General features: G+C 33.7%; 2 protein-coding genes and 1 pseudogene across 2 annotated transcripts; 1 reads left to right on the top strand and 2 right to left on the bottom strand.

The window, feature by feature from the left end:
- Positions 1–6,971: 6,971 nt before the first annotated feature.
- LOC109060021 lies at positions 6,972–17,461 on the top strand (annotated as a pseudogene).
- A 7,439-nt stretch (positions 17,462–24,900) lies between these two features.
- Positions 24,901–52,118, bottom strand: si:dkey-191m6.4 (rho GTPase-activating protein 22). Its single transcript, XM_042767089.1, has 10 exons — positions 51,721–52,118; positions 46,649–46,848; positions 39,243–39,330; positions 33,545–33,667; positions 31,073–31,280; positions 30,862–30,994; positions 29,436–29,509; positions 29,230–29,351; positions 27,027–27,903; positions 24,901–25,603 (listed from the first exon to the last, which is right to left on the bottom strand). Exons 1-10 carry the CDS (start codon positions 51,761–51,763, stop codon positions 25,381–25,383), a joined length of 2,091 nt encoding a protein of 696 aa, XP_042623023.1. The 5' UTR covers positions 51,764–52,118; the 3' UTR covers positions 24,901–25,380.
- A 5,205-nt stretch (positions 52,119–57,323) lies between these two features.
- On the bottom strand, positions 57,324–58,373 carry lrrc18b (leucine rich repeat containing 18b). Its single transcript, XM_019113263.2, is given in 2 exon segments — positions 57,324–58,330; positions 58,333–58,373. Coding segments are annotated over 2 exon segments (765 nt in total). The 5' UTR covers positions 58,370–58,373; the 3' UTR covers positions 57,324–57,602.
- Positions 58,374–62,272: the final 3,899 nt, after the last annotated feature.

Here is a 62,272-nt window from a genome sequence, read left to right as displayed (position 1 = left end):
AATGTCGCTCTTTTGTAACCCTTTTGCCCATGACCTTTTGTCATCATCATATGGTATCATCATACTAAACATGAGTTATTGATTACATGCACAGTTTTAAAAGCATAACAATAAGTATCTGGATCCAAGAGTTTGAGATATTAAAAAGCATACACCCAAAATAAGAATAACTGTCATTTTTACCAATTTGTGTCGATACCAATATTTAAATTTGACCTTATGCTTATAATATTTTGTAACACGTGTGAATAAATTCTATAAGGTCTTGCTGACACATAAGGCTGAATGTGTTATATAGAGTAAAATAAATAAATAAAAATGTGTGTGTGTGTGTTGATTTTTAAAAAACAGTTTTATTTTTATATTTTTATTTTTACTTTTATTTTATATAACACGTTCACCAGTTATATATATATATATAGATATATATATATATATATATATATATATATATATATATATATATATATATAATAGAGAGGAGAGAGGAGAGAGAGAGGTTAGAGAGAGAGAGAGAGAGAGACATTATCTAATTAAATATGGGTTAATTTAAATACATTTTAGGGTTAACGGTTAATATATATATAATATATATATATATTAACTTATATATATATTATATAATATAATATATATATATATAATATAGATATATAGATATATTATATTCTATCTATATTTATATAATATATTTAACCTTTAACCCTAAAATGTATTTAAATTAACCCATATTTAATTAGATAATATAAATATATATATATCTTTAACCCTAAAATGTATTTAAATTAACCCATATTTAATTAGATAATGTCTCGTTTGCATACTTAAGCAACATTTCAGAAAAATCGTAATACAAAACATTTCTCTTAATGTAGATAATGTAATTAAATAAGTGGATAGGTTACATTTATACCCCATTCACTGGTGGTTTTTGAAGTTAAAATCTTTAAATACTGTGTCATTCCGTCCTGTTGGTGAAATTTGGATGTAATGCTAAAAGAAAGCTTCAATAATAAGATACGCGACGTCGTCGGGGGAAAACGCAGAAACTGCGCACGTCACGTCCACGCAGCGACTCAGTGACGTAGTACGCAAGTGTCCGCACTCCGCAGCTCAAGGCCCGCCAGTGGACGGAAGCACAGCGAGCGCAGAGCTTGTGTCTTCAAGTGGAACCCAAGACGAATACAGCACACCGCGGAGCTCAGAGTGAAGACGCCAGGGCCTTTCTTCACCTGCTCCTGAGCTGGCTCTGTATCTTCTAAGAGGGTGAGTGAACAGCAGGTTAACGGCGGTGTTTTTAAGGTGGGTTGTGGGGGAGGGTAGCGCTAGTTTGTTGCTGTAATACACCACAGTAAACACGCGCTGGTTTAAACTGGTTATTTGGTGTGTTCTCTGACTTACTGGACATCACTGTGTTATACAGTTACCTAAGCATGGGCTGATACTGGTATCGTGGTACATTAATGGTATATTAGTACTGAATGTTTACCGCACGATGTTTGATATAAACATGGTATTTAAAATAGAATACCATGGTGTTTATGGTGTTAAATCATTGAAACAATACTCATTAGCAAAATGCACACGACAAAAATTCCACGTCTAACATTGGCCGTGTCTCAAAACCTGAGCTGCCCTTCTTTGACAGCACTGTGTGTGTGTGATGCTCTGAAGTGCTGTCTATGTAGGGAAGCTCCCTGAGTCTGTGTCTGTGCTCTGATAAACCGGTTTAGATCTGATCTGGATCAGGTGTGATGGGGAGGTGTGAGGAGTCTGAGAGGCTGATGTGTCTGGTTGTGGATGGAGCTGTGAGATGTTGAATTCGGGGCATCCGGGTGCGGTTCTTCACATTATTTCAGGAGATGATTGACACTTTCCATTCACATTGATGTTAAAGAATGCGATTTCTGATGATGGAATTAAAATGTTATTAATTGCAAAGTCCTGATCCCTCAAGGATGCACCAATAAATTTCTTAAAGAGTGTGTGTTGTTCAACAAATTTGATTATTAATAAAAAAAAAAAAAATCTGGCAACAAATTTGATTATTAATTAATAATTGATAAATTGACCAGTAGTGAATAAAATATTTGCATAAATTGCATCTGAAATATAGTGACTGAGTGGTAGAAGTTAACATTTACTCTGGTAATTGTAAATACTAGTTGATATTTACTCTGTTTTTTTTTTTTTTTTTTTTTTTTTGAAGCCCAATTAAATTAAAAATCTGCCAAAATAAATTAAAATGTACATAATTTATATATATATACATCCCCGTTTTATTTTTTCCCTGAATTCAGTTTTTTCCATTTTAAATTTTCTCTACACCTTTTTAATGGTTAAATTAAATTGTATATTAAATCCAAAAAAGCATGATCTAATTACATTAAAATAAATGAAACTTATACAGTTCACATCAATTTATTCAAAGTTTAACAAAATATTGCATGTTTTAGGGTTCTATAAAATGTTTTATTTTTTCATCGCCATATGTTTTATTGTTACATAAGTCTGTGTTTTAGCATGACTTATTATTTAAATGCATATATAAACAAATAACTTAATTTATTTTCAGTTTTTTCTTAAAATTAGCCTGATGATTTTTTCCCACCTCAGAAACTCTGTTGTTGTGTATTTTACATTTTTCTGGTTATCCAAAAGAAAACTCATAAAACGTTTAATTTAATTTTATCTTGATTTTATTGAAAATTATAGAAAAACTTTGTTTTTTGGGTTAAAAACAAAGGGGTTTCACTATTAAAATTTAACATGGAAGACATTTTTTTTGATTTTATTCCTCGTAAAAATAAGTTTGTTTCTTTTTAGTGTAGGATTATATTATAGAACACTGCTGCATGCTCGAACAATTTAAAAGACATTTCTTGGCAAAATACTTGTCTTTAAATTAAAACCGGCCTTTTATTTGGAATGGGTTGCTGTGGAATACCTTTTACAGTTTCTGGTGTATGTTGATATGGACGCAAGTTTTACTCAAATCCAAACGATTTTAAATGCTGATGACGTGGACGTCTCAGAGCCGTTCGGAGGATCTGTTGTATGTGTGTACGGTCCTCATTTAGAGAGACGGCAGAAAATCACCTCGAGCGTCACGTCACTAATAAAATAAACGAAACCGTGCTTCTGCGCCATTCATTAACAGAGACACGCAGAACATGCAGGATTCATATTTAAATCGATAGTTCCTGCTTAATATTTACAGATATTAGTCCATATCGCGATTTGATTAAAGTGTAATGACCTACTTTTGATTAATGAATTCAAAATTTGACAAATTCCGCCATTGACATTCGCCAAGTAAACTGTAGATCTCCGCCTTATATATATATATATATATATATATATATATATATATATATATATATATATATATATATATATATATATATATACATAAATAGATAAACTTTTACATTTACAACATGAGCATATAATATATATATATATATATAATAGCTTATATAGATATATATATATATATTATAATATATATATATATATATATATGCTCATTTGTAAGTTTATATCAACTATTTACATGATTCTTCAGAATCAATTTTAATATGATGCTTATTATCAGTGTTGGAAACAGTGGTGCTGTTTAATATTTTTTGGAATCCGTGATACTTTTTCAGGATTCTTTGATGAATAAAAAAGTTAAAAAAGGAAGGAGAATTTATTTAAAATAGAAATCTTTTCTAACAATTACACACTACAGTTCAAAAGTTGGGTTCATGTATATTTTTATTTTTTTTTTTTGAAAAGAAAGTAAATTTCATTCAGCCTCACAAGGACGTGTTGTAAATTGATAATTAAGAAGGATGTCAAAGATATAATATCGTTACGATAAAGAATTTAGATTTTTAAATAATTGCTGTTCTTTTTCACTTTTCATTCATCAAAGAATCCTGAAAAAAGTATCAGTTTCCAAAAATTGTTATATTGTTATAACATTTTGCAAGATTACTGTTTTTTTTTCTTCTGTATTTTTAATCAAATAAATGTAGAATAAATAAATACAACATTTAAAAAAATCATTAACAACACTCACTTAAACAAAACTTTTGTGTGTGTGTGTGTTATAAAAGATAAAATAAATATTACTATATACTATCATTACCAAAATCTAAATTATCTAATTTAATAAATTAAATATTTTAAAATTAACAATCTAACAATATACTATAGAACAACAATCATACTGTATGCAGTAATGCTTGTAGGTTAAAATAAAACAGAGTTCTTGCTCTTTTGACTTCGCAAAGCATTTGTCAAAGACTCTGTACGATGATGACATCACCGAATTCAATGATGAACTGCCTTTAACTGAAAATCAAACCTTTTGCATTGACACACATGCATTTTCCTATTTTGATACTGTCACGCTGCTCAGATTCATCACCAGTTTTCTAAAGTGCCTTGACTCTCATGGTAGCACATGAAGAAAGTGTATTAATATTTTGCATTACATTTTCATGATATTCAATGTTTAGCTTGATAATTATGCATTTGTTCTGAATTTCTCTTATCTAGGTAAAATAAAGCATGTTTTTCACTGAACTAAAATATTTTTTTTTAATTAATATGTACAAACTAAGACGGATATGTAGCTGTAAACGTCTTAGTTTCTGCATGTTCTTATCAATAAGTGGTGTTTTATTCAAATTATGAAACCGGTTTGTGTTCCTGACTTCGATGGTGTGTATCTTCAGCACAGTTTGCAGTGCAGGCTGCGATATTAAATATGTAATATTTCTATTTATGTACATTTATGTTCATTATCAATAACATTAACATCTATAAAAATTGCAACAATCTAATTTTTATATGGTTACTCTGTTTGAGTTATTAAAATGCACCATTGGTCTTCCGTAGTAGCATACATTTAGATCATAATACCACAGTATTGCACCTCAATACCACGGTAAAAATGTAACTATATGGTTTCTAGGTATTTGTATGAAAAATACAGTTAGTATAAATGCACAAACGCTATAGCTTAATCACAAAAAACTAATTCCGTTACTCACTCAATAAATACAATACATGTTCTACATTAATGATATAATAAAATTCAATATGAATATCCCAATACCATTTAGTAAAATCATGGTAAATGATGGCGATTTGTAGACTGAAAAGCCTTCTGACTGTATCGTTGTGCACAGTGTTTATGCACAATAATTATGGTTATTGTTTTATCGCCGAGCCCTAGGCGTGACAAATATCACCAAACTAATAAAAACTAATGGCCAAACAAAAAAAAAACTAAAATTACAAACAAAAATCAAATTACAACTATTGCAATATGCAAATATACACCCACAATTTACAAATATAAACAAGAATATGGGTTAAAGACGAAAAAGTGTTTAAGCATTAAAAAGCAAAAAGTGTTTTTTAAAGCATTTTAAAAAAAAAGTTGTAATACTGCTGAGAAAACTGTGGTAGTTCCCCCCCCCAAAAAAATGCTAAAAGTTTTTCTGTTTTATTTAATTGCAATTTGTTTTTGTTTTTCTGAGCAAAAAATATATTATCATACATTTTCCCTGATTTAACAGAAGACACCCAGTAAAATGTCATTCAGAGTAACAATCTCGTCAGGCCCCTTATTCACAACAAAAATCAATTTATGACAATTAATAATTAGATAATTAGCCACTATCCTACTAATGAGTTGTAATTTACATTTTTAACCATTTGCCGCTATCCCAGGTTTTTGCCATTTTTGTCAGTAGTATTTTTTACTAATTTAAAACACAAATAAAATTTTAGTAATTGCTCCTTTAGTCCTTTTAGATATTTAATTATGTGCACAGTCAGAATAGCATGTTGTTTGGAATTTTTGCATAAAATATTATGTTACACTGAATGACAATCTAACATTATTTCAACCAAATTTTGACATTTTATTCTCCAAAAACGTATTTGAAACCTTAAAAGTAGACATTTTACTTACATTTAACATGCTTTCTATGGACACAAAATCACTATTGTACATTTCTTTTGATGCGGACATCTTAACGTCTTTGACCCATATACAAAATATCATTCCTAGCTGCAATGCTCTGTTGCATTATTCCAACTTATCAATTTGCATTCATGCATTTTCCCTAACTTTGAATGCCAAGTTGTTTCGAAGTGTGTTTAATTGGCAAACCACACTTTGTTCTTTCTTTTCAGCGGCATAACCAAAACAGATAGGACCAGGTTTAAATGTGCTCATTAATTTCTTTCTTTATTTTTCAGATTTTTGGAGGGGAAGTTCTTCTTGAATGCCCAAGACGCAGTCAGAACGGTTTTCACCATGAACAGGAACAAGCGTGAGAAGGAGTACTACAGCATAGATGTAGGAGATTCGACGTTCACCGTTTTGAAGCGCTATCAGAATTTAAGACCAATCGGATCTGGAGCACAAGGCATCGTCTGGTAAGATGAAAGGATTTATAATCCGCCTGTAAAATATGAAAGAAGCCGATTGCTGTTGAGACGGCTCACGAAAGCTTGTGTTTGGCTTTTTCTCTTTTTGTTTTTACCAAATGTTGCAATTAAGAAACTTAGCCGATCCCAATTAATAAACTTATCCTACAAAAAAAGAACCAAACACAACCAAAAACACGCTAAACGGGCCTACAGAGAGCTGGTCCTGATGAAATGTGTCAACCACAAAAATGTAAGACATGTTTTGCTTTGTCTCTGTCTGTGTGTTATAAAAAAAAAAAAAAAAAACGCTTGAGGTCTGAAAGTTTGTTTAAAGTTGTTGAAGCCTCATTTGCTCACTTTTATTTGATCAAAAACATAGCAATATTGTTAAATATCATTGCATATATCCTTCAGAAATCGTACAGAATTTAAAGCAATCATAGATCAGCTTTTTAAAAAACATTTTAGAATGGAAGTATGCTTTATTCATCACATAACAAAATCTTACCAAAGCCTCATAACGGACCTCAGAAGACACTTGAAGAATTCCAGGATGTGTAAGTCCTTTCTGCTGCGATTTAAAAATTGTGTTAGAATGGAAGTGATACATAATCTAAATTTGGCCTAGGGTTGACTCAGATGGGTTAAATAAAGAGATGTAGCAAGCTACTGATAGAGTTTGCTCATGTACAGTAGATGCCACTGAGAAATGCATCTTAAAAGTCCTGCATAACTCACAGATCTGTGTTTGCATGCTTGCATACATGCTTGTTGATTTCTGTTCCTGCGTCACCTGTCTGCAGGTATCTGGTGATGGAGCTGATGGATGCTAACCTGTGCCAGGTCATTCAGATGGAGCTGGACCACGAGAGGCTCTCATACCTGCTTTATCAGATGCTCTGCGGCATCAAACACCTACACGCTGCTGGCATCATACACCGGGTACACACACACACACACACACACACACACACACACGCTCTCAAACAGTCCAGTCCTTCATCTTCATCAGCAGCAGTAACAAGCACAGACACTGTATTACTATATTTCAAAGCCTAATGAACTGGTCTACTTTAAACATATATAAAATATACATCAAATATAATAAGCTCTCCTTCTTCTGTGAAAGCACAAGAAAAACTGATGCTCTGTTGTTGTCAGTAGAGTTTGAGTTTTATCCTGTTGTTAAACTAATGACTTGTGCTGGAGTTTTCAAGCTTTCGATGCTAAGGACCCCCAAACAGGACGATCACTTACAAGAGACTATATTTTATAAACCCTTTTATACTTTTAACACTAAACTAATGCTGTTAATAAAATTAAAAAATGCAGTTAATCACGTGATTTCTGACCAGTAATATTTGTAAAAATCTATGAATATATATATATATATATGGAATATTAAAACAAAAACATACGTTTCATTATTTTTCAGAATTTTGACAGCCCTAAAATATGTATATATTTTTTTTCCTTAAATATTTAGTAAACCTTTTGGGTTCTAAAAACACTGAAAATTGCCTTAAACACAAAATTAACTAGGAGGCAAATAATAATAAACAGTTTTATATCTGTATATATTTATATCTTGAAATGCATTTGCAATCATTACTCTGTTGTGATTAAAATTTAGCCAAAATAAGATGTTTTATTAAGACAGCGTAATTTTGCTGCCAATTATTTACAGCAGCTTTCATGTAGGGGGTGATGCCTATAAATGTTGCCTAGGTTGGCAGCTCACAAGCTTTTAGAAAAAAACCCATGTTTCTAAGGACACTATGATTTTATTTATATCATATAAAAATCATATATTAGACATTTTCCCCCCCTATGTTTTTATTTTAACAGAAAACATTTGTTGTGAAGCACTTTGTTTGGCACAAAAATAAAAGGAATGGTTACATTTTAATTTAATTGCATTTAAAAAAAAAAAATAAAAATTGTGTGTGTGTTTTCTGCTTTCTCTTGATTACCACAGTTTTTAGTTTAAAATTTGCATTATTAGAAAAAATAATATAGGCAACGAAGAATTTCTCAAAAATCAGGATCCTATTATTGTACAAATTTTAAAAAACTATTAAATTGTTAAAGTTGCAATTGATTAAACTTGCTTTTTGATTATTTAAAATTAAATTAAACCATTAAAACAGAGTGCAGAAATAATGAAATACACAATTAGGGGAAAATAAAATGGAATTTGGGAAGAAAAAAATGCGTGTAATTTTGTTACACTTTTAAAAATCGTTGTAAAATTGCATACGTTTAATGAATTAAATTGAAAAAACAAAAACAAAAAATAAAAAACAAAAACAAAAACCTAAATGCAAAGACCTAACATCTCAGACTGTACATTGCAGGATCCCACCTGTGAGAACGTGACCCCTTCTGACCCCTGCCCTCTTCTCTCGTCAGGATCTGAAACCCAGTAACATAGTAGTGAAATCAGACTGTACTCTGAAGATCCTGGACTTCGGTCTGGATTCCCGTTACGCTCGTCGCCACCTTAGGCCCTCCTCATGACTCCTTACGTGGTGACGCGCTACTACCGTGCTCCCGAGGTCATCCTGGGCATGGGTTACCAAGCCAACGGTGAGTGCTGACCCGATGTCACCGCTTTGCAGCATGCCCACGTGAAGGGTCCCACACGAGCACATCCACACCATTCTGCTGAAAACCACCTCGATCTCACCCAACGGCTGCGGTGTTGTAACCTGAAAGCCCCTTGAGGGATTCTTTCATCCTGTTGAGCTAGTTTGGAGTGGTTTCCGCATGCACAAGCACACTGGATGGGTTTGCCTGAAGCACTGAGCTTCTAGATCGGGAAAGCATTAGTCACCGAGTCTTGCTCGGGAAGTGAAAGTGGTTCGCTGCAGTGCGGAAATCAATTTGAAGGCCAAAAATGCTGACGTGTGGTCCTGGATGGTAGCGCTGAGGAAAAATTGGCATGTGAATATCTCAAGCAGTCACGCTGCCCTTTATGCTTTGCTTATTTCTTCTCTTTTTCCTCTATGCTACACTGGTTTAGTGGATATTTGGGCTGTTGGCTGCATTATGGCAGAGATGGTGCGGCACAAAATCCTTTTTCCAGGGAGGGACTGTATCCTTCTAGTTGTTTGCTAGGATTTTGTGCTGTTTTGTGAACATGAGGGTCTCTTGGATGTCTGTGTCTTGCTCTGTTATGGATTGTCCTGCCCTATGCAAACCTGCATAACCTTCAAACCAAATGCCAACACACCATCAACCCAACCTATATTCCTTATTTATATTTCTTTTATTTCGTTTTCTTGTATTTCTGTTTTATTGTCTTTCATTTGTAAGATTTGTGCCATTTTAATTTGGTTGTCATTTCATGTTTCAGTTGATGTCTGGTCTGTTGGCTGCATCATGGCTGAAATGGTCAGAGGCAGCGCTTACCTTCCCTTCACTACTGTCCCATTCTGAGTGTGTGTGTGTGTGTTTGGTTGGTTGTTTTTTGTTCTGTTATTTTACCCTTGATATGTGTTTTGCCATTGATGTGTGAGACATGATAAAAAGAAGGTTCAGAAAAGTCATATTTGTAATGAACTGAAAATGAAAGTGTCAAGAGAGTTTTATTCAGTCACTTTGTTAACACAGACCATAGTAAAAATCCCTCTTTTGTGTGTGTGTGTGCAGCTCTAAGCAGCATTTTTTTTTTAAATGTATTTCTTTTCATTTAACAAAACATATACATAATATAAAAAACATATCAAAACAAAATATATATATATTTTTTTAGGTGACATATTACATATTTTCTACCAAATTAATTATATAATTTATTCTACCACCGTTTTTTGAAGCGATTTACATAGGTTCCTAACCAATTAATTGATAATAATGTTATTCTACGCCACCCGTTTTTTTTTTTGAAAGGTGTTCATTTGCCATATATAGTATATTAGCATATTTATAATTACTTGCAGTATATTCACATAGGTGACACTGAAGACTGGCGTAACGATGCTGAAAATACAGTTTTGATCACGGGAATTAATTATAACTTGCAGTATATTCACATAGAAAACAGTTATTTTAAATTTTAATAATATTTCTCAATATTTCTGGTTTTACTGTATTTATGATCAAATAAACGTAGCCTTGGTGAGCAGAAGAGACTTCTTTCAAAAACACAAAAGCATGTAAAAAGAAAATAATTTAATTAAAAATGTTAAATATATGTAAACATATATACACATTTACTATATTTAAATTATTAATAACATTAAAAAATATTATTACACACACACACACTATATATATATATATATATATATACAGTACAGGTCAAAAGTTTGGAAACATTACTATTTTTTAATGTTTTTGGAAAGAAGTCTCTCTGCTCAGCAGCCTGCATTTATTTGATGCAAAAATACAGAAAAAACAGTATATGTGAATATTATTATTACCACTTAAAAGAATAGTTTTCTATTTGAATATACTTTAAAAAAAATAATTTTATCCTGTGATGCAAAGCTGAATTTTCAGCATCATTACTCCAGCCTTCAGTGTCACATGTAACATCCCAGTCTATCACATGATCATTTAGAAATCATTCTAATATTCTGATTTGTTTTATGAGTGTTTGGAAACAGTTCTGGCTGTCTAATATATTTGATGAATAAAAGGTTAAAAAGAAACTGCATTTATTCAAAATAATAACAAATTTCTAATAATATATAGTCTAATAATATATTTTCTTTACTATCACTTTTTTATCAATTTAACACTGATATAAATGCTTTTATGCTGAATAAAAGTATTGATTTTATTAAAAAAAAGAAAGAAAAAAAATTACTGACCCCCAAAGTACTGACCAGTAGTGTATATTGTTTATTACAAAATATTTATATTTTAAAAACATAGCTTCTTTTTTTTTTTTTTTTTACGTTTTTTTCATCAAAAGTATCCTAAAAAGTATCACATGTTCTGAAAAAATCATTAAGCAAGCAGAACTGTTTCCAACTTTGATAATGAATCATCATATTAGAATGATTTCTAAAGGATCATTGTGATAATGATCCTAAAAATTCAGCTTTGCATCACAGAAATAAATGATAATTTAAAGTATAATACAATTAAAAAACTATTATTTGAAGTTGTAATAATATTTCACAATAGTTACTGTTTTTCTGTATTTTTGATCAAATAAATGCAGGCTTGATGAGCAGAAGAAACTTCTTTCAAAAACATTAAAAATAGTAATGTTTCCCAACTTTTGAACCTGTACTGTTAATAGGATATATAATAATAATAGATATTATATAAGATATATATATTCTATAGAGTAGCTAATATTATATAATCTTAATATATAATATATATCTTGATCAGTGAACTGTTACATGCTACAGTCAATATAACATTTTCACTTTGAGTGGTGACTAAAAAGACTTGATCAGTGAACTGTTACATGCTACAGTCATTGTTAAAGTAATAGAGGGTAAAATTAAAGAGTTAAACTGCTCAATTAAAGCTGTAAGTGAAACATGATATGTATGTGACTTGTCAGTCAGGTAAGAGACTCAGTAGTTTTCCTTAGCTTGTCGTCTGAAGACATCGACCAGTGGAACAAGGTGATCGAGCAGCTGGGCACGCCGTCTCAGGAGTTCATGCTGAAGCTCAACCAGTCTGTGAGGACCTACGGTGGAGACCGGCCCCGCGCTACCTGGATACAGCTTTGAGAAGCTCTTCCCAGACGTGCTCTTCCCTGCAGACTCCGACCACAACAAGCTGAAAGGTGAGCGATACTTCTTTAACATTTCGACCTGCCATAAAGCTTTCTGTTGTTTTATAGTGCCCTGTTACTCTGTAAATATTGAGTTTTGTAGACTGCTGTTAGAAATGGAATGTTCTGATTGGATGAGCCACGTTCAATCACATACACGCAGACTTTGATACAGGTTCCTGAACAATAGTTTTTTCGATACCAGTTTAATGAAATTCGTTTGAACAAGATTACAAAAAAAAATTACCTCCAAAAAAAAAAAAAAAAAAAAAAAATAGATATATATAGTAATATATATATATATATCCATAATATATAATAGATATATATAATACAGGGTGTTTACATGAGAAATTACATCAAAGACAAGAGAAAAAAAATTTTCATAAAAATACAGTGAGTTTACAACAGCAAAACATGAACATATATATTCAATAAAAAAACACATATTCTAAATAAGAAATGCTATGCAGGTGTAGTGATTAGATGATGTCATATGCTTATTAGCATATTCATGATGTTGTTTTGTCATAATTACATTTGTTTGCCTCTCTGTGCTCATATAATGCAGCCAAATTCTCAATAAAACTGTACAGTATGTAGTATATATTTTCTTGCTACTCCATAGTTTGCAGCTTTAAACTTTTGGCTATATAGAAAAAAAAGGCTTGAACTCTTTAAAACTCTTTAAAATGTGCCTCCCTTTCCTGTTTCAAATGGAAATACATTGACACAAGAAACTGTGCTTATCAAGCCAATGCATGCAATCTTTAACAAAATCCTAAATTTATGTAATCCATGAAATTATTAAATCATTATCATAATCATACAATTATTTTTATATCAAGCTAATGGTATTAAGCACAATTTTTAAGGAAAATCAACAAAGAAGAAATTTTTTGAATTCATTTAATAAAATTGATTTATTAAATTACAATCTGATAATGCCTATTTTTGCATTCCATTAAATCAAATTCTTTTCAAATGATTTTTTTTTTTTTCATATGCATGATAATTTTCTCTTTTTGTTTTGATCTTAATTGACACAAAGTGAAATAAGATTGTGTCATGGCATCAATGCAAAAAAAAAAAAAAAAAGATGTAATATGAATGTAATTTTACTCGCTGCTATATTTAAAGGTGCCTTTGATTCAGGATTCTGCTTTGCTGAAGGCTGTTTTAATTAGGCTTCTCCAGATGCACACTGTTGTTTGTTTCCCTTTTATTAAACTCAAGCCGCAGTAATCCAAGAGCAGGATGATTGTCCATGTCATTGTCCTGATTTAAATGCAATTATTTTGCAGCGAGTCAAGCGCGGGACTTGTTATCCAAAATGCTGGTAATCGATGCGTCTAAACGAATCTCGGTGGACGAGGCCCTCCAGCACCCCTACATCAACGTGTGGTACGACCCGTCCGAAGTGGAAGCGGTGAGTGCTTCAGCGTTCATTATCTGTGCTGGTTGACTTCAGGGTCCAGATGGGAGCTTGCGCAGCATGAACTCTCCAGAGAGAAGAGCACCTGACGTCTTGTTTTCTTCCCTTTGTTGACGCATCTGATTGAGATTTATCTGCTCGGTTTCAGCCGCCGCCGGTGATCACAGACAAGCAGCTAGATGAGAGAGAACACACAGTGGAAGAGTGGAAAGGTGCGCTTTTTATTTTAAATCATTCGTTGTCATAAATTCATAATATTTAGTCTCTGGTGAGTTGAAGGTATGACCAAAAGTAATTAGCTAATTCCAGTAATTGACTAGTTGTATATCAAGCTAACTGTTTATATCACAATATGTGACCCTGGAGCACAAAACCAGTCTTAAGTGTCAATTTTTCAGAATTGAGATTTATACATCATCTGAAATCTGAATAAATAATATTTCCATTGATGTATGGTTATAGGACAATATTTGTCTGAGATACAACTATTTGAAAATCTGGAATCTGAGGGTGCAAAAAAATAAATAAATCTAAATATTGAGAAAATCACCTTTAAAGTTGTCCAAATGTATTCTTAGCAATGCATATTACTAATCAAAAATTAAGTTTTGATATATTTACGGTAGGAAATTTAAAAAATATCTTCATGGAACATGATCTTTACTTGGCATAAAAGAAAAATTTTTTAATTTAAAAAAATTATAATGCTATTTTTTTTTAAATGCATTGAATCAAATTAATTTTATCAAGCTAACAGTGTATATATAATAAAATATTTATGCAAATAAAATAAATATAAATATTTAACAAATAAAAATATTTTTCAATTATTTAATACATTTATTAATTAAATAATTTATTCATGCTTATTTTTGAAATGTATTGAATCAAAGGAATTAATTTTATATCTAACGGTATATTTAACAATATATTTATTTAAAAAATATATATATTTTTTTAATTATTTAACGAAATGTATCTATTTAATAATGCCTATTTATAGTATCCATTGAATAAAATTATTTTTATATCAAGCTAATGGTATTAAGCACAATTTTTAAGGAAAATCAACAAAGAAATTTTTTGAATTCATTTAATAAAATTGATTTATTAAATTACAATCTGATAATGCCTATTTGCGTTCCATTAAATCAAATTCTTTTCAAATGATTTTTATGAAAAAAAAAAAAAAATCATTTTCAAATGGGTTTTTTTTTTTTTTTTTTTTTTTTTTCATATGCATGATAATTTTTTCTTTTTGAATTGATCTTAATGGACACAAAGTGAAATAAGATTATGTGTCATGGCATCAATGCAAAAAAAGATGTAATATGAATGTAATTTTAACTCTTCTGTATCTGTTCCCTGATCAGAGCTGATATATAAGGAAGTGCTGGACTTGGAGGAACGAACGAAAAACGGGGTGATCCGAGGACAGCCGGCCTCGCTAGGTTAGTTTCCTCCTTGATTTATGCGTTAGGCTTTTCACACAACATTAACCCTGGGTTAATCTTTTTTTAAAGCACAGGTTAAGGGCCGCTTTAACCCTGGCTTAAATTATATTCAGGTTTAAAGTCAGAAGAATGTTCACATGCCGTATGTTAAAACAATTAACTGTCAAGCAAATGAATTCTTGCATAGGAAGTAGTTCATATAGTATCCAGTCAACCTAACTGAGTGTGAATATTCAATTAAGAACATCAATCCAGGGTTTACAGATGTTTGGGGTGAAATCTCAAAACCTGACTATCTAGGGTTAATTCATTTATATTGTTATGAATTATTATTGAATTATATTGTTATGAATTATTATATGAATTATAATAATATAAATTGTATATTATTACAATTTAAAATAATTGTTTTTAAATGTATTATACTTTAAATTATCATTTATTTCTGTGATGCAAAGCTGAATTTTTAGGATCATTATCACATGATCCTTTAGAAATCATTCTAATATGATGATTCATTATCAAAGTTTGAAACAGTTCTGCTGCTTAATATTTTTTCAGAAACATGTGATACTTTTTTTAGGATACTTTGATGAATAAAAAATAAAAAAAGAAGCTATGTTTTTAAATATAAAATATTTTGTAATAATATACACTACTGGTCAGTAATTTGGGGTCAGTATTTTTTTTTCTTTCTTTTTAAAAATAAAATCAATACTTTTATTCAGCAAGGATGTGTTAAATTGATAAAAAGTGATAGTAAAGAAAATATATTATTAGAATATATATTATTAGAATTTTTTTTTATTATTTTGAATAAATGCAGTTCTTTTTAACCTTTTATTCATCAAATATATTAGACAGCAGAACTGTTTCCAACACTCATAATAAATCAGAATATTAGAATGATTTCTAAATGATCATGTGATAGACTGGATGTTACATGTGACACTGAAGGCTGGAGTAATGATGCTGAAAATTCAGCTTTGCATCACAGGAATAAATTATTTTTTTTAAAGTATATTCAAATAGAAAACCTATTATTTTAAGTTGTAATAATATTTCACAATATTACAGTTTTTTTCTGTATTTTTGATCAAATAAATGCAGGCTTGATGAGCAGAAGAGACTTCTTTCAAAAACATTAAAAATAGTAATGTTTCCAAACTTTTGACCTGTACTGTATGTCCACGACGTTCTTGTGTTTCAGCAGTACCTGGCTGATAAAAATGGTTTCTGTTTCTCATAGCACAGGTGCAGCAGTGAGCAATGACTCCCAGGAGCCCTCGACGTCCTCGTCCTCCACAAACGACGTCTCGTCCATGTCCACTGACCCCACCCTGACCTCGGACACAGACAGCAGTCAGGAGGCGCCCGCAGGACCGCTGGGCTGCTGCAGATGACTATCCTCCTCCTCCCCACTCCCACCCATCACACCTAGTCTCCTGTCTTTCTCAAACTCACACGCTCTTTTGAATTGACAACGTGTGAGAACGGAGGTAAGAGTTTTTGAAGGCATCTTCAAAGCTCTTACTCCAAACCAGCATTTCTTTAATTGCTTTCGTTTGTTTTTTTGCATCTGATTGAAGCTACTGCTACGGCATCTTGCCATTTGGATGTGGAATGATTTGAATTTACTTGTAAAGATGAACGGGGAATATATTTTTGAGATGTTTTGTTTTAATTTTTTTCAAAAAAGTCACTAGTTAGGGTTACGGCACATCCCTTTTCTTGGATGAATGAGTGTTTCCTCACTGTTACTGCTGTTTTGGAGTCAGAGGTGTATAAAATCAGAGTGTGTTTGGCGGCAGAGTTGGTTTTTAATATGACCTGTGTACGTAACCACGATTTTAGCTGGACGAGAAACACTTTTTAAAGTGCTTTTAGGGTCTGTAAGCTACTCTTTTCTCTTTCTAATGTCATTGCACGACTGACTTCACGTAGTATGCTCTCTGTTAAAACACGTTTGGGTTTTCAAACGTCACCGTAGGTAATCTAGTCTGTACATATTTCAACTTGAAACACAGTAACCCACAGCTTTCAGCACACTTCAGCACTGTACAGCCTGATGTAAAGGTCTTGATTGGACGTTTCATTATATGATATGAAACTGTAATTGGGTGTTTGGCCCATGCATACGAAACGCTTCGAATTCAAGGGCCCTGTTTTCACACATGGGGGTTTAATCCGACTCTTCTGTCCACTTTTGACCACTTCTGTTCTTTTGAGGGGAGGGTCTATGGGCCTCTGTATGTGGGCCTTTTCTGATTTTTTTGATCTAATATTGTGGAATAAGCTTGTGCAATTTACATATGAGCCAAACGCCTTTTTTTAAGCTATTTTTAAAACGTTTCCTGAATGGATAAAAAAAAAAAAATTAATTATGGAAACTATATCGGTCAAAATTGTACTGAGAGAAGAAAAAACAAACAAACAAACAAACAAAAAAAACCTATAAGTTGTCAGTAAATCCTTTACATTTTATCAGTATCCAGAACAGAATAAGATAAAAATCTGAAAATACAATTAGCTACAAAATTATAGTAATTTTATAAAAAAAAATTATATATATACTACGTCAAAAGTTTTTGAACAGTAAGATTTTTGATGTTTTTTAAATAATTATTTTCTGCTCACCAAGCTTGCATTTATTCGATCTAAAATACAGCAAAAGCAGTAATATTGTGAAAATGTTTTACTGTTTAAAATAACTGCTTTCTATGTGAATATCTGTTAAAATGTAATTTATTTCTGTGATGCGCAGCTGAATTTTCAGCATCATTACTCCAGTCTTCAGTGTCACATGATCTTCAGAAATCATTCTAATATGCTGATTTGCTGCTCTAAATAAATAAAAAAAAAAAAATAAAATAAAAAAATAAATAAAATAAATAATTTCAATCCAAAGATCAGCATTTATTTGAAATAAAAAGCTTTTTTAACATTATACACTATACCATTCAAAAGCTTAAGTATAATTTTATTTTATTTTTATTGATTTTTTGGGGGGGGGGGGGGGGTAACTTTTATTTAGCAAGGATGCTTTAAATTGTTTAAAAGTGATAAAGACATTTATAATGTTATAACATTATAACAAATGCTGTTCTTCTGATCTTTCTATTCATAGATGAATCCTGAAAAAAATAATATTCAGCTGTTTTCAACATGATGATAAATATTTTTTTTTTTTTTTTTTTGAGCAACAAATCAGCATATAAGAATGATTTCTGAAGATCATGTGACACTGAAGACTGGAGTAATGATGCTGAAAATACAGCTTTGATCACAGAAATAAATTACATTTTAAAATATATTCAAAAAGAAAGCAGTTATTTTAAATAGTAAAAATATTACTGTTTTTGCTGTATTTTGGATCAAATTAATGCAGGTTTGGTGAGCAGAAGATACTTCTTTAAAAAAAAAAAAAAAACCCTTAAAATTTTTCTGTTCAAAACTGTTTGACTGGTAGTGTATAATTATAAAATAAAACACAAATTATAACGGCATTCATTGTTAATAACACAGGCCTATAAACAGCTAGCAGTGCTATAAATGATATGTTGTGTGCGTGAGAGGCTCCGGCGTGATCACAGATATTTTCCATATCACTGCAGGAAAAAATTAAATAATCTGTGATATTTGGTAAGCAAACAGTATGCGCTTTCAGCCGCCTCTGTTTCCTCAAACTTGTGGTGCAGCTGTAAAGATTCAACAAAACACTTCTTTTCTATTTTTTGTTCCTTTTGTTATGTTAATTCGTTAAGTATTTAACTGAAACTAATTTGGTGTAGGCCTGTTTTATTATTATTATTATTATTAGTGATCGACCGATATTAATTGTTTTATAACCGATACCAATTATTTGCATGTTTGCCCGATAACCGATATGCAGAACCGATATTTATTTACTGTTGTGAAGTACATAATTGACTGAGTGAAGTAAGAACATACTTCATTTAGTTTTTTCCTCTTTTCAGTCATCTTTTTAAAAAAAAGTGTTAAAAATTTGCAGTCTTTCATGTTAAATTTAATCTTCATATTACAACAGTAAAACACATTTTATTTATAAAAAAGCATCAACGGCAACAACACTACTAACAATAAACAAAATAAATGTAGGATGGAGAAAATAAATAAATGACAGGAGTCATATCAACTTCATTTTAAACTACAGTTTTAGCAGGTTTATAAGCCGTTTAATAGCTACAGAGTTAATAATAATTCACTGGATAATGTTAATAATAGTGATCGCTCACGGAGATAATAAATAGGCTAATTCATTTCCATAGAGTTGTATTTATTTAGATGTTTATTAGCAAAAAAATAATGGTTATAAAGTAAATGTTAATACAATTTAGGGTGTTTTAAACAAGTGAATCTTGTTAAAAGTTACATGCGGTGGCCGTGCTGGAATATTTCCGTGAACGGCAATATGAAAGCGGCTTCACGAGACTATGATGAGCAAATATACAACAGAGAGAGAATTCAATTCAGCGCTTTTATTTACAACATGTGCTCATTACTGGCTGCATGTTATTTAATTCAGGCAAAGTTACGTCTTTATTGGGACAGGACTTGAAGGATTATTTTACATGCCTCCGTGAGTTGATCTCTATTTCTTAGAGCCAAGCTGCATAAACTACATATCAAGCATTTATTTTAATGCATCTAATTTGTTCATAAATATGTTTAATAAAGTTGACTAACTACAGCAAATCAGGTACCTGGATGCCGTTTTTGTTGTCTAGTCTCCCCTCAGACGTGCTGTAATGGCGATCCTGTGTGCAATTCTCAAAACACCCACAAGATGGCATGTTTATCGGTCAATTCAATTAAATTCAATTCAAGTTTATTTGTATAGCGCTTTTTACGATACAAATCATTGCAAAGCAACTTTACAGAAAATTAAGTTTATACAATATTTAGTAGTAGCTTATCAGTGATGACTTCAGTTTATGTGCATACGGCAGAAATGTTCAGAAAAATCAATAAAAGACATAAACAAACAGACGATTAACACTATTAACAGCAATTATGCAATCAAACTTATAGCAAAATGTGGTAGTTCTGTATGTTGATGAATCCGATATTACAAAACCGATATCCGATTATGGAAAATGCTTAAATATCGGTAAACCGATATATCGGTCGATCTCTAATTATTATTCCTATCATATGTCATTTTATTCTTTTTTCTTCTGTTGTTTATGCGCATGCAAAACTGAAAAAAGCTGAAAAAAGAAAAACATTTAGGCTATTTTTAAAGGGTCACATACACTTATCCATTGTAACGGAATTTAAATCTAATTTAATATTCTGATGTTGCCGGGTAACGGATAGGAAATGAACTTCGTAATGTTTAAGAATGAGCCCAGTCAGCGGAGAGCCGGCGGTCTTTAGTGGATGTTTTCGACTACCTCTGGAAGTGCTCAAAAGTGGACAAGCTCGAGACATTTAACACCCCTTTCACGCATGTATTTAGCGACGTCTGCTTGTGATTAGATTGGCGAAAACGCATCTTAATATCAGGTGTAAACAGGGTTTTGTACTCTTTGTACAAGTACTTTTGAATTTACTAACAAACTGCATCTGCCAATGAGATCTTATTCATTACACGATGACAAATAAAAAACTGCTTCCGGGGGTGATTTTTAATAGCGTCATTTTGGATGGAGCAATCGTGCTAAATGAATAAAGACGTATTAGATTGGAGGTCCAAAATGCAACGACTGCTTTTTAATGCCTGTCTAACGCTAAAAAATAGCCCATCAGTATCAGATTTATTCTGATGTTTAGAAAAATGTGTTTTGGAATGTAATTATGTGTTTACAGTACTAGTGTATGTAGTGTAAACTCTCCTACTAACTAACAAAAACCACCAAAAAATTAAAAAACACCAATCATCATTTTAATAACATACACATTTTATATTTAGCTTTCAAAGTGGAGAAAGTGCCTGAGTCCAGCATTCATTCCTGAATGATTAGAAAGGTGAAGAAATTTGGGTGAGGTTTTTTCAAAGTAATATTGTTCATGTCATGTTGGAGTGTCTATTTTTGTAGTGCATTGGATGTATGATGTCGATTGAAGGGTCGGGGCATGTTGAGAAGATGATCTGTAAAGGGACGTACCCTCAAGCAAGGTCTTTCATCAAAGTAATAGCAAATTGGAACATTTTTGGTATGTGTATATGGTTTGCAGCTTTATTTTGTTTATGGAAATATGCAAGATATTGCATCGAATGGTGTAGGTGGGAACTACATTTCCCATGAGGCAGTGCTATGGAATGTACATGCGGGATAGCTGGGAGGTGTAGGAACCGAAGGTTTGAGTTTGCGTAACTATTGGCGTACATATTCTTTCATTTGAGTTGCATCCCAGACATTCAGTTTTATCCGTGTTTGTTAAGTGCTCTTAATTTTTCTTTTCCTCTCTTTAGGAAAGTTAATGGAATTTAACTTTAGATTTTTCATCGCATTTGCTTTTATCTCATCTCTCAAAAATGTTAGAATCCAAATCAAAGTAGGCTTTGATGAACTACCTCACTCTAAATTTCTACAGTGTGTTTTTTTTTTTTTTTTGGCGACGTAGCTGCCCGTAAGATGGATGTTAATACGGATTTCATTATTTATTTATTTCTAAAGTGAACTATTGTCAATAGTAGGCAACGTATAGTTTTGTACATTATGTATACTTCACCTAGAGGTCAACGAATTGAAATGTAAATTTGATCTTTTTTGTTTAATTTTACTTTGTACTCATTTTTTACAGTTCATGTGCAATACCCACTGCTGTCATGCTCGTTGTAATCAATAGATCTAGACTTATTAGTTTTATGTACCCAGAGGTAGAGACATGTTTGGTACTGTCAAATAAATTCATGTTTTTAATCTTTTTTTTTTTTTTTTTCTTTGGCTTATATTGTCAATGTTACATAATCCATCTTACCAAAAATGAAAATCTGTGGCTGATGTTTGCAAGTTGTTATGTTTAGCCACTGGATTTTGATCATCCTGGTAAGTCCCATTTAAAAGCATCTGCAAAATATCATGAATTACCAACGTGTTAAGATGTGGTGCTGGTATGTAATATTTGCTAGCAATGCCAGCCCAACAGTTAGTTATAAACTGCTAGGTCTGTGTGCACTAAACGGCATACAGACGCTGAGAAGTGCACTACTACAAAGAATGCGCTGGGATCCTATGATACCAATTGTACATGTACTGCAAATAAACACCAGTTTGAATCAGAACCGTCTCCTCTGTCTCATTGCTTTTACACACCAAAGACATTTAAAGGGTTTCTGCAGGTAAATTAAGACTTTATAAGACCAATTAAAGATATGTAAGGATCGAATGGTTTGCATCTCGTAAATATAACATTTGGATGGGAAAAGTTTATTTTTTTACTTCATCAGAATTGTACAAAACTTGGTAAAGGTTTTGGCGTTAGGCTTTTTGTCTCATTTGTATGCTTCGGGTTCAAAAATGAAAATTTCATCTAGTGGAAACGTTTGGTACTGCACCCAAAATCTTACCGAAAGCTAATTTTTTGAAATATCAGCCTCAAATTTGGAACACAGTTTGTTTAGATTTGTGCAGTTTTAGAGTAAAACACATTTCGGAAAATATTAACTCTTAACCTAACTTTAGCAATAATCTGCCAAGTGTCTTTAAAAAGAGACCAAACTTAAGTCTGTGCTCCAAAACATTCAAGATTTATGCACGTTTAAGTTGGAAATTACATTTTCAGGTCTATGCCCAGAGAGTGGTTAACAGGTAATAAATGGATCATAACTATTCCATAAATATAATTCAGTACCATAACATCCCCTAAAAATACAAAATATTAAACCATTATCAAAATAAAATATGGTTATTTCATTGAGGAAAAAAAAAATTTAAATAAAAATTCTTTCCCACAACACAAGCAGCATTAGAGGATTAAAGATGTTTGGATATTTATATTGAAGAAGAAGAAAAAAATACTAAGGAAGAGTGCATGCAACATTTAATATATGGAAGAAAAATAATGAAACAAAAAAGCATGTTGAATTGCACTAACTGAAAAAAAATAATGCATTGCATTAGCAGTGTTTGCATTTTAATGCCTTGTATTTTCAGGGCTTGCATTTTTAAGGGCTGAAATTCAACATAGTTGTTTATTTAAGCTGTGAATATTTAAATTCAAAACATTTCACACACATTTCCATACTTTAAAAATTCTATAATTCATATTCACCTTCCAGAGTTCACTTCTGAAATACGATGTATAATATTAGACAGGTAATGTTCAGTCCATTTTATTTTGTCTTATTTCACAAGAGGTACATTCCTTTCCGTTCGTTTAATTTAGTCCTTTGTGAACAATAACATACCACCACAGTGACACTTGGTAACATTTCAACACAGCACAGAAGTCTAATTGTCATGTATGACCTCAGTATAATAGTCTAATCATGATGTATAACATCTTCACATACTCTAAATATGCATTAAAGTCTATTGTAAAGGCTAGTAAATTCCAAATAATATCCAAATGGATTGATAACTGAAACATGTTGAGCAGCAAGAAGCACTTTGCTTGAGGGCACAGTGGTGATGTCCAGTTTCTTCTTGAGATCGAACCTGAAACATTCATATTAGCAGCCTGGAAAGTTAACCGTTAGGCTACGGCCATCATGCTAATATATAATATATGACCTACTATGCATCGGGAAACAGTTCAGAAAATGAGCCGAGTCTACAAAATCTATGACAGTTTTTGACCACTCACTTTAAGAAACATCCACAGAGCATTTCTAGTATTTCTATACACCTAAACAGTGTAAAATAAATATATAAAATTCTATCAATTGACAAAGTCACATTTCAATCTGTTTTTTATTTCTTTTTATTTTTTTATTAATGTGGCAATGACGGTCACTTTGACAGTGTCGAAATACCACCACATATGCAAGAAAACGGTTTCAATGCCAAGATTTGGAGCAAGTCAGATAAGCTTGCATTACATGTTTCAAAGTGAGACCTCGATAAATTCACGTTCCCACTTTCATTTTAAACTGACGTGTTTTTGTAGGGCAGTGGTCTGCTTAAGGGATAGTTCACCCGAAAATCTAATTTATTGAAAATTTACTCACACTCTAAAAAATGCTAGGTTATTTCAATCCAACTTTGGGTCAAATTTGGACTAACCCAACTTTTGGGTTAAAAATTTTAACCCAACGGTTGGGTTAGTCCATATTTGACCCAAAGTTGGGTTAAAACAACCCAGTACTTTTTAGAGTGCACCCTCAAGCCATCCATGATGTAGATGAGTTTGTTTCTTCATCAGATTTGGAGAAATGTTGCACTGCATCAGTGTCTCAGCAATGGATGCTGTGCAGTGAATGGGTGCCATCAGAATGAGAGTCCAAACAGCTGATAAAAACATCACAATAATCCACAAGTAAAATCCATCAAGATGTTTTCAACTTTTAACTTTTTTTTTTTCCTCAGCTAAGTCCTATATTGAGAAAAAGTCTGAATCAGGAGAGAAATCTGCACAAATCAAGCACAATTACAAGCCAAAACAGCTCTAAACAAATATGTGTGTGGATTTTGATGTGAGAGACTTAAAGAGATAATCTTTTTCCCCGGAGGATTATAGACTAGTTTGATGTTAAAAACATCTTATTGATGGATTTGTTTCAGCTTTTGTCTTCTCCAGATGTTCACAGATGTACTTGTGGATTATTGTGATGTTATTATCAGCTGTTTGGACTCTCTAATTCTGACGGCACCCATTCACTGCAGAGCATCCGTTGATGAAACACTGATGCAATGCTACATTTCTCAAAAATGTGATGAAAAAACAGATTCATCTATATCTTGTATAGCCAGAGGGTGAGTAAATTTGAAGTAAATGTTTTATTTTTGGGTGAACTCTTCCGTTAACGTGCTGAAGCCAGTGAATCTGCTCTATTCCTGGGAACTTTAAACATGCAAAAGATGCATGATATAATCTGAACTGATTTAAGGACCAGATTCGGACGTTCCATTTGTTTCTGTGTCACCTAAAGCTGAAACTTCCAGAAAGAAATAGCTGTAATTCGACAGGTGTAAAATGGCTTTAATAAATGCTACACTGCTGAAACGGCGAGAATCTCCTCGAAAAAAGTAACCGGTACACATTGGAGGGCCTTTAACTAGTTGTATTTTAGGTCTGATTTGATGAACACAAAAATTTGTCCACATGATTTATGGAGATGCCTGAGTGCTCTGGTCCATTTGGGAACTTTGGGTGTGTTCATTTTTTTTTTTGCATTAAATGTCACTGGTACGGCTTCCAAGAGCCAGATCCCCCAGCGTGGAGAAGAAGTCTTCCATTTCCTTCTCGAGGAGGCGGTTGCGGTTTTCTGCGTCCGCACGGGCCCGCTCAGAGTTTCTCAGTTTGATCTCAAGCATTCGTTTTCTTTTGCTCTCCTGTTCCATCTCTTGCTCGAGTCTCTCCATCTGCATGCACAGGGCTGAACTCGACTCTTCCAGCCTGCAGAGAGCACAATACAGATATCACCCAGCACTCTTACTTATGCCAGGGCTTAACCGAAAATATGAACAATATATGAAATATTAAAATATAACATCTATCAAATCTGTTTCGTTTTGCTTTGTAAAGACAGGTCAGATTAATTTATGCTACTAATAGTGAAACAACAACAACATTTTATTTGTACAACTAACATCATTCTAGTAAGTGGCTATAAGAAGAAGAAGATAAAAAAAATAACAGTTATTAACAGATGATTTTTTTTTTTAGAAGATAAAAATAATTTGGAAAAAAAGTACTAGCTTTTCTATAATATTTCTAACACAGTATAAATGAGATTATATATATATATATATATATATATATATATATATATATATATATATACTGTACATTATATTTTATGAACCTCGCAAGGGGATCGTTTAATTTTGGGGTATAAAAATTTAAAAAACCCCTGATTTATGGACTAAGTTTAGATTTTTAGTACAAATTGAGCTACAACATACAAATTACTTTATTAATTAATTCAGATTATGTTTATTGAAGGGATTCAGCAGTAAAACCCAAACCCTAGTTTATCACCAAAATTTAAAAATTATTTAATTCTGGCAATAAATTATTTCTAGAGAAGCTCTAGTTAAGACAGGACTCATTTCTATATATTCTACAATTATTAACAGTGGTTGTCTGTGATTTCTCAGAGCACCCACAAGTTATAAAAAAAAAAAAAAAAAAAAAAAAATCCATATGTCATTTTCCATAATTTATTTTTCCATTAGAGTTTTTTTTTTATTATTATTAAAATTTAAATTGCTAAATGTTGTCTTCCTAATAATATTTTTTTCTCACATATTTTAAATGGCTCTTTATACAGGAAATTATGTATGTATTTTTTTTTTATATATATATATAAATGGGGAACCTTTGAAGGGAATCATATTATTTTGGGGTGCCTTGCTTCAAAATATTTGAAAACCCCTGACATAAATGGGTTTATCTTTTACTCCCCCTCCACACCTCTATGAACTTCTTTCAGCTGTTGATCACAAAAGAAGACATTCTGAAGAATGTTGGTAACCAAAAAGTTGACGGTAGCCATTGACTTCAATAGTATGGAAAAGAAAAATACTATGGAAGTCAATGGCTGCCGTCAAGTTTTGTTTGCCAGCATTCTTCAAAATATCTTCTTTTGTGATCAGCAAAAGAAAGAGACTCATACAGGATTGAACCCAGTGGAGGGGGAGTAAATGATGATTTTTTGGTACATTTTTAGTACAGATGATTCTAAAATACAGTCTATTTTAATATGTCTGAGAAACACACATTTACCTGACCTATACTCAAAGAGTTACTTGTCCCATCCAAACAGAGCTTAAATATAGGTGTGACTTTTAAACAATTCAAAAAGCAGCAGCCTTACTTTTGAATTCTAGATTCGTAAGTCTGTTTCTGCTTCCTCAGCTCTTCTTTCAGGTCTGCCACGACGCTGGCGAGGGATGAAGGGCCTCCGTCTGCATCCGTGTCTTCGTCCACGACTCTAATGACCGGTGTTATGTTCCCATTGTCACTGCAAAACAATCCACTCGCGCGGTTCTCCACAGCGCTGCCGGCGTCCTCTCGCTCGCTGGTCTTCGCTTCCTCCTCGCTCCGTTCCTCCTGAGCACTCGTCTCCGTCTGAGGCCCGTCTTCTGTCCCTAACGGCTCGCTTCCAGAGTCTGGGACGGAGGTCTCACAGGACGAGGTGGACCACGGCGTGCTGTCCATACTCAGCACGCTGCCCAGACTCGAGGAAGACGTGACGTTGTCGTAGGTGGACAGTCTCTGAGAGGAGGCCGAATCCCTGGAGCGTTCGCCGGACGAGGTGCGGCGGTGTCCCCTTAGTGAGGACAGCCCGTTCATGAGCCAGTTCCCGCTGGAGGCCGTGGACATGTCCACCGCGGAGCCACTGACTTTGGTGGACGGCGGCCGGGGAGAGGAGCCTTTGAAGGTGTACTTCCATCCTGGGAGCGTCTTGGCCTGCTTACTAGGGCTCACGGCCGTCTCTCCCTTTCCCTGAGACACCGGCTTGGAGCTGATAGCGGCGTCCACGGACGAGGCACTGCTGCTGGTAGGGTTGTCACTCTTACAGGTCTGCAGGTCCTCCTCAGAGATCCAGTCCACCAGGTTGGACTGCTGAGGTTGTAGGCTTTGGTCCTTTACCTCCATCTGGTTCTGTGATGTTTCCGAGTCTTTTTCAGTATACAGACGATCATGCTTGCTGATGAGAAGCGTCATGAGATGCTGAACAAGCGAGGTGCCTGGAAACACACACACACACACACACACACACACACACACACACACACACACACACACACACACACACACACACACACACACACACACACACACAGACACAGACACACACACAATGCTTTATTCACTCATGCGCATCTATAAGTGATGTATAAGTATTGGGTGGTGCACTAAAAAAAGTAGTTTTTTTTTGTAAAACAATAATCTTTGCTTTATTTACAACTTCTGGAAATATTCTTTTACAGCGTGTAGAAACAGTTTCTACCCAGAATTGGCTAGTAAATTTCACAAAATATTACAAAAGTCAGCAAATAACACATTGAATTATATGTAAAATTAATATTGGTGATGAAATTAGTCAAAAGATAGTATTTTCTTGTAAAATGTACTCTAATTATGTTTGTTTTATTTAATTCTCTCTCTCTCTCTCTCTCTCTCTCTCTCTCTCTCTCTCTATATATATATATATATATATATTACACTGTAGTTTGTAACTGCGCTTATTTTTTTTGTATTGTTAAAAGGAAAAAAAAGCTGCATTGGTGTATTGGAGAATTTTTATTATTACATTTAGAAATTAAATACACTCTAAAAATGTTGTTTAAAAGCTGTAAATAAAATGTTTGACAAGATTATTTCAGTCTTGCTACTAATTTCATTCATATTAATTTCACATATAATCAGATGTGTTACTTGATTAATTTTTAATTGTGAAATTTACTAGCAATTTCTGAGTGTAAATTGTACTGATAAATAATAATAATAATAAAAAAAAACTTTAAATGTGTATTTATTTATTTTTTTTTTTTACAAACACTACAACCATGTATCCTTTAAAGTTAATGGTATTCAGAACAGAACAAATAGTTGTGTAAAACAAACATAAATTATATTGGCATTGGTTATAAATAGCATTTATTGTAATCGGCACGTCTAAACTAATTTAAAGCATGTGGGAAATGCACATTTCAGATGATCAAAAAAAAATTTTTTTTTTTTTTTTTTTTTAAATCCAAAGAGAAGCCTCCAAATTTGTAAACATAAATAATAAAATAATTAGTATATTTAAATGTGCAAATAATATCAAGGAACTGTATCTAAAATAAATGAGGCAATAAATGAACACTAATTCTTCTGGATATAGATGTAGTTTATATGTGAGGTTATGTTTCAGATTCAAAGTTTAATGGTACATGCTCAGATATAGTAGTGTGTAGATTACAATTGCATTTTTGCCACAAATATAGGCTGTTTTATTCACACCTGGTGCAACTGTGTGTGTGTGTTTTACAAAGTAATGGGTTGGAAATTGGATAATAAGTGCTTACCTTCCATAATAGCTACTGGATCTTCCATTTTTGGACGGAGGATATTTGGTCCAAACACAGTGGCCAAGTTCTGCACACCCATTTTATTTTCATTTGAGTGAGACTGCACCTCATCCAGAAATCTACAAGAATTGAGCTCGCTTTAAGCACCGAAGCATGAAAACCACTGACAAAAAATGTGTCTGAAATGATTATGTTGGACCTACTTGCATATATATTTCAGAAGGTTGTAATTGGCGGCTGGAAGGGTCGTCACTAGCTTCCCTAATTCTTGTATTCCCTGTGGAAACATGAAATCATTGAAGCCATTTAAGCATCTCGTGGTTCGATTCAAGGGAAATATTGACGTTTTATCACATTTAAAGAGAATCAGCCTTTTCTAAAAAATCTGAAACACAGATTATGTGCATAATGTCATTTTAGGAATCCAAACTTGACGCTTGACTCTGTGCATCTGTGCGTCGCATCATGTCAGCTGTGAAATATGTGGGAGGAATATTGGCTAGCAGACCACATACTGACTGAAACACAAACATACATTTTGACTACACAACTGCTGAAATATTATGGACTAATGCCAGCAAACAAATTCTCTGAGTATACAGGTCAGGGCTTTCATATGATAATTCATTAAGCTTGTTCCAACACAGCAGCTGCGTCTTTCAGATTCGGTTTTATTGGTTTTCAAAAACCGCAAATGTTCAAAAGTCTGTTCAACACATCAGATGATTTCCTATTTTTGAATTTTGGAAATATTATCAGTAGGTTTATGACTACAAACCATAAACCAGAATTTAACTTAACTTAGAACTTAATGTTAATCATTCGTGGTGCAGATTTTTTAATTTTTATATATTTTATTAAATGCTTTTAATTAATTTTTTTTTTTTTTTTTTTTTTACTGTTATACATTTTGACAAGTTTTATTTTTTTAACCCTATGCTAAATTAAATTTTATAAAAAAAAAAAAAAAAAAAATATATATATATATATATATATATATATATATATATTATATATATATCTATATATATACCTATATATATATATATATATATAGTATACATTATTCATATATATCTAAATATAATAATATAACTGATATTATAAATATTATATATATATATATATTATAATAATATTATATATTATAATATTAATATAATAATATAATATAATTGCATTTTATAATATTAATATATTATAAAAATAAAAAATACACTACATACATATGTATATGTATATATATATATATATATATATATATATATATATGTGTGTGTGTGTGTGTGTGTGTGTGTGTGTGTGTGTGTGTGTGTGTGTGTGTGTGCATATGCCAGTTTTAACATGGATGCAAAAAAGCCAAACTAACCATTCTGTTTTAGATTTTTTTCCTAATGTTATAAATTTGACAATTTTGATGTTTGTAACCCTGTGTTTAATAGCATTCAAAAATTGACATTATTTATATACAACTATCAATATTTATTGCAAGAAAACAACTATAACTATATATATACATTTGTAGTAAAAGTAAACACTTGTAAGTGTTTTCAGATACATCTACGGTTAGTTCCTTTGGTTTTTCCTCTCTACACTGCCTGTATGTCCAGATATCACGCAGTCACTAACCTCCTCCTCATCTTTGGCCAGGATCTGAGCACAAGTGAGAAAGTCCTCATACTTGCAGAAGGGAACGACAGGCTCGGGCAGCTCCCTGAGATACAGCTTCAGCAGGGAAGCCACAGTGTGGACATCAGTGTTACTAGAAATGCCAATTACAGGGTTAGTATGAACCGTTGAGAGCTCATTGACTGCATGTCTGTGCTCAGAGTAGTCGTACCTGTCAAACTGAGGTTTATCTCCACAGTCAAAGGCCTCCTGAAGCTCCTTCACAAGGCTTGCTTGTCCCGGCATCCGGAATAGGCCTTCTTCATCAAGACCCTGTTCCCTGATGAAATCCACACACTGCTCAACTAAGAGAGGGGCGAGACGAGGACCAAACTTCCTTTCATACTGCACGGTGTCTTCCAAACGCTGCCCAAATATGCCTGCAGAGATGAAGCAGGATTCTTAAATCAGTCAAAACACACTGCACTCCTTACAAAAATCTACTACGACTGTAATAGTTTAGTGATAATACTATTGTACTTTGATATATACTATGGTACTAAATCATTTTCCATGGTATTTACTCTACACTCTTAAAAATAAAATAAAAAAGGTTCTCTGTTGACAACAAGATGGTTTCATAAAGAACATTCATGGAATCTTTCCATTGCACAAGAGGTTCTTTCTAGTGGAAAAAGTGGATCTTTTAAGAAATGTTACACTGTACAAAATGTTCTTTATAGTGGAAAATGGTTTCTAGATTTTATATATATATATATATATATATATATATATATATATATGTGTGTGTGTGTGTGTGTGTGTGTGTGTGTGTGTGTGTGTGTGTGGTTATAGTCCTTAAAACTTGTGTTAGGTTTAATAATATCGATCCAAACATAATTTAAAAGCATAGTCTTTATGAAGAGTTCTTTTGCAAAAACAGATAACTCAAAATAAAAACAGACATGTTTTTTCACTGTACATTCCAATTAATCTTAATCAAACTGCAGTTGGGTTGTTTTTTAAAAATAACAAAAGAATACAGCTAACTAACACAATACAACACAATAAAAACACGATTACAGAATAAAAAAAAACATGATTTTTGAAAATTTAACAAAACTAAGCTATCCGTTTTTGCAAATAAACTTCACACACACACACACACACACACACACACACACACACACACACACACACACACACACACACATGTTTGTTTTTGTGAAAAGTGGGAACATCCCATAGGCGCAATGGTTTTTATACTGTACGAACTGTATATTCTATCGCCCTACACCAACACTACCCCTTACAGGAAACTTTGTGCATTTTGACTTTCTCAATAAAACTCATTCTGTATGGTTTATAAGCGTTTTGAAAAATGGGGACATGGGTTATGTCCTCATAAGTCACCCTCTCCTTGTAATACCTGTGACATACCCATGTCATTATACAAAGTTGTGTCCTCACACACACACACACACCAAACACACACACACACACACACACACACACACACACACACACACACATATATATATATATATATAAAGTTTTGAAACCATTAGTTTTAAGAATGTAAGGTAATTCTAGGAATACATGGTACTACCATTATACAGATTGGGGGGGGAACATAGTATTTGTTTTATGACTTGACTGCATTTTTATATATGTATATATATATATATATATATTACATACAGTATATTGATATAGGCCTATATATATATGTGTGTGTGTGTGTGTCTGCAAATTATAGCTACATAGGCCTATATTCAATTATATTTAACACAATATTTACTCAAAATATTTATCAAAATATTTTGTTATATACTTAATTTTAGTAAAAGAAAATAGCACATGCAGAATGCTCTACAAAGTCCAAACAACATACTTGAATAAATAGTAGTAAAGTTAGTTTGTTGTCAGTAATCACGTGACCCGTCACGCCGTTTTCACCTGGCTGCAACGTAACTTTTTTTCTTCAAACGACAGCGGCGTGAAGATTCGCACTTACAGTGAACATCGAAGTGTTTCAAAGAACGTGAAGTACAAAGAAACACTTGTTTTTTATGTGTATATTCTCTTTCCACTGATGTCCAGTCAGTGCATCCTGCTCATCCGGGTTCTCTCAGGTAAATGTTGTTTGTGGTAGAAAGCCGCGTGAACTATTGAGGCGTTTTAACTACTAGCGACCAGAAGACCACAAGGAGAGAACGTTTTAATGTGGTTATAGTCCTTAAAACTCGTGTTAGGTTTAATAACATCGATCCAAACATAATTTAAAAGCACAGTCTTTAAAAATCCAATTAATCGAATCTTCTTCTTGGCGTCAGACGCTTGGAAACGTTCCCGCCGGTTTCCAGATCACAGTAAGAAAATCTCTCTTTCGTGTTATTGTACGTCTAGAGATAACGTCAGCACGTCCTTCAGGCTTTTACTGTGCTAGCTGCTAATGGAAGTGGAGACACAGAACTGAGAGCTGATAACTTGAACTTGCTTTACATTACTTGTTAGAACCTTCTATTAATAACATGACTTTGTAACTTAATCTCTGGATAGTGAGGCATCCTCTGCTCAGTGGTATATCTGTGAGCTTAGACCACTCACTGGTGATATCATGTGAACATGAATGAAACATCCATCAACCAGAGAAGGTTTTACTAACTCTAAGGTATGTGTGGCTTAATTTGGTGGTTTGTACCTCCTCCAAACGGAGCCCATATGACGCGTCTGATGGCCTTCACCCAGTCGTCCACGTCACTCTGGGAGTTGGCCATAAGAAGAAAGGATTCATGGCTCATTGCAGCTTTATCTTTCTCACCAGCTGAGAGAGGAAACAAGAGACAATCTGTCAGATGATGGTATTGGGCTACTTTTTCTTTTTTTCACCACTACATCACTGTTTATTACTCAGAGATTCATATATTCCTTCATATCTGGTACTTGAAGTGTTTCATTTGAAATAAACTCTAAACTAAGGCATTTATGTTTATTGCAACAAAGTTGAACATGTAAAAATTCATAAACATTGCTGTTATTGCTTGCAACTAAGATTGTGCCAAGATCTGCTAGCTTTCTGTTTGTGAGAATTGTGCTTTTTAGATCAAATAAACAGCACCAGTTTTTCCCCAAGATGGGTTTAGATACAGTATGTAATTATATTTGTACATTTGGAAGTGTGAATTTCTTTCACATGCATTCATTGTCATTGTATAATGACAGTAAAGAGTTTAGGTTGAAATAATAAAGGGAAGAGTATTTTTCTCTTTCTTTTTAGTTGCTTTAACCGGTTGTGATTTTGTTTTGAAACACTTTCAACCACCTTTTGATGGAAACTTGTTTCTGCCAATGAATAAAAAAAAGTAAAAAAGGTAATTGCAACTATTTATCTCATAATTGAGATACATTGTGAGTTATAAAGTCATGTGCGATATAAACTCGCGATATAAACACAATTTTGTGTTCTAGCGTGAGAATTGCGAAACTGTATATAAACTTTAAAAACTTTTATATCTCGCAAGTCTGGCTTGCAATGGGAAGTTACACAAGAAATGCAATTGTGAGTTATAAAATCAGATTCATGAGATATTTTGTGTCTGTAAAGCGACTTTGGGTGTTGGAAAGTCGCTATATAAATAAAAATTATTATTATTATTATTATTTATTATTATATAAACTCACAACTGTAAGAAAATGTCAGAATTGTTAGCTGACTTTTTTCCTTCAGAACTGGACTTGCAATTGCAAGATCATGTCGCACAGTTCTGAGAAAAGATAGCCGGAAATAAACTCGCAATTGCAAAAAAAAAAGTCTTGCAATTCTTACTTTATATCTTGCAGTTGTGAGTTAATATCCCTTAATTCTGACATTATAACTGGCAATTGTGAGTGACTATTTTCTCACACAGTTATGAGAAAAAAGTCAGAATTGTGAAATAAAAAGTCACAATTATTATTTTTTTCTGCAATTTAGATAGTTTATTTATGTGGTCATTTTGATATGTATCTCTTATTGGTAAATGCAATCATGTATCAGTGTAGTACATGAGTAGTACTTCAAGGTTTTAGATCCAAACTGGTTCAAGCTATTTCGCCATCATTGGCATGAGCAGTTGAATCTCACAAAACATATTAATTTAAAACAGACCTAGAAAGAGCCAAAGTAACAAAGACACTTCCCATTACCCATTGGTTTTGCAAAAGTAAAGGATAAAAAAAAACAAAAAACTCCACAATGGCTTCAGTGTAAAGGAAAAATCAGAAGCATTGAACAGCCAATACTGTGCTGGCCAGATAAAATGACTAGAGGAATAAGTCATGAGTAGATAAGTGTTCACAGCAGTGTAGACCGAATGGGAAAAAACAAGTACTGATGTAATTAAGATAAATAAGACCGTCAGACCCAGCGGTATGTCTGAGGCTAATGCTCTCACACAGAGTAGAATCTGATTTGAAGGCATAGTGAGGAACCCTCATTTCTCACCATGGTGTGGCATTTTGTTAGCATCCGTGTCTCTTTAGGAAGTGTCAGAATGTCTGCTGATCTTGAGTGGAGAGAAGAAATTGGCTTGTGGCGAAAGAATGCAACGCTGAACTGATGACGTGAATTCTGGGGACTTGTCCTTTTTTCAAAGAACCAATTTGCGTTTATTTAATCGTGAAATACATGATTGAGCACAGGCTTTGACCGATACACAGTTGTGTGCTGAGTGCATTTCTTTTGTTTTATTCATGCCTTTGGCAGCATTTTATCTTCATGTGTGTTTCCTGGGAGTCGAACCCATGACTTTCCCGGTGCTGCAGGGACACGTGATCTGGATTATGTGCTGTGTAATTATGCATAGGACTGAAGAAGCTTATCTCAAATTGACCTTTGGAGACATATTACGAGCAGGAGTGATTATGCTCCTTATTAACAAGATGCCACATAGCAGGCAAGCACTATGTGAAAATAAACAGGCCGGAGGTAAAGCTTCATGAGAACATCCACAACTGTTACACAACTGACTGAATTATTTTTCCCAGTTCAAACAGTAAACTTCTTGTATATGTTTCTGCAATCTTGGGGCCTTTCAGCATTTGCCCTTTCTGGCATTGAAATACGCCATTCAGGTGATTTTTGCAAATCCAAGAAATCCAAGAAGTTTTTGCAAATCCAAGAAGTTTTTATTTGAACTGACTTTCTTCAGAAAAGACTCAATGGCATCTTCTGTATATATATATAAATATATATAATAAGCTATTTCTGCTTTTCCTTAAGAGCCATCTATTGTGTATTTTCATTCAGCCCGTCTGTTGATTTTGTTCAGACCAATGTTTATCAGACCTGTTTTTGTCAAATCTTATATTATTTGAACTGTAAAGTTGTTTAAATAATATATATATATTTTTTTTTTACCATGTAAACATAGACATTGGTGTTGTTTCAAAAGAATGTTGCCACAAAAACATCATGTAGTTCTATTCTAATATCACAATATCACAATTCAATGATTTCAGCTTCGGATACCAATAATTACATTTTTTATTTTATTAATTTTTTTTGAATTGCAGGTATATGTACACCAAGTTACAAAATTACTAACAAGTTAACAAGGTTTTACTATTTACTTTTGAACACTTGAAAATGACATGCAGAAGGGTGTAGATTTCGGACATCATCTTGATTATAGTCCTTATTAAAAATAAAAATACCTAAAAAAAAATGAATACTGTATAAACATCATTGAACAAACTGTTGCATTGTGAAAAAACTATTCTGTACAAAAATAAACCACCATAGCCCTTTGTAAAAAAAAAAAATATATTGGCTCTAACAACATTGTAACAGGTTTTTTTTTTTTTTTTAAAGAAAATTCTAGGAAATCCTTGTTACTTTAATTTCTACATGCATAAATTAAGGTATTACCTTGGGGTAGTGGTGGTTTGTGCCTCCATGGCTTACAGCAGCCCTGGCCCATTATGCACTGGAGGGGTTGATCTAGTACTAATGTTCTGCCATGTCTCTTACTCCAACAGATTGGCCATGAACCAAAACACAGCACAAGTATTTCCCGCACAACACAGAATTCATGCTGCAGATGTTCACTTCAAACCATCACTTTCAGAAACGAATCTTCAATAGTTGTCAAACATCTCAAACATCCCAGAGAAAAAAAAAAAAAAACCTGGATCACTCTAGTCCATACTGTACATCCTGGAAAACCAGTGAGTAGAAAATACTTTTGATGTCTCAGGTCAGCTCAAGCAGCACCACTTCACTTCGGTTTCTCTCATTCCCACTGACTTCTCACAGTAGACTGACAGAAGGAGACGGCCTGCTCTGTTAGTCCTTTCTAAACACCTCACTGCTCTTAAGCAAGCAAACAGCACACCAGATGCATCGATCTCAGAGGACCTGATGCTTGGGGAAATCCTCACCAGCAGAAATCAGACTAAATATCAGAACTGGGTTAGTGGATCCAGAGGATGCCAGGACTCGGGTCACAGTCATGATCTCTGACTTTCTATTCTAAATGCCTCAAACACAGAAGCATGTAAATTTCCCAATAATGCCAGGCTTTTCCCACTGGTTTAGATCCCATTTTCTGTATTAGCTCTTGTCACTTATGTCCCTTCCCTGAATGCTGCCATTGTTGGATATTTTTGGTATGTATTTTCTTTTCTCGTTGTACACAACCTACTACATGCCGTCTTATTGCCATTAAATCATTACTTATTTTTGATATATAACTAAACATTGAAATAACTTTAATACAGTTTGCATTATTTCAAGATGAATGCATACTGGACTAAAGCATCTTAGCTTTACTTGATTATCCATTCATCATTTAATAGAAAAAAACTAATGTTAAATGTGAGCATCAAATATGATCATCGGGCTTTTGAGGAACGTTAATTTGTTAATCTCTCAATCACATTGCAGTTGTACTGTATGTTTTGATTATAAAACTAAGCATTTAAATATCATCTTACTAAATGTTATTGGGAGATATAGAGTGACAACTGATATTTCTATCATTTTATGTAAGCGGTTTGTTATTCTGTTATAAAGATCTCATTGATTTACATTACAACCATCAGAATTTAATTGACCTTTTTGTCCATATCAACATCAAATATCGCCAAATTGCATATTTTTGATCAGTTTGTCTCTTTGAATGAAAAAATGTTTTTCACCCTCAATTTGATTATCATTTCATATGGCATGCTTTACAGGGTTACAAGACCCAAAACTTCATATGATTTCAGTGAAAATGTCAATGTTTTTCCTTGATTCAGTTTTTGAGTTTGTGCAGTTGTTAACAGACAAGGCATCTCCAGACAAATGTCACACACATTTTAAAGGCAAGAAACACGAGGGAGCTCTGAAATCTGCTTTGTGTCATGTTTTTGTTTGTTTTGCGTGGAAAAGAGACTTCGCCAGTGAGATTGTTTGGCTCAAAGCAGCTGAAGCGTGCCGGTCAGACGGAGACTGTGGTTAAGGGCTCTTCTCTGGGGAGGAGATGGTGTGTTGACTGATCTGACATGAGAAAGTGCTGTTGGGTCTAGGAAACTGCTGCTAATGTCCCATGCTGTGTGTGTTTGGTTGTTTTATTTATTGTGTTTGGTGCATTACTTCGGCTTACACCGAATTCTGGCATCTAAATGTTTATGATGCACTTTAGCGGTGAAAAAAATGATTCACTGAAGCATCCTGATTCTTTCATGAATGATTTTGGATCGATCTTCAATAATTCATCAGAATTTTACCTTTAGTATATTATATAACATACGTGCAAAAATATACACACCCCTAATGTGAATTGCTGTAGTTACAGAAAAAAAAATACACATTAACCAACAAGAATCAGATTATTTGTAACCAAGATCTGCACAGATTGATTTGTATTTTATTCCTATTCTTATTCTGCAGTTTTGTCATATTGCTATCTCTGACTTGAGTAGATCATGCAGGGCTGCATTCTCAGATAAGAAATTCAATATTTCCCATTTTAATGTGATGAGGATGTGGAAAAGAGAGAATGGGAAACATATGAGGCATCATCTTAAGGATTCAGAGAGATTTTAATATCTTGTAAACACTGAGTGGATTTGGAGGCCGTTTGGAGGTTGACTTAAGTGAGCTGCGCGAGAGGTATGTAATTTACAGCACAGCTGTAATTAGATATTTGGCTTTCTTTGCCTTCAAAAAAAAAAAGCTCTGGAGGGGTTCACACTCATGTGTTATTTACTTGTCATAAATAAAACAAACAGGCGTTCGGCATAAATCATGTTGGGCCAATCACCCCTCTGTAATCAGCGTATTCTGGAAGGTTCGTTTGATTACCTGACACTCAAAAGCCATATATACAGTGTTGCATGCTGGTACGAAAGAGATGATTTGAAGATCTGCTCACCTGGCACAATCTCAAAAAGGTGTCGCCCCGGTTCTTCTGGGTTGGCTGTCAGCTCATTCACTTGGCTGCCCTTCAGTAAGATGCAGCCCTGCACAGACGAATAGTTAGAAATGCATCACTTAACCTTTATTGACCTATTAAATCAGCCAGACTTAATTACCATGTACACTTGAATGTAATTCTTTAATCAGCATCACGTCTCATAGTCTTCTGGAAATGTGTAGCCACATTTTGAGCCTATTGTACTAACAAAAGCTTGAAGACTTGAACATGTTTGCCACCCTACACATTTTCTAAGTGCCTCCTTCAATTAGATGAACTAGGAACTGAATCAAATCCAGAGATTATTCACCAGGGCAACAAATTGAAAGAAGATTTGGGGTCAGAATTTCCCAGGCGCTTTTTGTCAGGCATCTGAATCTGTTTAGCAGTGTTCAAGACATTTTCCTTTAATTGTTTGTTGTTTTTTTTAAGATGTTTTGACTGGATCCAAAAAAAGAAGAAGAAAAAAAAAACCTTTCTAAAACTTCTACAAACCCTGAAGGAGTGTATTTGGCATAGAAATACTGTCAGACGTCCAGCTCGTTTTTTGAGACTTTGGTCATGTTTAGCATAAGAATCCAACTCTTTAGCAGTGTAAATAAGTCAGAATGCATGAAATAGCATTAGACATCCCTTTAAACATCTGACCTTTGGGAGTTTACGAAAAATTGGAGCTGATCTTAACTTTTAAAGTTCTTTACGATGATTTTTAAGAACATTTATTTCAGGAATTTAAATTCATAAGTTTCGTCTTTAGATCAATTTTAATAAAAAAAAAAGATAAGAAAATTCTTAAAAAGTGTTTTGGGAATCCAAATATTCTTAAGTTAGAAAATAAGAAAAAAATACTGTAGCAATTCATTTTATTCTTAAGAATCCTGCAGCCCCAGTTCTCCTATATGAATATGATATACATTAGATCATGATGCATTGGACATAAGGTCTGCACCACACACCGCTCAATACGGCCTGGTCTCTGCTGTCTCCTTTCATCTCAGTGTGTGATTTGCTATGAGATTTGCCTACACAGCCCTTCCACTTTGAATCCCATTGATTAAAGGCAGGAAAAGTGGGAGGGTTGACATTTTCACACACATCCTGGCCAGCGCAGCATGGGCACAGATTAATGGTGCTTGGGTGAGTATTGACCGTCTCCTGTGAGGGACGCGGTTCATCACACTCATCAGTCTGACTGACAGATTGCTAAGGCTGGACCGTATTGATTGCTTAATATGAGAGAGATGGTCCAAAACCTGCTAAAAGCACCATGTATAGGCTTGGATTATTGTGAAAAATGTGAAACAACTGGTCATAAATGGAGGAGTTCACACTTCAGTTTTATAGCTCTTTGTCACATGATGCTCTTAGTGCTGTTTATTGACTTTTTTTGTCCTTTTGTTGGAGATCTGTAACACTTAAAAAGAGGTGGCTTGAAACTCTTTTTGTATTTAAGATGTGAGATGTTTCTCAGCAGCATCACAACACTGCTAGTGAATCTAAAGTGTGAAACATACAGCAAACATGTGCTTTTATGAATAGGGAGACACTTTTATCCAAAGCGACACTGCTTGAAAATTATACGTTTATTAATTTTATATGACTCTGAATGAATGACACTAATGAGCTGTATTTTTTAGTAACTAAAAAACACACAGTTACCAATGTATTTGAATCCAGTATGAGTGATTCATATTAGTTAATCAAAAACAGCTCATTTTGCAGAATTCAACAGTGCCCACTCATTTTTTCAGCTGTCCTAGTTCCAGAAAATATTTTTCCATTTATTTTTCCCGTATAGGGTTTTTAAAAAGTCTGTGTTTGAGTGTTACAGTATAAGCCATTAACCAAACCAATCAGCTGGTGATTTACATTACAAACTATGATTTAAACCAAAAAAAAAAAAAAAAAAAAAAAAAAAAAATTGTACAAAAAGACACTCATTGTGTACTTACTGACTTAGGAAAAGAACTGCAAACCCCATGAAGCATTATGAATGACATAATCAAATTAAAAACAATAGATTAAGATAAAACTATTGATTTAAAGATGATGATTGTGTAAAAAAATAAAACATTTTACGTTTATTGCAAAATATGCATGCATATATATATATATATATATATATATACATGCATATTTTGCAATAAACGTAAAATGTTTTATTTTAAAATAGTAATGTTTATTAAAAATAGTAATGTTTCCAAACTTTTGACCTGTACTGTATATATATATATATATATATATACAGAGCTGGGTAGATTACTTATGAATTGTAATCAGTTACTGACTACAGATTACATGACAAAATTTGTAGTCAGTAATATAATCTCTTAGATTACACATTTTTGGTAACGTAATCTGATTACTTTTGGATTACATTTAGATTACATTTGTGCAAACCCTAATTTGATATCACATATATTGAATTAGCCTAATCTTATACTATTTTGATAGATACAAAGAAATAATATATTCCAAAAAATATATTTAATTCACCAACAAGAGCCACAATAGCTTCTTTTTCAAGTGCAATGTATGGAAAGTTAATACTTAAGAAATACTAACACTAATGTACCTTGCTGTAAGTGTTTGCTAGTAACACTGAATAAAACAAAATCACATCTTATGATTTTAAAGCATATTTACTTAGAATTAAGTAAATTTAGAAAACAGCTACATTACAAAAAAACAATATTGAAAAACATGAAATTCACAGCAATATCACTGCTAGGTCAAATATTTAATCTAAAAAACATTAGAAGTGTATATGACTGTATCAATGAAAAACATCAAACAATAGCTACATTGCAAACATGAATTTTGAAAAAGACTAAATTCACACAGCAATGACATTTCTATCCATCGCAAAACATTTTAAGTGCATAGTATCAATGAGGAAAAGACAAACAATATTACAAAAATGAATATTAAAGAACATGAAACTCACAACAATAACATTGCTAATATATATATTAAAGACCACTTCTGGGTCAAATCTTTCATCTCAAACAGCTTTCCCTATCCGATCCTTTTTCTTTCTTTTTTTTCTCGTCTCAAGAAATATCTGCGTCTACACGAAACCACAACACCAACACAAAACGATGTAGTATACATGCCAGACCAGCATGTGGCGCTGTAATTCTGCCACAGCGTTACACTAAAAACGGAGAAGAAGACATGGACTATGCGCATAAACCTTGCGCGTGGTATACAAACAAACATGGAACAACACATTTATTAATCTGTGTTAATGTTAGTTAATAAAAAGACAATCGTTCAGTGTTTGTTCATGTTTTTGTTGCTGTTACGTGACATAGCGGTGTCTAGGGGCGAGACGTGGGCTGAAGACGTCATCGTTTCAGAAAATAAACAGATCTGCTGTCCACACGAAAACGCAAAGGCGGCGTTTCCAAATTATCCACTCTGGGACCCGGTTTCAAAAAATATCGGTTTCACTCTCCCAAAACGCCGGTGTTCTGACGGAACACCATATCCATCAGAATGGGATACCTTCGGTTAATGCGCATGCGCAGCAGTGAAATTGGTGGAATTGCGCATGCGTTAAATTTAAACATCATTTCAGCATACCTAAGATTACAAGCGGTAAGTGTTGGTGTATTATATCGCATACCCCTTTATAAACTGTATTTGTATTAAACCAGGAGCTATCAAAACAGCATACCCCTTTATAAACTGTATTTGTATTAAACCAGGGCCTATCAAAAAAGCATACCCCTGTATAAACTGTATTTTTATCAAAACAGCATACCCTTCACAAACACTGGTATGCTGTTTTGACAAAGTAGGCTACATCGACAGAACACCGGATCTGTGTGGACGAAACGCCTATACAATACAAAACTGATGCGTATACAGCGAAACGCGTCTCCGTGTGGACGGGGCCTTGAAGTGCATAAGGTAGTAACAATGAAGAAAAATCAACATTACAAAAAATATATTAAAGAACATGAAATTCCCAGCAATAAGATTTCCGTGAACAGCAAATTAATCCTTGGTAGGCAGAGCGTACACTGAACAGTGACATTTTTCCCGTGTCTTTCTTTAAAAATTAAATCATGTATGTACATCAAGTGATTAAAGGCTGCGTTCCCCTCCATTCTCCATTATCTTGTTGCTGATTTCTTCTGAGCGCGATTCTGACGCCCCTCCCCCTCTCCGCCGGAAAAACCCGAAGAATCACGAACGTATATAAACGGCAGGTTTAATAATAAAAAAAACGTTAAAAAAAGGAAATTTAGGAGAATCAATGAATTGTGAAGGACTTATTACCATTGTGTAAATAATATGTAATCATGTAATCCATAAAAAAGTAACTGTAGTTTGATTACGAGTATTTTAAAAAGTAGTTTACTCTAATTACAAGTACTTGAGTTTTGGAATCTGATTACATAATCCAGATTACATGTAATCCGTTACTACCCAGCTCTGTATATATATATATATATATATATATATACAGGGGCGGTTCTAGGGTGAGTGGAGATCCAGGGCTTAGCCCAGAAAAATCCATGTATGTGACTTTTTATTTTAATAAATCATAAAGATTTACCTTGTTTAAAATATACAAAAAAAAATTTAAAACATTTTATTTAAAGTTTATCCCTTGTATCCTGACACATATGCTGATGTTGTGTCTCTATCTCGTTTTTTTTTTTTTTGTCTCTGTCTCTCTCAGTTTTCTTTTCTTTTCCAATCAAGCCCGACTGGCTACACTCGTCCTGGTAGAACAGGGATAAGAAGCAAACATTAAGCAGTGCAGTGACATACTCTTACTCTACAAAGATATACCGGTCAAAGGACTTTATCTCTGCGTTTATGCATTACAGTAAACAGATTCAAGTTATTCAGTCTGGCAGATAAACCTTACCCTCTACTGAAGTCTGTGCATCATTCATATCTCCATGTGTTTCAGCTGTTTTGTAGCTCTTCCAGCATGTCATGGAAGCCTTATGAAGGCTACTTTGTTCATGCTCTATGAATGATTCTAAAGCTCTTTTCCAGTTGGAGAAACTTGCACTTGTTAATGTGTCTTTGCTGTTTCGGATATGATGCTTGCCAAAGAGACGACAAGAAAAGCAGAATGCAGAATTTCTGGATACGGAATACTCAAGCCACTGAAATGCATCTTGGAATACAAAAAATATGAAATTATGAAAAAATTAGAATGGTACTTTGCCACTAGGTGGCGGTAAGCCACTGCCTTAATGAGTGAGTCGGTCAGTCATTTAATCGATGGATTCGTTCGAAAAAGATGATTCATTCAGAAAAAAGTAAGCAACTGTTTTTATGAATGGGTCAGTGAATCATTTATTCAAGCAAATTTATTCAGTAAACACCGCTGTGTGTTGCTGCAGAGCACAACAACATGCTTTGTTTGGAACCATTTCCTTTGCGAAATATGTCTTTTTTATTATGTTGTTTATTGAATTGTTGCCCTGACACGAAAAGTCTGCCACAGACCGTGCTAACCAAACATTATAACCGCTCTGTGTGTGTGTGTCCTAAAGACTGTGCTGCGCAAAACCGTTAAGTGTTAGATGTTCAAAATGTAACGTTAAATCAGACACAATTTAAAACCGAAAAAGAAATATAATACTATGATTAAAGTTACAGATACCTGAAGCTGTTGTTTCTTGGCGTTCAAGTGTTGGCTATTCTTTTGAAGAATTTTTAAATATCCATTTTAATTTTCAAATAAATTGATCTAGTAAAATACTACACGCCAACAAACCGCCTGGCTCCAAAAGATCTCATATCATTGGCTGGATCGTACAGACGCTCATCGATGGTTGGCCAGTTTACATGGTCAGTCAGAAGCACTAGACTCAGTGGGCGGTTTTTTGTCGGGTGTGAATGACAACGCGTAAATGACAGGACACTGTAGACGTGAGAGTCGAGAGATATTTATTTATTTATTTAATTAAATTCTAATATAAATGACTTTATTGGGCATGAAAACTCATTGATGCATGTTGGTAATAAAAACATTCGGGGCTTTTACTGAAAACATTCGGGGCTCCAGCCCCCTTAGCCCACCCCTAACGCCGCCCCTGCGTATATATATATATATATATATATATATATATATATATATATATATATATATATATATATATATATATATATATACAGTACAGGTCAAAAGTTTGGAAACATTACTATTTTTAATGTTTTTGAAAGAAGTTTCTTCTGCTCATCAAGCCTACATTTATTTGATCAAAAATACAGAAAAAAAAATTTAATATTGTGATATATTATTACAATTTAAAATAATGTGTTTTAAATTTATTATACTTTAAATTATCATTTATTTCTGTGATGCAAAGCTGAATTTTTAGGATCATTATCACATGATCCTTTAGAAATCATTCTAATATGATGATTCATTATCAAAGTTGGAAACAGTTCTGCTGCTTAATATTTTTTCAGAACATGTGATACTTTTAGTATTTTAGGATACTTTGATTAATTAAAAAGTAAAAAAAAAAAAAAAAAAAAAAAAAAAAACAAGCTATGTTTTTAAAATATACATATTTTGTAATAACAATATACATTACTGGTCAGTAATTTTTCTTTCTTTCTTTTTTAAAATAAAATCAATACTTTTATTCAGCAAGGATGTGTTAAATTGATAAAAAGTGATAGTAAAGAAAATATATTATTAGAATATACATTATTAGATTTTTTTTTTATTTTGAATAAATGCAGTTCTTTTTAACCTTTTATTCATCAAATATATTAGCCAGCAGAACTGTTTCCAACACTCATAATAAATCAGAATATTAGAATGATTTCTAAATGATCATGTGATAGACTGGATGTTACATGTGACACTGAAGGCTGGAGTAATGATGCTGAAAATTCAGCTTTGCATCACAGGAATAAATTATTCCTTTTAAAGTATATTCAAATAGAAAACTATTATTTTAAGTTGTAATAATATATCATAATATTACTGTTTTTTTCTGTATTTTTGATCAAATAAATGCAGGCTCGATGAGCAGAAGAAACTTCTTTCAAAAACATAAAAAATAGTAATGTTTCCAAACTTTTAGTCTGTACTGTATATATTGAGAATTTTTAGCCGTTGACTAAAGCGGTCTTGGCAGTATGTTTGTAAGGTAGAAAGAGGCATGTCTATCTCAGTGGGTGTGTCTGATTCAGTGTCAGCTTACAGTATAGGAGTTTATGTGTACTGTAGCAGCCATTGAACAAATGTCTTTATAGTCCAGTGGTGCAAATTAGTTTAACCCCAAATTTTGGTTTTCGTAGGCAGAAGTTTTCTGCTATGCAATCATATGTTTGGGGGTTAACTGCATGCAGATTCTCAAAGCTGAACGTACCTGTGGTTTGGTTTCCTCCTCATCCTTGTAGAAGAAGAGGTGGTCGGCACGCAGCACAAACCAGCGCAGCTGCCAGTTCTTCATGATGCTCCTCTGCTTCTTCAGCCAGCCAGACTTTAGCACCCCCTCTTGGAGACTGGGTGAGGTGGGCCGGCATGAGCCATGTGATGCCTCTCCCATCACCATGCTCTTGGACCTGGCTGTAGGTGATGAGAAAAGACCTACATGTCAGTGATCAAGCACTTACAGTAGCAGAGGGGAAAACTGTCATCATTCACTCATCTTGTGAGGAACACAAAAGCAGAATTGTAAGCTATTGTATGACTTCAGAAGACTTCATGAGTCATGCCAACCACAGTTTTATGAGACATTTATGGTGCTTCTGTGTCTTCTTTTGCAAGCGTGGCAGCTTCAGTCTCAATTCATGGCATAAATCCATGGAAAAATTGATCCAAGTTATTTCTTAAAAAATAATCTGTGTTCCATGGACCTTCATTAAAAACATGCAGCTTAAAGATAGGTTCAGTGTTTCACCTGCAAGACAGTGATTGTTAAAAAACGAAATAGTCACTGAATTATAATAATTTGAGTTAGTTGAGGTTTTTGTAATTTAGTTGTGTTTTTGTCATTTCAAAAATAAAACTTCATCCTCTGCCCCTTAGACTCAAACACAAAAGTCAATCTTTTCATATAAAAGAAAGAAAACAAATCAATTTTTCTCTTTTCTCAATTATATTATTATATTATATTATTTTTCACTCCCGATCCACTGGTGAACTGGACAACTGACTGCTTCTTCAGTCTCAAATTCATATAGAGTCCTGAATTAAAAATCCCATTTATTTTATCCCTAGCGAAATTGATTTTGAATGATAACTTCAAAATTTTCATCAGTATTTTTAATGAAATATTTCTATGTAGTATTTATTAATTTTTATTTCAGTTTTAATTTTAGAACATCAAGTTGAAATAAACCAAAATGAGAAACGCTGCTTTGGTAATTAGCTGAAATATTTATTTAAAGTTACAAAAATGTTTTTATGATGTAGTTTAGTAGGCGACTAAAATAACTCCTCTATCAGGTTCTTTGTTTGCTCTGCAACAGAAAATGAAGATTCATCCTCTCTGGTCTGTACCAGTTACTCTCTGGTAAATTTATCTGGGATTCTCCTGTATCACTTCCCAAAGGGAGTGAGTTCTCATACTCTAATAGGATCTCCAGAGTGTAATTTAGTCAGAGGCTCACTGGATATAGAAACCTCTGCAGTTTGCCATTTCATGTAGTTAAGATAGAAGGCCTGTTCAGCTATATACAGCACATAGAGTATCATTTAACAAAAATAGAAGAGACTACCCTGTATCTGATCCTTAATGGAAGTGAACAGATTTTGGTCTGAATTTTCCAGTTTTATAATTTGGCTGATCTGACACAGGCCACATACACAAGCCGTGCTGCTTGAGGCTTAAGACTGGACTGCTATATGAATAATATGTGTCACCATTGATAATTTATAGGAGTCTGTCCAGCACACACAAAGTCATCTTATGCCTCTGGGCTGTAGACTCAAAATCAATGTGCGTGTGGCTTTCAGAGAAAGAGAAGAAATCAATGTGTTTTCTCATTTATATTATTATATTATATTATTTTTCACTCCCGATCCATTGTTGAACTGGACAACTGACTAGTCTCTAATTCATATAGAGTGCACCAGTCCGGATCCTGAAGTAAAATCCCATATTTTCTCCATAGGGAAACTGGTTTGGAATAATAAACCGTTAAAGACAGACTTACTGTGAGCTACGAAGTTGTTAATCAAAGGAATATGCTTTTGTTGAATCCATCACCCTGCATTATTTCCAACTTATTTTTTTTTAAATAATCATATTTAACAGCACAAGACACACATCACCCATGATTCTGCAAAGAAATCGCCACCGATCAGAGAATTAAAACACAAGATACAGCTACAAATCTTTAGTACTACTCCCATGAAGCATTTGTGATTGACTTAAGGGTCAGTCTCCTTCATGCTTGCAATTACTCTTTTTTTATAACTCTTTAACAAACAAACAAATGGGGAAAAATACTGGTGCATTCTATTACATTCTATTTACATTCTGTTGGTCGTCTCCACTAGAATGAAACGCTCAGTACAGATGTGGAGGGATTGAGTCAGGCTCTTAGAGAGACAAATGTGTAATGGCCGCTGGGTCTGTCTCCAATGGCCTTTTCCATAATGTCTCCTCTTCATCAGAGCTGCGGGCTTCTTGATTACATTAGCTGTGTCTATGGGTGTGGTGGGTCCAGTAGCCCTGCTCTGTCTAATGGAGACCAGAGGAAGAGACAAGGGGGTATCTTGATATGGTTTATGATACAGACATGACGTCCATGTTCAGAATCCTGACTGGTAAAACTGGCATTTCAGCTTGTGATGACCAATGCAGCCTTTGTTTTAGTAGTTAATCAGCTGTCAGTAACAATCACCATATTTTAAATCTAGTTTATAAGTTCATCCAACATTATATATTTTTAGCCACAATATTTTGTTTTGAGAATATAATGCAGAACTTTGATGTGTTTAGCAGAAACACAAACATTCAGTGTTTTAAAAGCGTCCCTCAAAGCTGTAAATTTGTGGAGCCCTTGACAGAAATGTTTTCACTGCGCTCTGGTTTGCACGAGTGTTTAGTGCCAATCAGTTTTGAGCATTTTCAGCGCTGAAGTCAAAAGGAACAGAGTGCAGACACCCAGTTTGCAAATCTCTCTACACAATGATTCATACCTTCCCACTTTGTCATGGGCGTTTCTAGGATGTGGTCACCAAAACTGCCTGTTTTGGCACAGACGGGATACACTCTGAGAATAGTCGCCTCTAAAGTTGCAATTAAAATATAGTGGAAGGAATGTATTCAAGTTGTGCAGGATGACAGTGTTAGTACTGGCGCCATGTTTGTGGCATATAAATTTGGCACCTTAGATAAACTCCACTGCTGGTTAAGATTAGCAACTGAAAGAAACAACCTCTCAGTTATCAAACTTTTAATGACATGAACCCCAAATCAACGCTATTTTAGTATCATTGAGATACTACAGTTTTTATTAATGTTTTGAATCTCCTTCTTTCTTTTCCCCGTTTTCATTTTAATTTAGCATTTTTTATTTATTTGTTTATTTATTTATTTATTTTTACAATTTTAGGAGTTTTGTTTATTTTTAGTATATATAATATTATGTTTATACAATTTTTATTAATTTTGTTTTTGTTTTAGTTATTCTAGTACATCAAGTTAAACTAAATAAAAATAAGAAGTTTTGCAGAAATAAGAAGTTTGAGATATTTTTTCTAATTTATTTTATGGATTTAATAGTTTAATTATCTTATTTATATAATGCTTTTAATAGTTTAAGTTGAAGTTAACTATAATAACCATATAATAAATATAAAGCCAATCCTTCACCTCCCTCTCTCTCTCTCTCTCTCTCTCTCTCTCTCAATATATGGTGATACAAAAAATATTATGTGAGATATTACATGTTTTTTTTCCCCCCTAAATTAAATAATTGGCTTTATTTTGTTATAGGACAAGCACAAGCACATTACATTTATAATTTTTTTATTCTGGATGTATAAATTATATATATGTATACAGTATATATATATATATATATATATATATATATATATATATATATATATATATATATATATATATATATATATATATATATAGTAGAACTCTAGTAACTAAAACCATGTATTCCTTCAATGCAAGCTCAATGCAAATCGCTTTGGATAAAAGCGTCTGCATAAATGTAATGTAATATCCTTGGGGAAATAAATAAGTCAGCTGGTCGTTATCGCAAAACAAACCTCTTCAGGGTGATGCAAGACCCTGATGCAAAGCAGAGCGGTCTTGAATGGTTTATTTTTGTGATAATGACCCATTGACTGTACATTATTCGGCATATTACATGGCTTTTACCAAATAAGTGAATAAATGACTTGAAATATTAATCTGAACATGAAAGTGGAAGAATAAATCAGTTTACAGCTTTATACAATAAATCTGACTGTGATTGTCCAGTGAGAATCAAGTATTCCAGAGAGCCGTGTAAATAAATTCACGGCTCGTGCTTTAACATCTTCTCCCAGCAGATGCCTTGATGTGCAGCAGGTAGCATTAGGAGGGTGGGGGGATGGGCAGGGAGCTATAGGGAGGCTTGAGAGAACATAAAGGGCTACATCACTCAGCCTTTTACATGCATTGAGCTTTGCTTATTAACACAGTGTCATCCATCAAGTTGATGCATGATGAATGAAGCCCCGTGCTTCTGATCTTCCCCTGCCTGTATTTCACATCTCACTCAAGCCTGTGCTATAGGCTGCTGATGAATGATGATCGGCGCTCTGTGGGCGTGTGTGTTGAAGCCTCAGCGTGCTGCGGATGATAGTGGAATGTGTGCACTGATGTTCAGCTGTTGAGGTGTTACATGCATCGATGGACGCTCGTGGTTTATCGTACGGTCGGCTACAACACAATGTAATGTAACAATGTAACACAATGACTCACTGAGTGCATTTACTCATTTAGCAGATGCTTTTATCCTAATCAGAATTTCGATGATGTAAATAGCTGAATAATCAGTCGGACAGCCGATACAGGTATTATTTCCAAATATGGACATCTATTATTGCAAATATAATGCTGATATGTAATATAAGGTGAATGCAGGTTAAATATATACGCTGAAACTAGAACATTTTTATGATCAATAAAAAGCTGACATATTGGCTAATGGCAAAATATCAGTAAATATCAGAAAATATTGGTGGATTTATTAGTCTAGTCAAATGCAATACATGTCACAAAAAGATATATCTGTTGTGCTCAGTCACATTTTTATGGTATAGAAAATGATCGGTGGTGTAATCGCACAGTTCGAGTATCATGAGAGCTGATCCAGCCGATGTGCTGAGAGCAGCCGAAGCAGAGATGCTGTGAGATGGAAGCACGTACAGTGTGTGGCCCCTGAGAGCCGACAGATGAAACACAAATGCAGCGTACTGTACCTCTCCTGGTCTGTCTGATCTTTGGACTCAGCATGGCTGCCATCGATGCTGGGCTGCGCTTCCTCTGCTCTGCATATTCCTCCTCCTCAGATCTTCTCTCGGCACATTCTCCCTCCGTGGCTCCCTCTTCCTCTCCTCCTCGCTCTCTCCTCTCTTCTCTGCTAGCTCGCTGACCTCATGTTGCAGGCACCGGCTGGATGGGGGCTGGGGGAGGGATTCCTCACTCACTCACACACACACACACACACACACTCACACACGCACATGCTCGCTCTACGCTTCTTACTCACTGACACACGCGTGTGCAGGCTGGTCCACACCCACCAGGCGTTGCATTATTCATCATGTGCTCCTCTACACTGACCAGTCAGTGTGTATGTTTACAGCAGGTTGCCCTGAAGAGCAAAGCTGGCCGCCTCTTAATTGGTCTCAGGCATGTGTACTCGCGCTCCTCCATCTCTGGGGATTTCTCACACTGAATGCATCTTTCACGTGTGTACACATATCTCCATTAAAGATGTGCACTATTAGAGCAGTCCAGTACTGAATCTGCAAGTAACTAGTCAGCTGGTAAAATAGGACTCAAGCTAGCCTGTGAGCATCAGTCAAAAGCAGTGCTATTTTAGTATCAATGAGATATTATTATAGTTTTTATTTTTTTTATTTAATAGTTTTAAATATTTTTTATATGCACATATTTCATATTCATATTTTATTTCTGTTTTAATTTTAGTTCAAATAGATTAGATTAAATTTTGCCTTGGCAACTAGCTGAAAAAAAAAAGTGTACATTTTAAAAAAATATTGTTCATCAAAAAATCCCAAAAAAAAAAGAATCCCGAAAAAAAGTATCACTAGAAAGTATCACTAGGTTCCTAGAAATATTAAGCAGCAAAACAGCAAAACAGTTTCTGACATTGACAATAATATATATACATATATATTAGAATGATTTCTGAAGGATAATGTGACACTGAAGACTGGGATGGTGCTGAAAATTCAGCTTTGCATCATAGAAATAAATGATATTTTAAAGTTTATTAAAATAAGAAAACATTATTTTAAATTGTGATAATATTCCACAATATTACTGATTTTTCTGTATTTTTAAATAGATAAATGCAGTTTTGATGAGCGTTAGAGACTTCTTTAAAAAAACATTACAAATCTTACTGATCCCACACTTTTGAATGGCTGTTCAACACACACACACACACACACACACACACACACACACACACACACACACACACACACACACACACACACACACACACACACACAGACAGACACACACACACACACACACACACACACACACACACACACACACACACACACACACACACACACACACACAATAAAGTGATGACAGAATTTTCATTTTTGGGCAAACTATCCCTTTAATGTATTTTATTTCTTTTAATTTCAAAAAGAACAGATAAATCTTATGAAATTAACTCATTTTGGAACTGTTGAAATATAATTTTTCATATACAGTAGTATGTGATACTCATGTTTTTTTTTTTTTTTAATTTAAATGAGTTTCACGTAATCCACTACTGGTTTTATTTTACTGGATACTGGAGTGCTCAACTACAAAATGACTCAAATTGTCCGTCTCAAATCTCCATTTAGCGTTCTCTCCACCCTTTTCTCCTCCTGCCCTTTTCTTTCTTTTCTTCCCCTGTCTATTTTCTAAGCCGCCCCCAGTATGGCAGATAATAGCAGCGGCTCCACCAGTGAGATTCAATCCTCTCAGCCCTGTAGACCACAGCTGCTCCTCAGAAAGGATGGGGGCGGGTGGAGGCCTGCAGAGCCCTGATGGAGACCTAAATGAGACGGCAATAAAAACCTCATTCAACCCACCGGCTTCAGGCCGAGGGGAACCAACACTGACCTGCCAATTCCCAAATATACTCTACACTCTCAAATAAAGTGCTTAGTTCTCTCCCAGCTCGTGTTTTAGACTCGTGTCCTTAGTGACGTGTATGTTGAAGGTTAGATGGTGCATTGATTCTGTGTATTTGGAAAATCTTTCTGGAATTGCAGTCTAGCTAATGTGAGGTCTGCCCGGAAAAATGCCCATCTATGTTTTCACAAAATGATTTATTTCCCATAAACATCCTATTCAAGAGATGCTTTTATGCCTCTTAGATGGGATGCACTTGACTGTCTGGTCATTTTATACCCACATGAGCTGTTTCGTTTATGATTTAGCTGTTTGTTCGAAATGCTTCTTTGTCCATTGCGAGCGGTCAGGATGTTTATTCTCTCTGTGATGTCGGATAATCAGAGCCTCATTGCTGGATTCTTTGATCTTGAGATGTGTTCTTGAAGCGGACCATTTCTGGTAAATGTCATGACTTTGAAAATATGCCTTTTTTCATTAAAGATCCTATTCTGCTCAGGCTTAAGACACATTACCTTGAAGCTATACTGAAAAGATCGGCTGACGTTTGTCCTCGGCTGTAGCTTTCACATGACTCAAAAGAAGAAAAAAATCATTGATTTTTTATTTAAAATGACAAATGTCATTCATATTTGAGAAAAATGCTGTCTATCACATTAACGCTGCAGTGTCAAACCCTCAGTCAGTCTATTATGACATTTAGGAGCAAGTGTTCAATAGACCTTCGATCGCTCAGATGAATTCTGATTAGTGCTGCTGTTGACTGAGATGCAATGTCACATGACTTATTGATTTTATGAAGTATTAATAATTCAGGAGGGCATCTGCAGAGACTTTACATACAGTGATGGAGCAACAGGAGATGTTTACGGTAGATTTTTAAAATGATCTCATGTTTGTGTCACCAGATTCGGAAATTATTTATTTATTTATTTAAATGGTTAAATGTCTTGAAATAAGCTTATTTTTAACTGCTATAAGGGTGAAGTCTTATGTTTGTGAATAAAACAATATAATTTCTCGTTTAGTATGCATTATACTTATATTTGAACATTTTAATTAGAATGGTTTTTAAGGAATGCATTTATTTTACAAACCTTGTACTCACAACATACAGAGTATATATATTTTTTCTATGTATTATTTATTTATGTATTTATGAAATAAACTTTTTTTGAAACTCTTATAAGGGTGATGTAGTAGGGTTATGTTTGTGAATAAAACAATATAATTTCTCATGTAGAATGCGTCACACTCATATTTGTTGTCATTTTAATTTTAATTTTGCTGTTTTTTTCTGGATTACTAGTGTTAGTTTACAGACCTTGTATTTAGACCACCAGAGCGGTCTATTAATTAGTAAATTAATTTATTTATTATACGGAAAGAAATAAATCTCCTGAAATTAATTTATTTTGAAACAGTTATAAATGTGATGTAGTCTAATGTTTGTGAAAAAAAAAAAACACAATATACTGTAATTACTGATGTACAGTGCATCAATCAGATTATTCTTATTCTTATTGTTTATTTATTTTTTAATTATTATTATTATTATTATTATTTTATTTTATTATTATTTTTTTTTATTTATTTATTTTTTTACATTTTAAGTGATTTTCAAGTTATCCATTGCTGTTTTTTTTTTTTTTTTTTTTTTTTTTTTTACTGGATTACTGGTGTTATTTTACAGCTCTTACTTGGACCACCAGAGTCAGAGCCTATTTCTGTGGAAAATCTTTGTTCCTCCATACTATTTTAGCTTCACTTTGATCCATTTTAGCCCTTTGGTGGGAGTAATCAGATTACAGACCTTATTCAAATTACTCATTTCAAGATGTGCATCACAAATAACAAAACTTCATAAGCTCTTGATATTGTTAAGAATAAGCATGATTTGGTTTGCTAATACTGTGTTCTTTCAAATTAAACAATGCATGGTTTCTAGCATTAATATCCTGTACCAAAAATCTGGATATTTTATGTATCTTATTTAGATTTCAGCGTGAATATTCACTGAAATATTTTCAGACATTTAAAATGTCACTTGTCATGTCACAAGCAGATCCTCAAAACAGTGCCAGTGTGGGAGAATCAATAGAATTGAGCCGAGCGTTAATTAGGAAACTGTTCCTCAAGAGAAACGAGAAAAAAAAAATCAATATGGACGTGATTACATTCACCAGCACTTGTTCTTCTTCACAACAAAAGTAGATGATTGTGAAATTCATTAATCTATTTGGTAAAATAAATAAGTATTTGGAAGGTATTGCTGACCTTATAAGTTTCATTCTGCCCAGATCTCACTTTATTTATAGTTATTAAGCTTGTATTGCCATGTCCCTAAATTGTGATTTAAGTAGTTAATTATCATTGGTATTTCCAGAATAAATATCAGATTTTAGCTTAAAATAATTTATATTTATTTATTCATGTAACCTAAAACTTCATTAAATGTACATAGCAACATCGTAACATCTGAAAATGACAGGTTTAATGCTCACACGTTCCAGATGTGATTGTAATGTCATCGTAGCTCCTTTAGGGGGCAGCAGTGAGAACTGAGGCTATTTAGCTCTTTGCTGCTCTCTAGAGTTGCATGTGAGCTATTGCATGATAAACCTGAACACAAATGCTTTTTTCCCCCTGATTGATACTTTATGGTTTTTAACAAGTAAAAGGTATTTTAGTATAATTGTAAAAACCTCAGGTTGTGAAATCTTTAATGATTTTCATGAAGTAACCAACACTAAACATAAATAACATCTGCATTTGGGCCTCTGAATTAAACTGAGGACATAAAAGGCCTGATGTATCAAATATGATACGAAACAAACAAACAAACAAACAAACAAAAAAAAAACCCTGAAACCATACTAGTGGACTATTGCACAAGGGATTGAAATTGTGTTTTATAAAAACCAGTTGCTTAGACCCAGACGCAACAACCTGACTACCTTCGGATTATCTCATCAGTTCTCTGAGTCTTCACTGAATTAATGTTCTTAATCTGTGATGTGAAAGTCAATGACACACACTCTTTTTCTTCCTTTTTTTCCCATGTCTCATAGAGATACATTGGGGATCCCTTCATGAACATGCAACAATTGTTTTCAAATGAAGAAAAGTTTATTGTGATTTCATGAAACGAAACAGTAATGCACACTGTTTAATGCAAATTTAAATGCACATTTAATCAGGATTAGGATCTAAAAGACAAAATGTATTCAACAGTGGTCAACACGTTCAATGCGAACCGGAGTAAAATCAATAATGAATGTTCCACTCAAATTATTAGCATTATGAATTAGATCCCCTCTTTACCTATGCACTCTTAATAATTAAGTCTCCCATAAGTGGTTTTTCGAAATGATTACTTAGAAGAACCATTTTTGGTTCCCTCAAAGAACCTTTCAGCGATCAGTTCTTAAAGGGATAGTTCACCCCAAAATGAAGATTCTGTCATTAATTACTCACCCTCCTGTTGAAGACCTTCGTTCATCTTTCTGACCCTCCATACACTACCACGTTCAAAGCCCAGAAAGGTTGTAAGGACATCATTGAAATAGTTTATGACATCAGTGGTTCAACCATAATGTTACGAAGCTACGAGAACACGACGAGTTGTTATTTTTGCTTTCTTTGTGCACAAAATGAATCTCATAGCTTCATACAATTAAGGTTGAACCACTGATATCTTAATTTGTGTTCCAAAGATGAACGAAGGTCTTATGGGTTTGGAACGACATGAGGGTGAACAATTAATGACAGAATTTTCATTTTTGGGTGAACTATCCCTTTAAAAGAACATTTTTATGCTATAAGGAACCTTTTGTGGAACAGAAAGTTTCCATGGATGTTAAAGGTTCTTCATGGGAACACAGATTATTTATAAGAGTGTACATGCCGACAAGGTGGATTTGGAATATATTTGAGATTGGCGGGATTTATTCGGCACTAGTCTTCAGGTTCACCTCCATATAGCCTGGTTGTCCTGTGCTACAGAGTTTGGCGTTATGAGTCCAGCAAAGATGGACTTCTTGAGTGTAGAAGCGGCACTCATTCGACTGTCGAGTTTCTCTCTTTCCTCCTTACACCTCTTGAGGCAGTCGGTACACAAGCAGTCCTCCCGAACTAGATACAGACACTGCACTCTCTGGATGCGGTCCACCTCTGGAGACTCGTCTGGAGGGATGGGGTTGGCTTTGACGTTCAGCCTTTGCAGCTTTGGGAGGTTTTGGACGCACTTGGGCAAATGTGTCAGGAGGTTGTTGAAGAGCCCCAGCTCCTGGAGCTCTTTGAGAGCAGCCACAGGTGGAGGTAGAGTCTCGATGTGGTTCATTCCCAGGTTGAGGACCCGTAGGTTCCTCAGGAGCCCCAGCTCATGCGGCAGGCCGGAGGTGGTCAGATGGTTGTTGCACAGGTTGAGGCTGTAGAGGTTATGCAGACGGCCGATTGCCGCAGGAACCTGCTCCAGATGGTTGCTGTGCAGGTCCAGCGAGCGGAGGTTCACAAACTTGTCGATGGTGTCTGGGATCTTCTTGAGAAGGTTGCGGCTGAGGTCCAGCTCCTCTATGTCGCAGAGCTTCAGGATGCACTTTGGAAACGTGGCGATGGCCATGTTACTGAGGTCGAGGCGACGCTTGCCATCTACGGTCACCTTCAGAGCGTTTTTGGCCATCTTGAGTGTGATTTTCTACCGGATGGTTCATTTGATTTCTTCTTCCCCTTCACCATTGTGCCTATAAACAAAGCAACATTGTGTATGTTTTTTACCCTACTTATGAACAATGCAATGCATCTCGTTTTGGTCAAATTCTAAGGCAACAACGCATGTATCATTAGTGGAGAAATCAATCCCATAATGCACTGACAAAGTCCATCCGAAATGGTGGGAGAGGTGAGCGAAATGAAATATTTCATATGCTGAAATCAATAAATGGATCAGTAAAAATATTCTAATTAAAATGTAATATTTGACCCCAATACTGTGCGTTAAAAGTGCACCTGAAGCAAAATCAGTTTTTCACTACTTTCACGTACAGTATGATTGAAAACAAAATATATTTTTTTTTATTGAACATTGATAAAGCAATATATTTTGTGTGAAAAGTAAGCTTAAAAGCAGTTTTAAAATCGGATAAAAATATATAATAAATAAAAATGTATAATATAAAAAGCTCACAGCATGGGGCAACATTCCTCCAGAATTGGTAGAAATACTAAAAAGCAAAAATAAAAATAAATAAATAATAATAAAAAAAAAGGTGTGCATTTAGCTCTATTGTACACAATATATTTTATGCTTATTAGAATATTGTTGAGTTAGCGACATGCAACAATTAGACTCAATCAGTTAATTCGAGTCTCTCGTGTGATATTTGTACTTTGTTTTAGAGTATGTTTTACTATTGATGTTGATGCATATCAGAGATAAGGCTTAGCCACACACTAATGTCAGACTCTACTGAAATCGATTTAGACTTTATATATTTCATACATATTCTTAAGCTTATTCTTGTTGTTTGTTGCATGGCGTTGCTTCCTATGAAGAGTCTTTCAGTTAAGACGACTAAGAAGGCAGCAAGGCAACTTACTATGTTTTGGAACAAAGCTGTTAAATGTTTATTTTTATTAATTAATTTTTTTTTTTTTTTTTTTTTTTTAAACAACTTGAAATGTTACAAATGTGTCAGTAGAAGTTGCCATTAATTAACATTAATAAATTATGCAAAAGTATTGTTCATTGCTGTATTACAAGCTATTTGTTATTTGAACCCAAATACAGTCAATCCTGGTAACACAATAAGTTCCCATTAGTCAAGGTTAGTTAATGTGTTAACTAACACAAACTAACAACGAGCAATACATTTGCTGCAGTATTTATTTGCTAACGTTAGTTAATAAAAAATACAACTGTTCATTGTTAGTTCATATTAGCAATAAATAACATTATCAGATACAACTTTGATTTTAATACTAAATTATTAAAGGTTGAAATTGAGATTAAATTAATACATGCTTTGGAAGCATTTTGCATTGTTAGATCATGTTATCTATTACAGTACCTATTGTAGTTAACTAATGGAAGCTTACTGTAAATTATTATATTTGCAAATAACAACAACATAGTAGTTACGTTTGTAACCTGAAGGTTGACATTGTGCATCCTAGCAATGGAAAACAAAACAAACACATTAAATGCAGATTTGAAGCTTTTATAATCAGCAGTTTACAGTTTAATATGAACAGTGCAACAATAGTTTCTTAACTAGTAGATGCCTAAAGCAGATATACGTTAAAATGACAAGCATGAAGCAACGTGGATACAGAAATGCTTTATTTAGTGAAGCACTGATGCTTTCTTACCTGCTGTGATCAGATCTGTATGTTTCAGAGCGGTTTAGAGCTGAAGACAGTCCCGTCTGTGCGTCTCAGAGAACTGGTACTGTGTTCATATCATCCCGGGCCGTCTTTGTTAAGGATCCGTCCGTGTGAATAATGTAGAAGCTTCTCAGAAACCCTGTAAGTAAAAACCAGTGAGGTAAACTCGCCTCACTTCATGTCCTCCGAGTAGAGAGCACTGCTTGCTGCTTGGCTTTCTGGGTTCAGTATGAAAGCGTGGCCTCATGAGGATGGTTTTGTTTGGCTGTATCTCCAGGCAACCGTTCTGCCTGCTGCTTTTATTGCTTTGTTGTTGGCTTTCTGAGTGAGCAGCACAATTTACTTTTGTTTTTAATAGATGACACATAATATGTTATATTTATGCACAAATGTTAGTATGCATGTTACTGCAACAGTATTTTGCAGCATTTTTGTGGTTAACCTTTATCTTTTGTGATCAGCACCTGGGGGGAGAGAGCTAGTTAGAAATGGATATAGTTTGGCTGAATATAAACTATTCGTGAAAGCAAGTTGGACTCAACTTTTTACTGTATATGTAATTTAAATTACTCCACACTTATAATTAATGAGAGGCTATTATTTTATTTTATTTTATTTTATTTTATTTTATTTTATTTTATTTTATTTTATTTTTGTATTTATATATTTTATCATGTTGTTTTATAACATATATAATATTATATGTAATACTTTTTTATTTTATTTACTTTTTAATTTATTATATTTTTTTGTTTTGTTTTACCTTTACTTTTTTATTTATTTTGTTTTTGTTTTATTTTACTTTTATTTATTACTTAATTTGTTTTTGTTTTATTTTTTTTTTATTTTATATTACGTTTTTTATTTTAATTAATTTATGTATTTTATTTTTGTCAGTTTGAAAGCTTAACCCTTTCCATACTGATAATTGTTGCCTAAAACTGTCTGTTCATTTTATGCAGCACGACCTACATCTTACAGTAGGTGGAGAAAATAGTTTTTCTGTCAGATAAGTAGTATTTCTGCCATGATATTGGCATACAAGGAATATGATAAATCTGACAGTAGTGAATCCCAACTAAAACTAGATTTTTGACCTGTTAAGTATAACATTTCACTTACAGTCACACAAATTATCACTACATTTGCCATTGCATTTTAAGACCAGTAGAGGGCAGTGAACTGATTTGATGTTTAGTTACTTGATAAATGATGCAAAAGTATTTTAAAAGCATGCAGCAGAGACCATGCAACATGCACGTCACTACTGCAAAAATAAATGCGTTTTCTTGTAGCTCAAGAAATAAATGTAATGTAAACAACCAGGACATGCTTTTAAAGTCTTGTTCTGAACTGCAACTTTGCTTGTTTTTCTTTAGTTCAATCTCAGACGAGTCATGAGTGAAGTTGGCTCACGTAGACATCTAGGAGAGATATGTTTGATCCAGACCAAACACATGCAGGTGACTTGAGGTGAAGTGCCTTTCATTCACAGTGAATGCATGCACATGGGTTGTTATCTAGGTCATTTGGGTAAGGTGACGGCTGGTCTGGATCATTATGTAGCTATATCCCCTCATTTTGCTAAGCAGGACGTGTGTCATTCTGCTGAGTAAGATGTTCTTTTGGATCTACATCCTTGCTAGGGTTTAGAATAATGTCTATGTTTGTTTGATGGAGATGTTGCTCCAAGATCAACAAAAAATGATGATCCAGCAACACGTAATAGTTGGTAAATACATCCTCACCCACCCAGACTGCTGTCATTATCTATCAGATGGTCTTTTTGCCAGGCAAAGTGCTTTGTTTAGTGATATTTTGGCTACAGCTGAATCTTATTACAGATTTTAATAGTGTTGTATGAGGATTGTTTTTTAAACCTTTTGGTTCTTCTCTGTATGTTTCGGTGCTTCTGTAGTTTCTCCCCCCTTAATTATTGCATATTAATTATTGTTTTTTTTTTTTATTTCAATAATTTTGATTTGTTGCACTGACATCCAATAAACATTTTTAAAAAAAGAAATGTTGCATTATATTTACTGTAAAAACAAACAACAACAACATCAACAACAACAAAAAAAAAACATCCACTATTTTCACAAATAATGTTATTTGGTGTTATTTTACTATATTTGTTTTAAAATACCATTTTAAAATTGTGCACTATAACACTTTTTTGTGCTCTGTGTTGTTTCAGATGCTTTAGTGCATCTGTGACTAAATTAAACATTGATATCCTCACCAAATGCCCATCAG

The sequence above is a fragment of the Cyprinus carpio genome, chromosome A12 (assembly GCF_018340385.1).
Source record: "Cyprinus carpio isolate SPL01 chromosome A12, ASM1834038v1, whole genome shotgun sequence".
Lineage (NCBI taxonomy): Eukaryota > Metazoa > Chordata > Actinopteri > Cypriniformes > Cyprinidae > Cyprinus > Cyprinus carpio.
This window is presented reverse-complemented; position numbering and strand designations above follow the sequence as displayed.

Coding starts and splice junctions, on each gene's coding strand:
- si:dkey-191m6.4 (XM_042767089.1), bottom strand. CDS start 51,763: ATGGCAGCCATGCTGAGTCCAAAGATCAGACAGACCAGGAGAG. Junction 33,668..39,242: donor CCTTTTTGAGATTGTGCCAG/GTGAGCAGATCT, acceptor TTCCTCTCTCAG/CTGGTGAGAAAGATAAAGCT. Junction 27,904..29,229: donor TCCAGTAGCTATTATGGAAG/GTAAGCACTTAT, acceptor GTGTGTTTCCAG/GCACCTCGCTTGTTCAGCAT.